The sequence below is a fragment of the Notamacropus eugenii genome, chromosome 5, assembly GCF_028372415.1.
Source record: "Notamacropus eugenii isolate mMacEug1 chromosome 5, mMacEug1.pri_v2, whole genome shotgun sequence".
Taxonomy (NCBI): Eukaryota; Metazoa; Chordata; class Mammalia; order Diprotodontia; family Macropodidae; genus Notamacropus; species Notamacropus eugenii.
Genome location: NC_092876.1, coordinates 9,031,250 through 9,100,842, shown reverse-complemented (window position 1 = coordinate 9,100,842; position 69,593 = coordinate 9,031,250). Strand labels below are relative to the sequence as shown.

The window sequence follows — 69,593 nt, the reverse complement described above, 5'->3', positions numbered from 1 at the left end:
AGGACCCTGAACCCAATATCCTAGGAAATAGTAATGTCCCCGAGACTATCAGTTCTATTTCAACCTGGGCCCCACAGTCATCAGGGAAGGGAGAAATAATTGTGTAGATGGGGTACTCCTCCCTTTTCATTATCAATACTATCTGTTCACCAACTGCTATCTGTGGGTAAATGAGCCCAAGAATCCTTCGAGTAGAAGTACAATCTTACCCCAAACTCTCAATTGCTTTTGGAGAGGACAATTATCAAAAAGAGGATTGACCCAAGCCTGGTTAGAATAATTACTGGTGACACCGCCAGGCTTCCAGTAATCTCTGACTCAATGACACTGAGGACTTTCAGAGCTTATGAACCCTGAAGTTTCCCTGTAAACCTACTTGACCCAACTCAGAAAAAACAGAAGACTGGTTCTGTAGGCCACTGAGTAAACAATAACTCAAAAGTATATGGCAGTCAGTCATTCTGCAAGCATTCCTGAGCACCTATAATGTACCAAGAACTAGCACTGAGGATACAAAAAAAGATAATGTCTCCTCTCAAGAAGGTCACAGTCTAATGGGAGAGATAACATACAAGCAATTATATACAAGCAATTTACACAAACAATAAATTGGCAATAATCAATTAGGGAAGGAGTTAACATTTAGGGGAACTGTGAAAGACTTCTTGAAGAAGTTAGGACTTCAACTGAGGAAGCTGGGAAAGCCAGAAGTCACAGTTGAGCAGGGAGAGAGGGATTGAGGATACCAGTGAAAATACCTGGAATTGGGATCTGGAGTGTATTATGTGAAGAGTAGCAAATACTCCACTTCAGTGGCTCCCTGTGATTTTTAGAATCACATACAAACTCTTTACTTTCAAAGATTTCCCATAGCCTTTTTCCTTTCTCTGTTCTAATTTTCTTGCACATTCTTACAAAACATTTTGCTAAGTAGCTTCATTAAGAGAAGCAGAAAAGAGTGGTGAATTGAGAGTTGACCTGGAGGTAGGAAAAATTTTGTTCACGTTTCATTTTTGACACTTACTGTATGTTGAGCAAGTCATGGAGTTTCTTTGTGTACCAGACAACTGGAAGTTTATAAGTTGTAGGGACAATGTGGATCTACATTAGTAGTGCTTTCCTGGTATTAATTATTAGGCCAAAATCAGCACATACAGCAGATAATTGATCCATACCTTGTGGCATCTCAGCTTCAGATGCTGTATTGAGTACACAATCATCTGCAAACATAAAAATCATTCACCAACACTCCATCCATTTTGGTCCTGACTTGTAGCTTTTTCAAATTGAAGAATTTACCACCAACATGGTAGCTGACCTTGATGCCTTGTTTATCCTCATTGAAAGCATTTGACAACATGGCTGAAAACATCATGCTAAAAAGTATTGGAGAAAGTACACAGCCCTGCTTCACTCCATTGGTGTCTGGGAAGGCAAGAGAGCATTGTCCACTATGCAGAATCTGAGCAAACATGCCGTCACGAAATTGATGTACAATAATGGTAAACTTCCCTGGGCAACCAAATTTTGACATAATTTTCCATAAGATCCCATGACTAACAGTGTCAGATCTACAAACGTTTTGTGTAGACCTATGTTCTGCTCCTGGCATTTCTCCTGGAGTTGTTGCGTGGCAAACACCATATTGGTTGTTCCTCAGCCCTTTCTGAAGCCATGTTGGCTCTCAGGTGGATGACCACCTTCCAGGTGAAGGATCAGCCTATTAAAGAGGACTCTAGAAAGAATCTTGCCAGCAATGACTAAGAAAGAGATGCCACTCCGTGATTGTCATAAGACAGTCTATTCCCTTTAACTTTATAGAGATGGACAATGAAGGCATCTTTGAACTCCTGGGGAATAATCTCCTCTTGTCATATAAGCTAGAAAATTTCAGTCAGCTTTTGTGTGAGCAATGGTCCCCCTACCTTGTAAATCTCAGCTGGAATAGAATCAGCACCAGGTGCTTTGCCACATGAAAGGAGCCTAATGGCCCTCAAAACCTCTTCTTCAGTTGGAAGTTCATGTAAGGAGCGATTGACTTCAACCTGAGATAAACTGATAATGGCCTCAACATTGATTGATGATGGTCTGTTGAGAACACCATGGAAGTGTTCAGCCCGTCTCTCTAGGATCATGTCCTTATCATTAATCAATGTGGCTCCATCAGCACTGAGTACTTGTGATGCACCATACATTTTTGGTCCATAAATAGCTTTCAGGGAATCATTTTGGATTGTTAGTATCAGCATAAAACTGAATTTCATTTGCCTTCTTATTCAGCCAGGAATCCTGCATCTCTCTGAGCTTTAATTGTATTTTACTTTTGTTAGAATTAAATTCTGCTCTCTTAGAGATGGATGAACTATCCTGCTGGTAAATCTTGTGGAATTCTCATTTTTCATTTAGCAGTTTCCTGAATTTCTCCATCATTTTCATCAAACCAGTCTTGGTGTTTCAGAGTGCTCTGACCAAAATGAACAAATGCAGCGCTGTACACCAAATCCCTGAAAACTGTCCAATCCTTTTCTACTCCACGGTTTTGAACTGTGTGTTGGCTCAACTTTACTTCCAATTTAACAACAAACTGTTCACGCTCAGAGAAGAGCTCTAATTTGTTGACATTAATTCTTTTGGTAGCCATTTTTTCTTGGGGGTGGCCCTTTTGATGAATGTGAATATTTAGCTTGGAAAGGATAAGTCTATGATCAGTCCAGCCTTCTCCAGCACACATTTCCTTCATCACTCTCACATCTTGTCTGCCTCTTCTCTTTTCAATCACACAGTTTATTAGATGTCAGTGTTTGCTGTGAGAGTGCATCCATGAAGTTTTATTGCATTTTGGTAAACATAAAACAGGGTTGATGATGAGAAGGTCATGTGATGCACAAGTCTTCAATAAATGACCATTACTGTTGCTGTTTCCAACTCCATTCCTCCCTAGGACTCCCTGCCAAGTCTGGTAATCTGAGCCTACTCTAGCATTCAAATCATCCAGAATTATAAGCTTGTCCTCTTTTGGTACATTGGTGATAAGCATCTCTGAGTCTTTATAAAATTTTTCTTTGACCTCATTAGGATTTGTCATGGTGGAAGCATAGTCACTGATGGTGGTAGCATGACATTTTCCTACAAGTGGCAGTCGCATTGTCACGAGTCTGTCATTCACTCCTTTTGGCAGGCACACCAGCTTGTTGACTAGATTAATTTTGATTGCAAAACCTACACCAGCTTTATGGTGCTCTCCTTCATTGTGACCATTTCAGAAAAATGTGTGTCCAGCTCCAACTTCAGTAAGTTGGCCTTTATTTTCCAGTCTTGTTTCACTCAGGGCTGCTATTTGGATGCAAAACCTGTTGAGTTCTCTTGCAACAAGAGCAGTTCATCTTTTTGGTCTACTGAATTTTGTGTTGTCTATAAGCATGCACACATTCCATGTACCAATGGTGAGTGGAATCATCTTTGCAGATATTTTTGTGCATTTTTGGTGTTCATACCACAGAGTGGGATTCCCTGCCTGCCACAGTAATAAGGCCAGGGTTGAGTAAGCAGACAATTTTTAGGGCACTTTTTCTAACCCCATTCCTCACACCAAGAGGTGAGCAGTGCAATCAGTAAGGCTGTTCAGACTCCCAGGGGGTGCTGGATCCCACTGCTGCTTTCAGTGAGAAGAGACCCTACGGTCTGTGCCACCTGTGTGCAGGGTTGTGACTATAGCTCCCAGTGTATTCTCACCTGCTGCTTCATCACTTGCTTGTCGCCACAGGGCTTGGAGGTATAACAGTAAAATAGTATGGGTGATATCTTTTGATTTGTGCATAAATTGGATCGGATCAATCACCACCACACCATCTGTATGTAGAACCATTGGTTACAACAAATGGAGAAGTTTGGAATGCTGTGAATAAGTTCACTTACCTTGGTAGTGTACTTTCCAGGGATATACACATTGACAACAAGTTTGAAGTATGCATTGCCAGAGCTAGCTCAGTGTTTGGGAGGCTCTGAAGAAAAGCTTGGGAGAGAAGAGGTATTAGACTAACTACCAAACTGGAAGTCTACCCAGCTGTTATGCCTGACCTCATTGTTGTATGCCTGTGAAACATGAACAGTCTAACAGTGCTATGCCAGGAAACTGAATGCTTTCATTTGGACTGTCTTCTGAAGATCACCTGGCAGGATAAGGTACCAAACACTGAGGTTCTTGCCTAAATTAAACTGCCAAACATTCAGACTATACTTCAGAGAGCACAACTCTGATGTGCTGACCACGTTGTTCGAATGCAAAATGTACGCTTGCCAAAAAGACTATTTTATGGAAAACTTGGGTGGGACGTAAGAAGAAGAGATACAAGGACACTCTCAAGGTCTGTCTCAAGAACTTTGAGTTTGACTGTGCAACAGGGGAGACACTGGTACAGGACCGCTGAGCATGGCATGCCCACATCAGAAAGGGTGCTGTGCTTTATGAGCAAAGCAGAATTGAGGCAGCACAAAGGAAACATAACATGTACAGATTTGGAATATCCATCCCAAATGTTCACACGCACCATCTGTCCCCGATCTGTGGAAGAGTATTCCGAATTTGTATGGATTTGATCAGCCACAGTCAAATACACTGAAACTTGAGTTTATCATGGTGATGTCATTTTAGTCCTCTTTGAGAACAAAGGACAAAAACCAACCAACCAAAATTAGTAGTGGGAAGTTCCTCACTGGATAACTCGTTACATCAGTGAAATCACAGGTTCAGACAAAGAAATTAATCTGCCATTTCTCTTACCCCAATGTTGAACCAATTTAAAGTCTGGGCATCTGTCTGCCACAGCTCATATTTCCCAGAGATGAAACAGATGGAGGTAAGAAAGTTGGTGTCATATAAAGGAGTCCTTAAACTGAGGTCCATTCAGTTTTTTTTAATTGATGCCTGTATTTCAATGCAATTGATTTCCCCTGTGACTCTTTGTATTTCATTTAAAGCATTTAAAAATTCTTTTGAGCAGGGAATCATAATCTTCATGATATTGTTAAAGCAGTCCAAGACACACAAAGGGTTAAAAACCCTGTTACAGAATGTCAGATATTAGACCATGGAGTTTTGTTGGGATTGGAAGCTCAATTCCGTGTGGACAGTCTCGGGCGGGTAAAGGTGGGAGCTTCTAAATCTTAGAGCTCTCAAGAGACCCTCCCAGGAAACGACAGGGAATCGAGGTGAACCGAGCTATCTCGAGTAATTCCGCCTCTTCCCGTGAGAAACGTGATGGGGGAGAGATCTCCCCGCCCTCGAGATTGTCCCAGATCTGGGCACACCTAGTTACCTAACAGCACGGTATTCAGATGCAAAACTATGTGGCTGAAGGTTAAGTAGGATTGAGGAAGCCTGAAAGCTCTCTTAGCACGTGAGGAGCCAAGAGGACAGTAGGCTCCGCTTTCTTCTTTCCTCTCTCCCCTCCCCCTCTCTCCCCGCTTGTACTTCTACTTCCAATCCCTTAAGATCTTAGCCTCCTTAGGAAATCTCCCCCTCTTCCTCCTAAGGAAGACCCCCTGCACTTTTAACCGAGACCCTGAAATAAAGCTCAACCCTTGTTCGACTCTGGAACGTCCTTTCTCTCATATGAGCATCCGGTTTTGGCCACCCGAAGACCTCGGAGGTGAGGTAAGAAGACTCGGGTAGCCCACACAGGCCTCTAGGCCTGGCAGAGTTTGTATTCCTCGGCAGTTTTATCTTCTTTTTAAAAGAGGGGCAAGGTATAATAAATATTCATATTAGACAGATTAGTTTGATTGACTTACTTTGTAGTTGTAAAAATGTTGGCTCAAGAAGGCAATGAAGGGAATGAGATAAGAGGCTATTATTCTATTTCAGGCTAAAAGGAAAGTAGTACCGTCATTTGTACTGTCACTCTTATATGCCACTGATGTTATAGAAGTAGAAGAGCCTGAATTTGAATTTGATAGATGAATCTTTATGAGGAGGGTGAAGTAGAAGATAGAATCAAAACACAGATGATTTCAACCATGGTAATTGATAAATGGTCGTGCTCCTAACCAAAAAAAAGGAGGAGGGATTTAAGAAGAGGGAGAATTTTGTAATGAAGAATATGAGATCAATTTTGGGTATGTTGAGTGTGAAGTTTTCTCTAGGAACTAATATGCAAATAGTCTTTTCAAAGGATTAAAAATTCTGACAAGAAGGTTGGTAGAGGGGTCTGAAGTGAACATTTGAATTCAGGAGTGATCCGAAGAGGAGTGATCACTGAAACCATTTGATGTGGATATAACCATTAAAGTATAGAGTGTAAAGAAATGATAAGAATAAATGATAAGAGTAGCACCTTGGGAAACTTTTATTCATAAGAAAGTGGGGGGAAGATTAGTTACAATGGATAAAATAAATTAGACAATTAGGAGAACCATGAGAGAGCAGTTTCACTTCATATAGGTGGGAAGAGTATATCAAGAATAGTGGTAGTCATTAATAATTTAAATACTACAAAATGGTTAAGGAAGGTGAAAAAATAGAAGTGGTCACCGGATTTAACAATGAGGAATTCTTTGGAGATATCCTTCAAATTAAAAGTTTTAATAAGGTATATTAGGAGTGCATGAGTGATAACAAAATTGAGAATGGGAATCCAGATTGAACTTTTGAACCTAAGGGAAATTTATTGAACAAAAACATGAACTTTTTGGTGTCTTTGTTTGTGACAATGATAATTAGTAGTAACTAATATTTGCAGAGCACCTACTATGTGCCAGGCTGTGCTATTTCATTTGATCCTCAATACAACTGGTAGAATGTGCTATTATTATTCCTATTTTATAGCTGAACAAACTAAGGCAAACAGTGGTCAAGTGATTTTCCCATGGGCACAGAGATAGTAAGTGTCTGATGTTGGTTTTTTGCTCAATTTTTCCGGACTCCAGATTCAGTGATCTTTTCACTGAACCACCTACCTCAGGTTGAAGAGCGAAATAGAGGGGATATCAATTTAGATGACAGAAAGATCATGGAATGGACTTTTTTGAAGTGGTAAATAAATTATCATATTTATAGGAATAGAATCTGGAATTAGTAAAGAGAGATTAAAAATATGAGATAGCGGGACTGACTAATGAAATAAGGTCTCAGTGGAGACAAGAGTAAATGTGACTTAGGGGATGAGTGGTTGAAACATGCAAAGAGTAAGTCAACCTCATTATCTTAAATAAGAGAGAAAGAGAAGTTAACGAATGCAGTAAAAGGTCTTTAAGTACATTTTACATATGATCATATTAGCATCAAGGGCAGGATTCAAACACAGATTGCCTAACTCCAAACCTAATGTTCTTTCCACCATACCAAATTGTCTGCTGGACAATCTGGTTTCTCCTAAACTCACCAAGTTCAGTAGTTTTGTCCCAGTAGGAAGCAGTTCCATGTCAAATCAGACTCCAGGTAATGATGCTAAGATATTCTGAAGTTTGTCTCATCAGTCTGCAACACAAATCCTCTCCACTGAGAAAATCAGTTACACTGAGAGTTTTAAGGCTTTTGTTTTTGTTAGGTCTTTTCTGACATGTTCTACACTCTATGATCCATTTGGAGTTTTCTTAGCAAAAGTACTGGGGTAGTTTGCCGTTGCCTTCTCCAGCTTGTTTGACAGATGAGAAACTGAGGTAAACAGGGTTAAGTGACTTGTCCAGAGTCACACAACTAGTAAATATCTAAGGTTATATTTTAACTCATGAAAATGAGTCGTTCTGACTCCAGACCGAGCACTCTATCCACTGCATCACCCAGCTGCCCAGTGTACTATTATAGGATAATAAATTCAAGGGATTTGAATTTCACCCTATATCTCCTGCTCCTGTATCACAATGGGGAAAATCACTTCATCTCTCCTGATCTGAGCTTCTTCATCTGCAGTAATGAGCACTGGTTGACTAGATGAATTCTAGGATTCTTTGCAACAGCAAAGAACCTTGAGATCATAAATTACCAATGCCCTTCAGTAGGAAAACTCATATTTGGGAAATATCTTCTGCTCCTAGCCTCTACCCACTCCACAAAGATATTCCCCCAACAGCTGTAAAGTGGAGAGTTACAGAGGACAACAGGATTAATGATTCCTGCTTGGATGATAGGTAGATGGGCACACTTCTCAAAAACAAGTGTTAGTGATCTTAGAAAGCACCTCATCTGCTTCTATGCCAAGTTTACTTGCTTTCTGCGTGTGTTAAAAAAGTAACTTCATATGGTGAGTCCGTAGACTGGAATTTCCTCTTGTAGAAGACACAGAAGGTGTAGTGCTTTAATTAGCACAAAATGTGTAATGATCGAATCAAGCAGTATTTCAGGCATCAAGATACTCAGTTCAATTCAAGCCAAATCAAGAGTCATTTATGAATTACCTAAACTTCTGTTTTAGGTCATGTATGTGGTATAAATATAATGATGAAGAAGAGATAGTTCTTGCCCTTACAAGTAACTTACTCTTATTTTTTTTTTGTGGGGTGTATTGTGGCAATGACATGTATAGTAATAACTATGATAGAAGGTAGAATGGAATAAATGCAAAGGCAAGTTCCAGAAAGAATTCAAAAAGTAATATGAGAAATTTGAAGAACAAGAGATCATATCCAATTGGTTGGAGAACAGAAAGACTCCTGTTGAAGATAATTTGAAGTGGACCTAAAAAGTTGAATTGAATATAGATTGTAAGTGGCCTTGAATGACAATTAAGGTATGTTCCCTTTAATAAGTAGGCAATGGGGAGTCAAAATGGCATTTACAGTTCTTATGTCATTTATGACTTGTAGAAACTAGCTTTTAATTTTCTTCAACAAAAGACATAGTGATGAAAATTGTTAAGTACAGAGTGACTAGAACTGCACAAGCTTTTCTCCCTTGCTTAGCCAGATCATTTGTTTTACAAAAAAATCTTCTTCACCCCTGGCTCATTTGTGCATAGTTATAGCTTGGCAGACAGCACATGGATTAATGTGTCTGTATGTGATACTTAGTGTGCCTACAGAAAGTGGGTTACCTCTATAATCAGGGACTGGGTTTTTGGAAGAATTGTTCTGAATGTCACCCAAAGTAGGCCTGTGTTGCCCTGACCAAAGTGCCATCAACTATGGAGAAGAAGAAGACATAGACCTGACAGACTGTAGGTTCCATTGGCATTTTGACCTTTTCACCTTTTGTGGACTTCCTGCATCAACATCTACCATCCCTGGTATCAGCTCCTCCACATGCCTGCCTGATGCAATTCCTGATACCCTAACTCAAAGTGACTTCAGGGGCAGAATACACAGACACATAAACAGGTTCTGTGGGCTGGAGAGCAGTCCCTGGGGGCTCCAGACCTCTTCTTTCCCCAGGGTTATTAATGGGAAAAGAGGAGGAGGTGCCCAAACACACTTTTCTATTTTTGTTTTTCCCCTGAACTTAGGGACACAGGTGCAGAGTCCTCAGGCAAAGATGACTTCTAGATTTCCTCAGTGAGAAAGATCTTTGTAGATTGAAGTCTAAGGGGGTGCAGTCCCAGGCATCACCAATAACAACAGCACTCAGAATCACATTTAAGACCTTTAAAAATATCCCTTTGCTCTTCTAAGATTGTCTTTGTCTCTGACATGGACCTGATTTACATTCTTTTGCATTTTCTCAGGTGTCTCAGATATACTAGACACTGAGCACCTGTTCTGGGATTATATCCTATTCTAGGAAGCATTTATCTTGGCATATTTGAGCCTTATCTGTTTCTCAGCTCTTTACTAATTAAGGACTTACAACTGGCTTGTAATTTTCAGGCTTCACTACCATGATACCTTCCTTTTTCACTTTTCTGTTTCTGCTTCTGGTTCTACATCTTCCTCTTTCCGTGTTCAAAACTGAAAATCTTTCCTGCTTCCAACAAACCAGCCATGATGTCTGGAGAGAAGGAGACCTGATTGTCGGGGGATTTTTCCCCTTGTATTCAGTTGAGGTGAACATTTTCACAGGCTTAGAACATCCTCAAAAGGCTTGTAATCATTTTCAGTAAGTGACTATTCATATTTTCTTATTTTAATGGATTGAGTTTTTTTCCTAATGATTCTGAAAAGTGTGGCTTGAACAAATGGTCACCACCATAGTCTGAGAGTACCACACCTTTGTCAATGATTTTCCCTCATTCTATTTTACCTCCTCTCTTAATGTCCTTAAGCATATGAACAAAAGGGAGATAGAGATAGAAAAACACAGAGAGATAATAGAGAGATTTAAGAGATAAGAAAGAGATGCCTTCTAACATATTGAAATGGGTTAATTTGGGTAATTAAGAATAGAGACCACAGGAACAAGGCGAGCATAATGAAGTAATATTTCTCTGCCTGTAAGCAATGTGCCTTCTTTTTTACTTAACTATGTTTGAAGTGAATGTTGTTATCTGCACTAATGTAAAGTTGTATACTTCAGTATGCCACAAATGGAAACAAAAATCTTATCACATGTTCCATGTTTCCTTTTTTAATGGTGGGAGTGTCTAACACAATTAAAAATGTTTCTCAAGCATCCAATCAGTCATCGAGCAGTTATTAAGAATTTTCTCTGTGCCAGGGTCTTTGCCAAGTCCTGGGGGTACACTCACAAAAAAAGGCTGAAAACATGCTCCCTGCTCTTGAGCTCACAGTCTAACAGGAGACAATATACAAACAGCCAAGTACAAACATGATGTGTGTAGTATGAAATGAGAGTAATTTGAGAGGGAAGGCACTGACACTAAGGGAAATGGGAAAATCTCGCAGAAAATCTTTAACTTGAACCATGTCTTTAAGGAGCCCAGGCCTTCCTCCTTCTCTGTCTCACATAAAGAGGTAACCTCTATCCCTGCCAACGTAAATCCCCTTGCATGTACAAGTGATTCCACTTCATCTTGCCTTCTGCAACAGATTTCCCCCTCTACTGTTCCCACTCTGTCACTGATATTCAATCTCCCCTGTCTACTGGCTACTTTCCTAATGTCTACACACATGACTATGTCTACCTCATGTCAAAACCCTCCATTGATCCATATATCCCTGTTAGTTATCATCATTTTTGCCTAAGTTCCTTAAGGCTTTCTACAAAAAAAAAGAGGAAAGTTCAAGAAGCATTATTGCTATAGTCTAAGCTGTTGTAGAGAGGGGTAGGTTGGCTCACAGAAAAAATCTCAGTTAAGTAAACTGATAATACGTGATTTCTAAGGATTGCATATAGTATGAAAAGGTAAAATAAAACTGACCTATTCCACCCATTTCCTGACCGTTGCCTAAGGCACTGGATCAGAATAAGTAGATTTATTTGGCTGTGAGGTTGGAAGATTGAGTTTGATTTTCCAAGGAAAATCCTGGAGGAAAGGGATATTACAACCATCGGCAACCTCACTCTATTCTAGTCCCCATTAGAATTCCTGTTTCTTGGTCCCAGAATTAGGATAAAGACAAAATTTAAAATTTAAATTCTTAGATGGTGAGATGGTTAAATGTTTAACCTGTTTTTGTTGTTGTTCATCCTTCATTTTTGAAGAGGACAAATGATATCATGGGATGATATTTTGACCTGTGTGTGAATTGGATTTAAGTGAGACAGAGTTGCTCAAAGTCATCAGCTGCTCATCCATGTTTGGTGACCACCTTCACCCAGCTGCTGCCTATGGCTCCAAGAAGTTTTATCATGTGCAACAGCCACATCCCAGCAAACCATCTGGACAGATGCGTTAAATCAGGTTGAGGGCAACTGACAGGCCTTAAAAAAACTTTTAGTCTAGTTCTGTGCCACAGGTTAAATACACAGAATAAGAAAAGATTTTTTTGAGCCAGAGAAGTTCAGTGATCAATTAAGGCTCCAGAAAAGAGCTCTAGAAAAGAGATAGAAAGACAGAAAAGAAAGAAGAATATAAATGAATAAAAATTTATATTTTATAATTTATAAAAAATGGTAATTTGAGTTTGGGAATACAGAAAGAAATTCTTGTTGATTTTTGTCAGTTCATAAGAAAATAACACATTACATAGGTATTTGGGCTTGACAAATAGTGTGATCATTAAGTAGATTACTGGAATAATTTGTTACGATGATTTTTGAAGTATTCAGGTGTCAATGTTATTTGGAAAAAGTGATCTCTCTCCTTTGAAGGTCCTGTTCCTTTGAAGAGGTGAGGGAGGGCATAGTCAACTGGTGCCGAACATTGCATATAAAACAAGTTTCTTTTTTATACACTATTTAGTTCCCTGAATGTTTTCTTTTTTTCTTATTTTTTCCTTTCTTCTCTGATAATGAATTATTTGTTAAAAGACATGGCTGACTTGGATGAGGGAATAAAAATAATTCGGAGATATAAAGATTTAAATTATCTTTTTTTAAAAAAATTAAATCTTTTTAATAATACCTGTGCATACCAGAAAAGCTTAGGACAGAGTTCACAGTACTCAGACATGAACTGACCAACATCTAATGACTTTGTCTCTGGTAGGGAGAATATTGATAAGAATAAAAACATATTTTGAAAATATTTGCAGGAACTAGGGTTCAGGCAAAACTCAGATATAGTGAAGTAGATATAACTGCTCATTTTACACTAAAACATAAGGCTAATTTAATGATAAATTTACTCACATCAAAACAGGAAAGATACAAGATGCTTCTTTTGCCTCCTTAGTACTATACTAAGATCAAAGCTTTGTATAGGAAGACAGAAATAATAATTCCCATTCTGTTTTTGATGGGAAAATGTTAGGTGTTGCAGTAGGGACTGCATTATTTGTAAATTCGTTGTTTTGTTCTGTCATTTCCGTCATGTCTGACTCATTTTAGTCACATCTGACTCTTTATGACCCCATTTGGGGTTTTCTTGATAAAGATACTGGAGTCGTTTTCTGTTTCCTTTTCCATCCCATTTTACATATGAAGAGGCTGAGGCACACAGAGTTAAAGGACTTGCTGAGGGTCACACAGCTAGTAAATGTCTGAGGCTGGATTTGAACTCAGACCTTCCTGACACCAGGCTTTATCCACTGTGCAACCCTACTGTCCCATTGCTGGAAATAGAAATCCTTTAATGATCCATCCTTTTTTGTTGTTGATTTTTTAAACTCAAATTGTTGTAATTTTCTTTACATTTAAATTTAAAGAGTACTCAAAGAGCTATTTAAAAAAAAACTTGTCCTTTTCTTAGCTGTATTTATTTTTTAGAATTTCCCAATGATGCCATCCATATTGACACAATGGATTGTGGCCTAGCGGATAAAAAGACAAGTGGAATTTATGTGGTTGGCTTCTCTGTCTTGCTTTCAGCTGCAGGTTCCTATTCTGCAGACTTATTTTCTGTCACAAGCTTCTTTCCTTATTTTGTTCAATAGACTTCTTTTCTCTAAAAGGTTTCTAATGCAAGTTTCTTCTGTCCTGTAGATTTCTTTGCCCTTATAAAATTCTCATTGTCTATAGACTTCTTTCTCTTCAATCTTCACACATGGCCCCATTCTTCTTCCTTCCTAAGTAATAGTTTTCTATGGTCTGACAGCTTTTATTTTCTCTGATTCTACTTAATCTGGTGTACAAATATATTTTAACACACTGTCTTGGTATATTGATGTTGTCTCACCATGAATTTCTTAATCTTCAGGGGTTCTTCTTGAATACCAGGCATTGAATCTTTTTGCATAGTACACAGATGGCCCTCCAGAACTCTGAGTTTTTGGAATAGGTCAGTGCTGGTCATCTTGGGTATGGGAATATTATAGTGACTTTTCAGTTTAGTAGATCTGTGCCATATGCCATACAGTTCATCCACCTTGTGAAAGGCACTTAAAATCTATCTAAATAAACATCTAAAATGACCATCAGGAGGAAGTTTTAAATTATTGGTTTGTTTACATGAAGCAGAAAAAAAGTTTCTAAATACCTTGGTAATGTCATGATGCAATCCTTCTACTGGATTGTTGGGGGGTGTAAGCTCAGTTCCATGTGGACAGTCTCGGGCAGGTAAAAGTGAGGACTTCTAAACCTTAGAGTTCTCATGAGGCCCCCCAGGGAACAGCTGGGAATTGAGGTGTGAGATCCGGGCTATCTCGTGCATTTCCGCCTCTTCCCTGTGGGAAACTTGCTAGGGAGAGCATCCCGCCCTCGAGATTAATCCATGGTCTGAGCACACTTATTGTTGTCTAAGGGCTGAGAAGAGGCACGGTATTCAGGTGCAAACTATGTGGCGGGAGAGCTTAATTAGGGTCAGGAAAGCCTGAAGGTGCTCTTAGCGCTGAGGGGCCCTTAGAGGATAGAAGGCCCCTCTCCCCTCTCCCCTCTCCCCTCTCCCACTTCCACTTCCATTCTCTTACTGTAAGATCTTTGCCTCCTTGGGAAGAGGATTCCTCTCTCCTGAGGAAGAATTCCCCCTGCACATGTAACCAAGACCCTGAATAAAGCCTAACCCTTGTTCGACTCTGGAAAGTCTCTTCTCTCATACGTTTATCCGGTTTGGCCAGCCGAAGACCTGCGACAGGTAAGGAAAGACTCGGGTAGCCCTTAGGCCTTTAGGCCTGACACTGGATCCAATGACAGGTTCTCATTTTACCCTTACCGTGTTACATATGCTGAAAAGAAGAAACACTATAAATGAAATTTCATACTGTCGACGTCTTAAACAGCAAGTCTGCTTCCTTGGTCTTTCTATATCTCTCAACTTGATTTTCAACCATCAGAGTGAATTCTAGTGCTTCTTTAGTGACCTCTTCACATGGTCAGTGCAAATAAAGCAGTAGATGTAAGCACAGTGGAGATGGCATAAAATTTTTGCAATATGTTCACCCTATGATGTCAATGGTGTCAAGTCAGGGTGGGGAAAAACATGTGACTTCCATGACACATTTTTCAAAAGTCAGAGTGATGAATTTCTCCATCATGGACATGGGGAATTTCAATATCAGCTTTTTAAGTGTTCCTAGGATTATCACTATCCTGATAATCTGCTAATTCACTGACATAATACAATTACCTGTTGTTTTTATATAATTTGCTAAGAATGAAGTACATGAAAAATCGATGCCTTAAATACAGGAGGCACTGTAACTTCTTTGTCAGATACACCATTTTTAGACTCACATAAAAAGACATATTCAACTCATGTCAGAGAAGGGCAAATAGGAGCCAGGCTCCTATTTGCCTGTTGGCTTCAACAGAAAAATAAAACGACCTCTCCTTTCTTTCAACATGGATGGAAAAAATCATGACCTGCTGCTTTTTTCAATGGGATATTGGTAGAATACAGAGAAAGCATGTGGTGACAGAGCCTGACAAAGAGGACAACTTCTTGAGTGATTCTCAAAGTATAAGGTAGAGGGTCAGGTTGTACAATCTGTTGTTACATGGAGGCTGATTCTATGATCATTCCTTTAGCATGTATTGTTATTTCTCACCTCTCTATCTCTGTTCATTCAATTCCTCATATCTAAAGCAACTTAGCTCCCATTTCTTTATATTGAAATTGTATTCCTTCTAGGTCAAAATAAATGAAAGTATCATTAATTATATGTTTTTTGAAACTCCGTTCAGGAGTGATCTCTCATTCTTCCCTTAACTATTTTTTATTTTTGTCTTATTGATCTGTTATCACATAATTTCATGCACTTTATAGTTTATCTGAATTGCCACATTATAAATTTGAGTTCAAGGATCAACCATAAACAGTGTATGTTGTTATTTTTTTTACTGTAGCAAACACAGAACCTTGAATGTGGTCAGTGCTTTTGTATGATGAATAATTCAGGATAGTAGAGTGCCAGGCCTAGAGGCCTGAGGGCTGCCCGAGTCTTACCTTACCTATCGCAGGTCTTCGGCTGGCCAAACCGGATAAACGTATGAGAGAAGAGACTTTCCAGAGTCGAACGAGGGTTAGGCTTTATTCAGGGTCTTGGTTACATGTGCAGGGGGAACTCTTCCTTAGGAGAGAGGGAAATCTCCCAAGGAGGCAAAGATCTTACAGTAAGAGAATGAAAGCAGAAATGGAAGTGGGGAGAGAGGGGAGAGGGAAGAAAGAAGAGAGGAGAGAAGGAAGAGGGGCCTTCTATCCTCTAAGGGCCCCTCAGCGCTAAGAGCGCCTTCAGGCTTTCCTGACCCTACTTAAGCTCTCCTGCCACATAGTTTGCACCTGAATACCGTGCCTGTTAGATAACAATAGGTGTGCTCAGATCTGGGCCAATCTCGAGGGCGGGGATGCTCTCTCCCAGCACTTTCCTCACGCGAAGAGGCGGAAATGCACGAGATAGCTCGGTCTCACACCTCAATTCCCTGCTGTTCCCTGGGGGGCCTCATGAGAACTCTAAGGTTTAGAAGTCCTCACTTTTACCTGCCCGAGACTGTCCACATGGAACTGAGTTTACACCCCCAACAGTAGAGTACTAGCAATTGTGACAAATTGTTCTTAACCCTGGAATTCATAAAAGGTGAAACATAGTGGGGCAATGAATGTGTAGCGGATATTACCACATATAGACCAAACTGACTGAGCTCTGGCCTCTGGACTTTAACCTTTTAAAATGGCAATTGCAAGGCCTCCATCTAAAACTTATTGCCTTTGGATAATTTTCCCTTGTTTTCTGACATCTTCCCCTTTCTTTCTCCATAGGTGGATGTATAAAAATTACCAGCAGGTCCTAGCCCTACTCTTTGCTGTGGAAGACATCAACCAAGATCTCAACTTACTACCCAATATTACCCTGGGATACCACCTCTATAACACCTACCACAGTGATCAAAGAACCTTGGAGAGCTCCCTGAGATGGTTAACAGGTCAAAATCAGAACATACCTAATTACAGCTGTGGGGGTCAGGATAAATCTGTGACTGTCATTGGAGGAGCAACTTCTGCATTATCTGTCCAGATGGGGTCTCTACTAGAGCTCTACAATTTCCCACAGGTGTGACCTACTGAACCTGACATATCATACATTTATTTTCCTCATTGAAGATCTTCAAGCAGTAATTGAGTGACCACTTGAGAAGCGTAATTATAGTGCAGATTTCCTTTAGCTATAGATTGTACTAGGTGACTTCTGAGATCCCATCCTATTCTACTATCTATTTATTTATCTTTTCGTTCATTCATTCATTCATTCGTTTGTTTTTGCTTTTAAGCAAGTCAAATGTATTTTTTTAAAATATATTATTTATTTTTTAGTTTTCAACATTCACTTTCACAGGATTTTCAGTTCTAAATTTTCCTTCTCCTTTCCCTCCACAAAAAACATGGGATCTGATATAAGACACACATATATCATCATATTAAACGTATTTCCACATTGGTCATGTTGCAAAAGAAGAATTAAAATACAAGGGGAAAACGAGGAGAAAGAAAAAAAAGAAAATAGTATCCTTCAATTTGCATTCAGACTCCATAGTTGTTTTTTTTTTTTCTAGATGTGGATAGCATTTTCCATCATGAGTCTTTTGGAATTATCTTATATCATTGCATTTTTGAGAAGAGCTAAATCTATCAAATTTGGTCACTGTACAACGCTGCTGTTAGTATATACATGCCAATGTAAAAAGAGCTGCTATAAATATTTTTATACATGTGGGTCCTATTCTCATTTTTTTTTTTACCATCTCTCTGGGATACAGAGTTAGCCGTGGTATTGCTGGATCAAAGGGAATGCAAAGTTTTATAGCCTTTAGGGCGTAGTTCCAAATTGCTTTCAGAATAGTTGGATCAATCCACAATGCCACTAACAATGCATTAGTGTTTCAATTTTTCCACATGTTCTCCAAAATGTATCATTTTCATCATGCCAGTTGATCTGACAGATCTGATGTGACACCTCAGAGTTGTTTTAATTTGCCTTTCTCTAATAGCGATTTAGAGCACTTTTATATGACTATAGATAGCTTTAATTTCTTCACCTAAAACCTGCCTGTTCATATCCTTTGACCATTTATCAATAGAAGAATGACTTGTCTTCTTATAAATTTGACTCAGTTCTCTATATATTTTAGAAATGAGCCCTTTATCAGAGACACTGGATATAAAAACTGTTCCTCATCTTTCTGCTCCCTTTCTAATCCTGGGTGCATTGAATTTGTGCAAAATCTTTTTAATTTGATGTAATCAAAATTATCCATTTTGCATCTCATGATGTTCCCTACCTCTTGTTTGGTCATAAATTCTCCCACTCTCCATCGATCTGACTGGAAAACTCTTCCTTGCTCTCCTAATTTGTTTACAATACTACCATTATGTCTAAATTGTGGACCCATTTTTACTTTATTTTGGTACACAGTGTAAGATGTTGGTCTATGCCTAGTTTTTGCCATACAATTTCTCCAGTTTCCTCAGCAGTTTATGCTGAATAATGAATTCTTATCCCAAAAGCTGGAATTCTTGGCCTTATCAAAAAGTAGATTGATATAGTCATTGACTACTGTTTCTTGTGTGCCTAACCTTTTCCAGTGATTCACTACTCTCTTTTTTAGCTAGTACCAAGTAGTTTTGATGATTGCTAGGCCACCTTCACTTGCATTTCTTTTCATTAATTCTGTTGATATGGTGGACCTGTTGTTCCTCCAGATGAATTTTGTTATTTTTTCTAGCTCTCTAAAATACTTTTCAGTAGTTTGATTGGTATGGCACTGAGTAAGTAAATTAATTATCATTTTTATTTTATTATCTTGGCCTACCCATGAGTAGCTGATTTTTTTTCCCATTTAGATCTGACTTTATTTGGGTGAAAAGTGTTTTGTAATTGTGTTCATAAATTTCCTGGATTTGTCTTGATCGGTGGAGTCTCAAATATTTTTTATTGTCTATAATTACTTTAAATAGAATTTCTCTTTCTATATTTTGCAGCTGGAATTTGTTAGTAATATGTCAAAATGTTGATGACTTATACAGGTTTCTTTTATATCTGAAACTTTATTAAAGTTGCTAATGATTTCAAATAGTTTTTGTTGATTCTCTAGGATTTTGTAAGTATACCATTATGCCATCTGCAAACAGTGATAGCTTTGTTTCCTCATTGCCTATGCTAATTTCTTCAATTTCTTTTTCTTTTCTTATTGCTAAAGTTAACATTTCTAGTACAACATTGAATGACAGTGACAATAATGGACATTCTTGTTTCACTCCTGATCTTATTGCAAATGCTTCTAGCTTATCCTCATTACATGTAGTGCCTGCTGATGGTTTTAGATAGATACTACTTATCATTTTCAGGAAAACTCTATTTATTCCTATGTTAACTAGTTTTTTTAGTAGGAATAGGTGTTGTATTTTGTCAAAAGCTTTTTCTCATTCTATTGAAATAATCTTATGGTTTCTGTTAATTTTGTTATTGATATGGTCGATTGTGCTGATACTTTTCCTAATATTGAACCAACCTGGAATTCCTGGCATAAATCTCACCTGGTCATCATGTACTAACCTCAGAAGTTACTGAATATTTTATTTAAAATATTTGCATCTATATTCATTGAGGAAGTTTGTCTATAGTTTTATTTCTTTGTTTTGACTCTTCCCAGTTTAGATATCATCACCATATTTGCATCATAAAAATAATTTTGTAGGACTCCTTCTTTGCCTATTTTCCCAAATAATTTATACAATATAGGAATTACTTTTCTTTAAATGCTGGTAGAATTCACTTGTAAATCTGGCCCCGGAGATTTTTTTTTTCCTTAGGGAGTTGATTGATGGCTTGTTCAATATTTTTTCAGAAATGAGATTATTTAAATATTTTATTTACTCTTTTATTAATCTGAACACTTTATATTTTTCTAAATATTAATCCACTTTACTTAGGTTGTCAGATTTTTTTGGCATACAGTTGGGCAAAATAGCTTCTAATTATTGTTTTAATTTCCTCTTCATTGATGGTGAATTTATCTTTTTCATTTTTGATACTGGTCATTTGTTTTTCTTTTTTCTTTTTACTGAAGTTAACCAAATGTTTCTTTATTTTATTGTGTTTTTCATAAACCAACTCTTCGTTTTATTTATTAGTTCAATAGTTTTCTTAATTTCAATTTTATTAGCCTCTCTTTTGATTTTCAGAATTTCTAATTTTGTATTTAATTGGAAATTTTAAATTTGTTCTTTTTCTAGTTGTTTTAGTTGCATGCCGAATTTATTCATCTCTTCTTTATTTTATTCATGTAAGCTTTTAGATATATACAATTTTCCCTAAAGAATGCTTTGGCAGCATCCCATAAATTTTTGTATACTGTCTCATTATTGTAGTTCTCTTGAATGAAGTTATTGATTGCTTCTCTGATTTGTTGTTTGACCCATTCATTCTTTAGGACTAGATAATTTAGTTTGCAATTAATATTAAATCTTTACACGGTCGTATGTAGCATGTAATTTTTATTACATCATGATCTGAAAAGGATTCATTTAATATTTCTCCACTGGATTCTGAGGCTTTTATGCCCTAGCACATGGTCAACTTTTGTGTAGGGGCCATGTATCACTGAGAAAAAGGTATACTTTTTTATCTCCCCTTTCAATTTTCTCTAGTCATCTACAATATTTAACTTTTCTAAAATTCTATTCACCTCCTTACCTTTTTTCTTGTTTATTTTGTGGTTAGGTTTATCCAGTTCTGAGAGGGGGAAGGTGAGGTATCCCCCTAGTGTAGTTTTGTTGTCTATTTCTTCCTGTAAGTCACTTAACTTCTCTAAAAATTTGTATGCTATACTACTTGGTGTATATATGTTCAGTAATGATATTGCTTCATTGTCTATGGTATCTTTTAGCAGGATGTAGTTCCCTTCCTTATCTCTTTTAATTAGATTTATTTTTGTTTTTGCTTTATCTGAGATCAGGATTGCTACCCTTGCTTTTTTTTTTAACTTCAGCATATGTATAATATATTTTGATCCAAACTTTTACCTTTCTCTGTATGTATTTCTCTGTTTCAAATGTGTTTCTTGTAAACAACATATTGTAGGATTATGATTTTTAACCCATTCCATTATCTGTTTCAATTTTATGGGAATGTTCACCCTATTCGTATTCACAGCTATTATTACTGTGTCTTTCTCTTTACTCTATTCCTCCCCTTCCCCATTTATGCTTTTCTCTCTCCTTTTTCCCTTTCCTTCCTCACTAGTATTTTGCTTCTGACCATTACTTCCTTTAATGTGCCCTCACTTCTCTCATCCCCCTTCCCTTTTCTTTCCCCTCCCACTTCTTCCTTCCCTTTTGCCCTCCCTTCTATCCACCCTCTTCCTTTTCTTTCTGCTTTCTCCTACTTTCTACAGTCTAGATTCCCATACCCAAGAGAGTGTGTATGTCATTCTCTCTTTGAGCAAATCCTCAAATTTCCCTCTCTTATTTCCCTCTACTATAATAGGTCTTTGTGCCTTTTCATGTGATGTAATTTACATTGTTCTGCCACCTCCCTCTTTTCCTCTTTTCCCAGTAAAATCTTTTTTTATCCCTTAATTAATTTTTTTATCATCACATTAAAGTCAACTTACACCAATACCCTCTGTCTATGCATACCCTCTTCTAAATGTTATAAAAAAGATGCATTTCTTTTTTAAAATTTATTTAAGTTTTCAACATTCATTTCCAAAAAATTTTTGGGTTCCAAATTTTCTCCTCATTTCTCCCCTCCCCCCGCCCTAAAACGCTGAGCATTCTAATTACCCTTATCACCAATCTGCTCTCCCTTCTAACATCTCTCCCTTCCCTCATCTTCCCATCTTCCTTTTGCCCTGTAGGACAAGATAAATTTCTATACTCCATTACCTGTATTTCTTATTTCCTAGTTGCAAGAATAATACTCAACAGTTGTTCCTAAAACTCTGAGTTCCAACTTCTCTTCATCCCTCCCTCCCCACCCATTCTCTTTGGGAAGGCAAGCAATTGAATATAGGCCATATCTGTGAACTTTTGAAAATGACTTCCATAATAGCCGTGTTGTGTAAGACTAATTATATTTCCCTCCATCCTGTCCTGCCCTCCATTTATTCAGTTCTGTCTTTTGATCCTATCTCTCCCCAAGAGTGTTGACTTCTAATTGCTCCCTTCTCCCACTGTCCTCCCTTCCATCATCCCCCCCACCCTCCTTATCCCCTTCTCCCTCACTTCCCTGTATTGTAAGATAAATTTTCATGCCAAAATGAGTGTGCATTTTATTCCTTCTTTAGTCGAATGTGATGAGAGTAAGCTTCATGTTTTTTTCTCTCACCTCCCTACTTTGTCCCTCCTCTGAAAAGTCATTTACATGCCTCTTTTATGAGAGATAATTTTCGTCTTTCTATTTCTCCCTTTCTCCTCCCAATATATTTCTCTCTCACTGATTAATTTTATTTTTTTAAGATATAATCCCATCCTATTCTATTCACCCTGTGCTCTCTGTCTGTGTATGTGAGTGTGTGTGTGTGTGTGTGTGTGTGTGTGTGTGTGTGTGTGTAATCCCGCCAACTACCCAGATACTGAAAAAAGTTTTCAAGAGTTACAAATATTGTCTTTCCATATAGGAATGTAAATAGTTCAACTTTAGTAAGTCCCTTATGATTTCTCTTTGCTGTTTATCTTTTCATTCTTCTCTTGATTCTTGTGCTTGAAAGTCAAATTTTCTTTTCAGCTCTGGTCTTTTCATCAAGTATGCTTGAAAGTCCTCTATTTCATTAAAAGACCATTTTTCCCCTGAAATATTGTACTCAGTTTTGCTGGGTAGGTGATTCTTGGTTTTAATCCTAGTTCCTTTGACTTCTGGAATATCCTATTCCACACCCTTTGATCCCTTAATGTAGAAGCTGCTAGATCTTGTGTTATCCTGATTGTATTTCCACAATACTTGAATTGTTTCTTTCTAGCTGCTTGCAATATTTTCTCCTTGACCAGGGAACTCTGGAATTTGGCCACAATGTTCCTAGGAGTTTCTCTTTTTGGATCTCTTTCAGGAGGTGATCACGGGATTCTTTCAATATTTATTTTGCCCCCTGGTTATAGAATATCAAGGCAGTTTTCCTTGATAATTTCATGAAAGATGATGTCTAGGCTCTTTTTTTGATCATGGCTTTCAGATAGTCCCATAATTTTTAAATTGTCTCTCCTGGATCTATTTTCCAGGTCAGTTGTTTTTCCAATGAGATATTTCACATTACCTTCCATTTTTTCATTCGTTTGGTTTTGTTTTGTGATTTCTTGGTTTCTCATAAAGTCATTAGCCTCCATCTGTTCCATTCTAATTTTGAAAGAACTATTTTCTTCAGTGAGCTTTTGAACTTCCTTTTCCATTTGGCTAATTCTGCTTTTGAAAGCATTCTTCTCCTCATTGGCTTTTTGAACCTCTTTTGCCAATTGAGTTAGCCTATTTTTCAAGGTGTTATTTCCTTCAGCATTTTTTTGGGTCTCCTTTAGCAAGGTGTTGATTTGCTTTTCGTGCTTTTATTGAATCTCCCTCATTTCTCTTCCTAGTTTTTCCTCCACCTCTCTTACTTGATTTTCAAAATTCTTTTTGAGCTCTTCCATGGCCTGAGACCACTGAATATTTATTTTGGATGTGTGGGATACAGAAGCCTTGACTTTTATGTCTCTCCCTGGTGGTAAGCATTGTTCTTCCTCATCCGAAAGGATGGGAGAAGATATCTGTTCACCAAGAAAGTAACCTTCTATAGTCTTATTTTTTTTCCCTTTTTTGAGCATTTTTCCAACCAGTTATTTGACTTTTAAGTCCTTTGTCAAGAGTAGGGTATACTCCGGGAATCTGTAAGATCTCTGTTCCTCCAATGTGGCACAATCCAGTGTGTACACTAATCTGGAAGCAGGGAGATTTTTGTGTCCAGAATCTTAGCAGTTACCTCTCCACAGCCACCTGGCCTCCGGTTCCACCAAATCAGTGCTGGGGGCTGATTTTCAGATAAGCTGCATGGGCAGGGCCACCTTTCGTTGTGAGACAAAGACCAGCTCTCTCAGGGCCTTTACAAAGGGCTGAGGTAAGACTCAGCTCCTCAGTGCCCCCAGGGGTTTTATGATCCAACAATGTATGTGGCTGATGTAGGGGCTGCCCTGAGAACTGCTGCCGCCTGCCCATTGTGGCCTCTGTGACCACTGCCTAAGGCCAGAGCTACGGGAAGGCCCTTTTCCCTTCCTGGCCAGCTGAAAAAACCTTGTCACTGACCTTTGGCACCTATGGGTTGAGGGATCTGAGGACCCGCTGTTGCAACTGAAGATTCCACCTCCGAAGTGTCCTCCTCCCAGAATCTTGTCACAATGCGTGGCCAAGGCTGTGCTGGGCTCCACTCTCTGCTCTGCTTCCAGTGCAACTGACATTTCCCGTGGGTCTTTCAGGTCACCCTGGGCTGGAAATCTCCTCCACTCTGTTGTTCTCCACTTCTGAGCTCCAAAATTTGTTGAGAGTCCTTCTCTACAGGTATTTTATGGGCTGTGGGGGGAGACCCTGAGTATGTGTGTCTTTCTACTCTGCCATCTTGGCTCCACCCCTAAAGATACATTTCTTAAGAGTTACAAGTATCATTTTCCCATGTAGGTTTGCCAACAATTTACCCTTATTGAATAAGATGTGGGTTTTGTTTGTTTGTTTGTTTCCTATTTACCTTTGTATCTTCTCTTGAGTGTTATGCTTGATGATTGAATTTTCTGCTGAACTCTGGTCTTTTTACCAGGAAGATTTGGAAATCCCATTTCATCGAATGTATATCTTCTTCCCTGGTTACGTTCAGTTTTGATGGGTCATTGATCCTTGGTTTTAATCCAAGCTACTTTGGCTACATGAGTAATTGTGAGCGATGTTAGGAAGTGTTTTCATCTCTGACTTCCTTGGCAAAGTCATTGTTTAAAACAACATTGCAAAATTATGCAATGAGGCATAAGAGATTCTTCTTTATCCACACCTAGTAAAGAAAAAAATAGAGCAATGTTTCCTTAAAGGGTTCATGTAATTCAGGGGTGGCTTTTCCATTATCAAATAGGGAAGGATTTCAGTAACACAGAATTAGGTTCTCCAAGGAGTCATTTGGACTAAATTGATTAAGGGGGTCTTCAATTAAATTGAGTAAGCATTTTGTTATTTTAAAATTAGTTTTTTTCAAACAGTACCTTTATTTTCAAACAAATGCTTCTGACTTTCTTATTCAGAAAGTCATCCCTTGTAAAAAAAAATGTCAAATTAAGAGAGGAAATCAATTCATCAAAATTAATTAGCACATCTACTGAGTCTAACATCATGGTGATATTCCTCTCCCTTAGTCACCCAACTCTGCAAAGAAGACAGAGGTGAATTCACTTAAGTAGATTGTATGGTGAATAGATTGCTGGACCTAAAATTCAGATCCTGTCTCAGACACTATTTGTGTGAACCTGAGGAAGTCATTTATTCTCTGTCAGCCTGAGTTTCCTCATCTGCAAAACTGGGATAATAATAATACCCACTTACCAAGGTTGTTTTGAAAACCAACTGAGATAATACATGTAAAGTGCTTTGCAAATCTTAAAGTGCTATATACATTGTAGTTATTAGCTATGTATGCAAAACACATTCAAAATAATTACAAAATATTTTGGGAATAGAAGAATAACTAAAAATTGGGACTAGAACAATAGAGACCATATAGAGATGATGGGAGTTGTGTTTCCCTGAATAGAGCCAAAAGGCTCTGGGAATCTAACAGGTAGAGGTGAATAGGGGAACATCTGGACCACGGAAGAAACTTGTGACATTATCCAGGTATGGTGGACACAACGTGAATTATTGACAAGAACCACTATGTCAGTTTGGCTAGAACACAGATGTAGGAGGAGAAATGCAGAGTTAATTTGGAAAGATTAGGAGACAGATTATAAAAGGTGTTAAATCCCTAACATAAGTTTTAATTTCAGCTTAGAACAATATGGAACCAGTGAAACTCCTTGAGTAAGAGAGTAACAGAGTTACATCTGTGCTTTCAGAATAATGATGTCCTTTATGTAGAGGATGGACTAAGTGAGGACAAAGACTGGATGCAGGGAGAACAATTAGGAGTGGGTGCAATATCCTAGCCCCTGTGGGCCAAATAAGACTTCTTTAGAATTAGAAAATGATGTCATATCATTGAAAAGATTAATGAACAGGAAAATAAATATACAAATCACATAGCTAGGTATAATTTCTAGATAGTTCATGTATACAATGTTAGTCACAGTTTGTCAAGAGGTATACATACTTTACACATTATCTCTGTGAATGATTTCATAGAGAAGGTGGATAAGAATCTCATAAAATGTGCACAAATTAAAAGATTGTGATCTTGTCATTGAAGCACATGCATTAAAGAGACCATAGATCCAGCAAAATGCTAAAAAAAATATCTAGGCCTTCTGAAAAGTGGGCACTACTGTTGTCTGTTATAAAGGTCAATTTGTGATTGCTTCTTTGAATTTTAATGTTTTGGTGCTTTTCTATTCTTCATATTGGTCGTCTTCACATTATTTTTATGGTCTTAAATTTTTCTTGATTTATTCATGTGATTTTTTTGCTTTTTGCCTTTTGTAAGTTCATTTATTTGGTCATTCGGTTTTCTTAGAATGGGACATTACTGCTTTATGTCTTTAAATCTATTGTTTACATATTTGAGCACATTTCTCACTATCCTGAATATAGATATCTTTTCTACCTGTATTGCTTCTGATTAAAAATAAGTGGATTCATGTTGGGGAGAGGGGTGGGAAAATATAGAGCTATAATGGAGATTATCGTTTTCTTTACTATTTCTAGTCATTTTTTGTGATATTCATAGGGAAAATAAGAGCAGTTAGACTTCATATAGCTGTTATTATGTGCCAGACACTGTACTAAAAATGCAATACCAATATTACCTTGTTTGGTCCTCATAACAACCTTGGGAAGTAGGTGGTATTTTTATCCACATTTTACAGATAAGGAAATTGAGGCAATCGAGATTAAGTGACTTACCCAGGGCCAGACAACTATTTGAATATACATATTCGTGATTTCAGGTCCAACACTATCCCCTGAACCTCGTAGCTGCTTCTATCACCTTTAATTTTTTATATTCATTTATTTTTAGTTTTTAACATCAACTTTTATAACATTTTGAGTTACAAATCCCCCTCTCATTTTCCCCTTCTCCTAGATGACATGTAATCTGATATAGGATATACATGTACAATTGTATTAAACATATTTCCACATTAGTCATGTTGTGAAAGAAGAAACAACAAAAGGGAAAAATCCTGAGAAAGAAGAAAAAACAACAAAAAAGAGAAAATAACATATTTCAATCCGCATTCTGCCTTCATATTTCTTTCTCTGGATGTGAATAGCATTTTCCATCAAGTGTTTTGGAATTATCTCATTGCTAAGAAGAGCTAAGTCTATCAAAGTTGGTCATTGAACAATGTTAGTATTACTGTGTGCAGTGTTCTCCTGGTTCTGCTCACTTCACTCAGTATTAGTTCATCTAAGTCTTTCCAGGTTTTTCTGAAATCTACCTGCTCATTTCTTATGAAACAACAGTACTCCATTACATTCATATACCAGAACTTGTTCACTCCCTTATTTTATTTTATTTTTAAAATATTTTTTCACTCCCTTATTTTAGATCAAGCTCAAACAAGTTTTTGAAATACTTATTTTAAAAAAAAACAATATTGTTCATATTTAATGATTTCTTCATTTAAGGTCTAAAAATTTATAAGCCCATAGCACTTTTCCCAAAAAATGATATTTGGATTTGATGACATATTTTATTGCTAACGAAACAGCTAAAATAAGGTAAACTGAGGCACAAAGTTTTGAGCATGATCATTTTATTTGTGAAGTACAAATCTACAAGTAGAAAGGATTTCAACTTCCTCAGTAAACTAAGACCCCAAGTGAGGGGAGCAATTTGTATATGATTTGTGGAATACATAACAAAGAACAGAACAGGATAAGTGACATCATGGCAAAACCCAAGGCACAGTATGATTGGTCAGAAGTTTGGTAACAATGGGCTAGCAATGACTCTCCTCCTTCTCTGTGACTAAGAATTGTTCATTCTTTAAGTCCACCTGCAAGATGGCACCCCAGACATTTTGGATAGCAACCCAGATATCTTTTACTTCATGGTGTAGAGACATTAGCTCAGACTTCTTTGTGTTCACACACATCCCACAGGGTCAGCTAATTTCTTGAGGTAAACATAGAACAGTGATCAGGGTGAACTGGTTTTCAAAACTTAACCCATCATAGGCTGGGTGAATACTCAACTAATATAAAAAACAAAGACACACAACTTCAGCAATCACAGGGCAAAAGCAAAATTACAGGACAAAATCAATTAACTGTAAATATGATCAATAAGGAAATGATGAAGAATCAATCTAGATCATTTCAATATTCCCATTTGATCAATGACTGATAGGTATGTCTCTAATAGATCACTTATTCATATTTGTCATTGTCATTATTAACAGTATAGATACATCAGTTCTTCTGACATAATTTTAAGACAGGTTTTAACACAGCAACTAATGCAATGTCTAAAAAGAATAACAAGAGTAATTAATCATTCTACATTATTCCCATTTGTGTGTGTGCGTGTTCATCCTTTGTTGTTGAAGAAGAGCATGTCATCAGAGAAATGATGACATGACTTGTACTTGACTTTGTTTTGAGTGAGGAAGGGCTGTGCAGGTCACCAGCCTCACTTCTCCTCCAGAGCCATCTGAATCCAGTGACCAGATATTCCTCAGGATGACTGGAGATGACCCAGGATGAGGCAATTGGGGTTAAGTGACTTGCCCAAGGTCACACAGCTAGTGAGTGTCAAGTGTCTGAGGTGAGATTTGAACTCAGATCCTCCTAAGTCCTGCACTAGTGCTGTATCCACTGCACCACCTAGCTGCCAATCATAACACAAGTCATAGTAGGAATATAAAAAACCATGGACTAATTTTAGATAGGAGACTTACATATCTCTAAGATAACTAAAAATTTAGCAAACAGATGTTTGTGAAGTAAAAAGGCAAACATAATGATGATTAACAATATCAACCAACATCAAATATCCTTATATTCCAGTAATCCATTCCCAGTGTTCATTTAATCAGCACATTTCATCTTGAATCCAAGAAGTCCCCTGCACTTATTTGTCCTCTAGTAACACCTTCTCTTGGACATTCTGGAATAAGTCTCATTCTTAAAGCAGTTCTAAATTTGTCTCCTCTCTGGTAGATTTGTATCTTTGGCTCTGTGACACTTGCAAATTCTTAGATTTTCCTTCCAAAGCCTTTTACAAAACAGATCTCGATATAATTTAGTATATCTTCTTAAATCCATATCTCCAATAATTAGTTTTGGTAGTGAAAACCTCAAACCTCATGGTTCTGATATTATTAACAATAGAGCTATAAGAAGAATATTAAATTAATAACCCATAGTTCACTCAAAACTTCAGAAAATTTTGGTCTTTAAAAAGACCTTGTAGCTTCTATCTTTAGCTAGACCTTTTTCGTGACATAGACATTGTCAATGACACTAAAGGAAGAATCTATTTAAAATCTATGAGTCTCTGACTTCTAAAATGAGTCCTTCCAGTTCCTTCCTTTAGGAGAAGTAGAGACTAATAGATATAATCTTTAAATGACAACATAGGCAACAGCATTCTTTATAAGCAAATGACCTATAGCACATATTAAAGCAAGCACCCCAACATACAGAGTAGGGCGTACTATCACAAGTTTCTAGATCTGCTTTTCTAAAAGGAAAGCAATTTTTGAGGGGTCAACAATCACCTTGATCGAGTACATATTCACTTAGTTAAGGGGAAAATGTCAGCACCTTGAACTTCAGAGAAAATATAGAGAAATAAAGATCAACAGACAAGGCTTCCTACTGTCTCACTATAAGCGATACATACATCACAGATCAACGGACAGATCCAACAGTCTGAGCATTACATACATATTTACCAGAGAGAGAAGTACAAACATGTGGGTTTTCAAAGCCAGGGGGTTCCATAGTGGCTACCAGAGTTTTGTCTGACCAAACAACACTTCCAATGAGTAAGCCCCAAAGTAAAATCTCACCTTGAAGTATTTATACATTTTTTTTTAGATTCAGAGGGCACCACAACCCTTGAGAAGTAGTGAATTAGAAATTAACAAAGGCTGTGGGCCTCCCCTAATCAAGCTTTCCTTAATGGGCAGGCCCATTAATGGGTGGGGAAGACCTTTAACTCTCTGATTAGCACTACACTACACCAATGCATTAGATTTAAAAGGGGCCAATTTCACAAATGTAACAAGTAATTAAATCCAAATAGTGTAAAGAATAGGGCATAACAAATAAGTTGCCTATAGTGAAACATACACTTCAGGACATGGTCTACAAACAGGCATTCATCCCACATTATACCTAGGTAAAATTGCATTTCCCTTTTTGTGACACAAGATATTCTATAAGTTACCCTCCTCCAATGTTAGTGATTGAACTAAAATGCTATTTTAAAAAATGTTTATAATTTAATCATTACCAATTAATAGACATAACTTGGTCTTACAAACTTTTATATCTTTGTTTAATTATTCTTATAACATTCTGAAAAACTTGACATTATGTTATACGTGAATACATAACTTTAAATAGGCAGATGACAAGCTCAAATAGTCAACTACTTAGTTGTTCAGGATACGGTATTGAAATAACAGGACTCATCATAAAATTCATAACTTAACTTACCTTGGTGAGAGAGATTTTCTACAGAAGGAAGAAACAGCAACATAATTATAACAATTAATACTGATCCACCAGACCTAACCCCAAGAGCACAAAATGACTCCACAAATGTAGAACAGTATAAAGCAGTCTTAGTTCTTTTTGATTATGACAGAATCTTCACAATTATCTTATCAGCATCTTTTTTTTCCTTTTTTAATTAGTTAATTTATTTTAGTTTTCAACATTCATTTCCACAAGATTTCGAGTTCTAAATTTTCTCCCCACCCCTCTTCTCCCCCCATCCTGAGATGGCATGCATTCTGATTACCCCTCCCCCAATAGGTCTTCTCCTCTCTCATCCCACCCTCTCCTATGTTCCCCCCTCACTTTCTTATAGGGAGAGATTTCTATACCCCATTGCCTGTATGTCTCATTTCTCAGTTGAATGTGAAAACAATTTTTAACATTTATTTTTAAAACTTTGAGTTCCAACTTCTCTCCCTTATTCCCTGCCCACCCACTCTCATTGAGAAGGCAACTAATTCAATATAGGCTATACATGTGTAGTTACATGAAACACTTCCATAATAGCCATGTTGTGAAAGACTAACTGTATTTCCCTCTCTCTTATCCCCCTCCCCCCATTTATTCTATTCTCTTCTTTGATTCTGTCTTATTTCAAAAGTGTTTGCTTTCAACTACTGCCTCCCTCAATTTGCCTTCCCTTTTATCACCTCCCCCCAACCTCTTCCTTTTGGGTAAGCCACCCAACAGAGTTTATGTTATTTCCTCCTTAAGCCAAATCTGATGAGAGTAAGGTTCACTCATTCCCTCTTACTTCCTCGTCCACTCCATTGTAAAAGCTTTTTCTTGCCTCTTTTATTTCAGACAATTTATCCAATTCTATCTCTCCCTTTCTCCTTTCAATATATTCCTCTCTCACCCCTTAATTTTATTGTTTAGATATCATCCCTTCATTTTTAAGTCTCTCTCCATACACACATACATACATACACATACATATGTGTGTAAACATATATACACATATATGTGTGCATATATACATATATGTGTGCATGAGTGTGCATACACACACACATATATATATATATATATATGTATGTATGTATTCCCTTCAACTACCCTAATATTGAGAGGTCTCATGAGTTATAAATATCGTATATCCATGTAGGAATGTAAACTGTTCAACTTTAATAAGTCCTTTGTGATTTCTGTTTCCTCTTACCTTTCCATGCTTCTCTTGCTTCTTGTATTTGAAAGTCAAATTTTCTAGTCAGTTCTGGTCTTTTCATAAGGAATGCTTAAAAATCCTCTAATCTTAATATTCTTATAGTGGAACAAGCTTAGTAGCACATATGTATTCAGTTTGGGGATATATGTCAACCGAATCAAATCTCAGTTTTATAAATAACTTCAAATTGCAATTTTTACTGCCTCAGATCTTACTAAAATTAATGTTAATGATCTGATTTCCTTGTGTTGACACACATTCCTCACTCAGCTAATTCCTTAAAGCAAAAATAGATCAGTGATTAGCAGAAGAACTGGTTTTCTAAACTTCATCCATTACAGGCCAGCTGAATCCTTAGCTCAGGTCAGAAACAAAAAACTTATGACTTAAGGAATTACAGGGTAAGAGCAGTTGAAGGACAAAATAAATTAACTGTAAATATGATCAATAAGAAAATGATACAGAATCAATCTTGATCATTTCACTAGGATGTCATCAGTACTACTTCCATAGAACTCAAAATGACTCATATTTTTTTTTTATCATTTAGATTACCTATGGCCCATATGATCCCATCCTGAATGACAAGATCCAATTTCCTTCTCTCTATCATATGGCTCCCAGCGACTCCTTTCTACCTATAGGTATTGTCCGGCTGCTACTTCATTTTGACTGGAATTGGGTGGGACTGGTAGCCACAGATGACATGAGAGGAGAAAAATTCCTCTGGGACATTACAGAAAAGATGTTCAGGAGCTATATCTGTGTGGCCTTTATAGAAAAGATCCCTGTCAGTGACACAAGTCAAGATGAATCTCATGTAGCTTTCATGCCCAGAATCCTGGCATCCTCAGCCAAAGTAATCATCATTCATGGGGATGCAGATTCACTCATGATCCTGAGACATTCTCAACCTCTTATTTTATCACCTTTGAAATTGTGGATCATCACATCGGACTTGGATGTTACTCTGAGACCCCATCATTATGATAGTTATGCTTTCCATGGTGCTCTAGTATTTAAACACCAGACTAGTGAAGTTCCTGGTTTTTCTCATTTTCTCAAGGGTGTTAACCCTGTTAAATATCCAGAGGATAATTTTCTGAAGAGCTTTTGGCATTCAGTTTTCAAGTGTGTAGATGAACCTGAAAAACTGGAGGAAGGGGAATGTTCACTAAATGCTTCACTGGAAGATCTACCCCTAGAATATTTTGACATGACCATGTCTAGTTTCAGTTACTCCACCTACAATGCCGTGTATGCCGTGGCATGGGCCCTCCATGAAATGTTCCTGATGAGAATAGAAATGGGATTGGGGACACATGGAGAGAGTTTCATCCCTCAACCATGGCAGGTAGTTTTCTCTTCAGTTGGGTTGATGTCTTTTGTTTTCTCTTTGTTGGGAACAGTCCTTTGCAAACAGTAACTTCCTAACAATGTATGCAACTGGCAACTAACATAATGGATAGAGTGCTGGACCTGGAGTCAAGGAGACCTAAATTCAAATCCAGCCTAAACCATGTCCTAGCTATGTCACCCTGGGAAGTCACTTAACCTCTATTTGCTTCAGTTTCCTCCTCTGTAAAATGGGGATCATAATAGGACCTACCTCTCAGAGTTTTATCTCACTTATCAAGTGAGATAAGAATTGTAAAGCATTTAGCAAACTGCCTGGCATGTAATAAATGCTACATAAATGTTTATTAATTTTATTCTTGAATAATGAACAATTTCAAGGACAAAAATATGTTTCTGCATTTAAGAAGGTTATATTCTACTGAGGGGATACAATATGTAGAAAGATAAGTGAATACAATATATTAGAAGGAGAGGGGATCTGACCCTGTTTTCCAGGGGCTTTTCTGAAGCATGGGGTGGTTCTTACAACTGGAGTCTGCCAGTTCCCCTGGCTATGCTAAGGCACATGGGCACCTTTGTGTTAGCATTTGCCTGCTCCACTATACTGGAGGTCAGTCTTCCACTGATTTGCCGAGGTGGGGCTTGATACTACTTGGCCAGGATACTTGATATCCTGGAGTGCTCTCCCCTTTTACGTAAGTGAAATGGACTTTTCTTGCCAATCTTCCAAGTTTCTAGGGCTAAAAGATTCTTTCATCCTGTATTTTTGATGGTTCTGCTCCCCCAGGATTTGTTTGGGGGCACTGTTTTATGGTTGTGTGGAGGTGAATATGGGAGAGTTATAGTGATTTGATGCTTACTCTGTCTTCTTGGCTCCCTTGAAGGAGCAGGGAATAACATATTCATCTTTCATCTCCACACCTTTTCGTAGACTGTCTTCTATGTTAGAAGTTGTACCTCTCTTATCTCTGCCTCATTGAATGCCCTGCTTCTTTCAAAGCGCAGCTCAGGTGCCATCTCCTAAAAGAAGCCCATCTTCATACTTCATTCTGTCATGTTCTTACCATGGAAATTACTTTGACTCCAGTTTGAATTTAGTTTTTATTGTACATGTTCACTTTTTATTGTACAGCTCACCCCTACCTCATCCCCCCAGAATAGAATGTAAAAGTCTTCAGGGAAGGGATTTTTATTTATATCACTAGTAATAAACATGCAGTAGGTTATTTGTAAACATTTGTTGAATGGATGAAGGGATAATGGAATGCTCTGCAGAAGTAGAATTTGAGGTGAGCTTTCAAGGCAGATAAGTATTCTGACAGGCAGAGGTAAAGAAACAGTTTTGCTGACATGATAATTGACTTGCCATAATGTGGATCTGGGAAATAGAATGTTGAATTCAGAGAAGAGCTGCCCTTCAGTTTGACTGGAATGTAGAGCTTGTGAAGGGATGTGATGTGCAAAAAATGCTTGAAAACTATGTTGAAGTTTTCAAAATATGTTGAGGTTTTCAACACCACACTGAAAAGTTTGCATTTTATCCTTAAAATGAATGAAGAGTCCACTGATGGTTTTGAGATTAGAAGTATAACGATAAGAACTGTGTTTTGAGAGAATCCATTGGATAGATATATGAATGATAGCATGGAGATGAAAGAGATTGGAGGCAGGGAGATCACTTGGCCAAATCAAGTGAAGTCAACAAGCATCTCTTTTTGAAAAAAATTCTTATTTATTTATTTATTTTTAGTTTTCAACGTTCATTTCCACAAGATTTTGAGTTCTAAATTTTCTCCCCCTCTCTCCCCTCCGTCTACCCCAAGACACCATGCATTCTGATTAACCCTTCCGCCAATCTGCCCTCCTTTCTATCACACATCTCCCTTCTCTTATCCCCATCCCCTTCATTTTCTTGGAGGACAAGATAGATTTCTGTACCCCCATTACCTGCATATCTTATTTTCTAGTTGCATCTCAAAACAATTTTTAACGTATGTTTTTAAAATTTTGAGTTCCAACTTTTTACCCTTCCTCTGTCCCCCCCCCCATCCCCACTGAGAAGGCAAGCAATTCGATATATGTCATACACATATAGTTATGCAAAAACTTCCATAAAAGTCATGTTGTGGAAGACTAACTATATTTCCCTCCATCCTATCCTGCCCCTTTATTTATTCTATTCTCTCTTTTGAACCTATCACTTCTCATAAGTATTTATTTCTAATTACCCCCTCCTTCCATTAGCCCTCCCTTCTATCATCCTCCACCCCTGCTTATAGCTTTCTCCCCTACTTTTCTGTAGTGTAAGATGGTTTCATAGCAATTGAGTATACATGCTATTCCCTCCTTAAGTCAAATGTGATGAGATTCAGGTTCACTTTTTCCCTCTCACTTCCCCTCTCTTCCCTTCCATTGAAATAGTTTTTTATTGCTTCTTTTATGTGAGTGATAATTTGCCCCATTCTATTTTTCTCTTTTTCCTCCCAATATATTTCTCTCACTCCTTAATTTTATTTAATTTTATTTTTAGATATCATCCTTTCCTATTCAACTTACCCTGTGCCCTCTGTCTATATGGATATAATCCCTTCAACTACCCTAGTACTGACAAAAGTCTCAAGTGTTACAAATATTATCTTTCCATGTAGGAATATAAACAGTTGAATTTTAGTAAGTCCCTTATAATATATCTTTGATGTTTACCTTTTCATGCTTCTCTTGATTCTTGTGTTTGAAAATCAGATTTTCTATTCAGCTCTGGTCTTTTCGCCAAGAATGCTTGAAAGTCCTCTATTCCATGGAATGATCATTTTTCCCCCTGAAGTTTTATACTCAGTTTTTCTGGGTAGGAGATTCTTGGTTTTAATCCTAGTTCCTTTGACTTCTGGAATATCATATTCCAAACCCTATAAGAATCAGGAGAACATAAAAATAAATAAATTTGAAAAAAATCTGTTAACACCAAGAGGAGGTAATTGGACTCTTCAGCGTCTTCTCTCTATGTTCAACCTTGTGAGAGATGGTGTTGGTGGGCCCTGGGAGGCTAAAAGTGAGTAAAGGAATTCCAGGTACCTCTTTTAAGGGAATAACTACCAGATCACTGGAATAGATGCTGGGGAGGAACCAGAATCCAGATTCCTGGGGCCAAAATTGATGACTGAAGTAGATCTTCTTGTGAAGACTCAGAATCAAGGAAGTAACATACGGGAGTGATGGATTGGTGCTGATGTAGGAGTAACTGTAAAGATCACATGAGGTATGGCTGAATTTAAGACTACCCAGGAAATCCCAGGAGCAAGAACAGAAGCTACAGGTAGTTTCAATTATAGTAAAGTTCCAGAGGCAACAACTTAAGTAGCTATAACAACAGTCCAGATGAGAAGCGATATAGATTGGAGCAAGGGTAGTATCTGTAAGCTGGCAAAAAGGAACAAATTATATATGTGTGTGTGTGTGCATATATATGTATGTGTCTGCATATGCACATATACATACATATGCATGTGTATATACATATACATATGTGTACATGTATGTATATGAAGCTGAGGAAAAAAAGACTTAGTGACTGATTTTATAGATGGAAAAGGAAATGATGACTCAGAAATTATGAACCTTTGTGACAAGCAGAATAATAGTGTCCAAAATAGAAATGAGGAATTTGAAGAAGGGCTGAATTTAGAATGAAAAGAGGATAATTTCTTTTTGGGACAATTTGAGTTTGAGATACTAGGATCCAAAAATAGCAAGTTTACAGCCTGTCATTGCTGATATTTCTTTCAGAATTTTCAGAGTACTTTCTCACCAAGAAGATTCTATTTATTGTTAGTACACCCCTAATAGAGAAAATCAGACATCCACAGATATTTAGTAATGCTGGGATGCTTTCATCATCTAGCATGGTGAGTAGCATACAGTGAGTGTTCAGAAAATATCTTTTGAGGTCAGCTAAATTGATTCATGCACAGGAAAGGTTCATTCAAGCAAACAATGATATGGCACATATGGCACAGTAGTTTGCTCCAGATATTCTTGTGAATTGCTGCAAAGTAAATCTGGAAGAACATCTTTTTGTATATTTCTGAGTGATCCCCACATTCCATAGACAATATCTATGATAACTAAGAACCAAAACTGCCAGGTGGAAATACATATTTGAGATGTAGATATTTCTCCACTTAGAAAATCTGCCATTTCCTCTCAACAGAACGTAATGAGCATCTGCGGAGACCAAGGCATCATAGCTAAGTATGTAATACGAAAATAAAACTAAATGAAGCCTCCCCTACGCTCAAGAAACTCATTTATTTCTTACATGAATTGTGTTTGTTGGATGTACATGAATTAGCCAATGTGCATTTGTGGCCACAATAATAATGTGGACATAAAGGCAAGATAATCCATAGTCTTCTGTTACTGAAGAGGTTGCTGATTTACAAAAATGAGCCTGATACATATGGCCAAAAGGCTTAATAAAGCCTCCTTGTGTATACTCAAATTTAAATAGGATAAACTGAATGCCTACTTTACTCAATGCTAACAAGATGATAACACCTTCAAAACTTTGTGAATCTTTGAATGCTTCTTGGTAGAGGTAGCCTATACAAAAGCAGATTTATAAAAAAATCTACCTTCAAAGAATATCATAAATCCCAGATCATCAGGTTCTGGTAACTTGAAAATAGCCATCATCTAACCAAGCACATTGCACATAGTAGGGGGTTGAGTATATGTGTTGAGTAATGAATATATTAATTAAGTAATGATTTAATTTTCTGCACAACGCTCAGATTTTGCTATTTGGACTCTCAGCTCCATCTTCAGGCAAGAAAGAGTGATTGAGATTTCTCTTCTGATTTAGTTCCACTTTTCTCTGAGGAACCTGCAGTTTAACAACAGTGCTGGAGATAAGGTGGTTTTGAATGAGAACAGAAACAATGAGGCTAAATATGACATACTGAATTATTTAGTTTACTTCAATAAACCTGAAGTTTCGGTGAAAGTTGGGCAGTTTATTCCCAGGACCCTGCTGGATCACGATTTCATCGTATCTAGCAACTCAATCGCATGGAATGATTCACAGGTCAGTCAAATTTGAGTATCAGGTTTTCATTTCCAGTCACATACATTAGTCTTAACAATTTGGGTTCCTCCACAAGGCTCACTAACTAGTGTGAGTTTCCCTTTGGATTTAACTCTTTTCCTTTTACAGCAAAAATGTAGATAAGAAAGAAAAACAGCCAACCATATCGATGTTTCCATCATTTTACATCACTCAAATGCAAAAGTACACAATAAATGCAGTACATACACTCATTTACACACATACACACACACACATATATGTATGTATGTATGTATTTATAAACTGAATTGGTTGAATTCCCAGGTAAGTTGCATGAGATGAGTGTTCCAAAGTGTTCCAAAGAAATTTACTGGACAGTTTTTTCCCCTCACATTATTAAATCTTCTAAAACTTTCTTTCATGTAGATACTGATTAAAAGATTTTTAAATCTCTCGGGTTTTTTCTTCATTCCATTATCCTGAGAATTACTGTTTATATTATATACAGACTCACATCCTTTAATATAGTGAAAGTCACCTTTGAGTCCTTGAAATGCCCGACACCTGCTCTTTCTTTTTCAATCATGGAACTCAGATTCAAAGAATTTAAAAGCTCAAAGACCAAAAAACAAAATGTGGCAACAATCTAAGACTCCAATTTTCCAAACTAATTGATATTTTCTTACCACTTAGTGACCTACGTAGCACTCATTTTCATGAACATGTAGATGAGATATAATTCCTTTAGCTAATCTTCAATGTTTCCTTAGCTCATACCAAATCAACATAATTAACCATCGTATAGCAAGACATCTTTCCCTTTACGCTGGAATGTGATATTCCTCACTCATTTTTTGCACTTTGTTGCTTCTGCTTACTCAGATTCCTCCACAGTCTGTATGTAGTGAGAGCTGTAATTCTGGATTCAGAAAGATTTTCGGGAAGGGGAGCCTAACTGTTGTTTTGACTGCGTCCAATGTGCAGAGGGGGAAATCTCGAACCAGAGAGGTAAGTGTCTATAATAACTCTGCTCTAAACCCTAGAGAAGACCTTCCCAAGGATAGGGGAACAGAAAACACCTTTGCCTAGCATTTAGAGTCACACGGGCACATTCATCTATGAGATGTACTTTTTATATACCAGTGGATAGTGGGGGGGGAAAGTAATGAATGATGGGGTGAAGGTGACCAGAATTGGCATAGTTTGGAAAATACTGAACTATAAACCAATGAAGGACACTTTTCTTACTTTGTGTTTCTCAATATCAAGCAGCAAACATTTACTAATTATCTTGGATTATTGGTGCTGGTCACTTGTGTAATTTTTCTCATAGTAGATGTTGGTCAATAAAGGTGTAATGATAATGTAAATGGGAAGTTCTTTCATACTCATTAATATTCCCATGTCATCTGCCTAGTTCACATAGCAGCCTGAGTCACGTTAGTCTGAGTCAAATGCAGCCTGTGGTGGGAGGATTTTGCTGAATGGGTGGAACAGGAAGGGTAGAACTGGAAGAGGCAGAGCTAGAACAGAGCTGAGAGGAAGTTAGTCTTGAGAGCAGTCAGAGAGATAGAAAGGATGCAGGCTGCTGGCTAGTGTGAAAGACCTTGTTTGTAATTGTTTAGAGAGGGCCTGCTTGTGATTTATTTAAGGGATCTGGTTTGTAGAAAACTCAGCAGGGGAAGGCTTGGGAATGGTGCTGTCCTCTGCCTTGTTATTGTGTAGCTTATTGTTGCTATGATGCAATTGGCTTTCTGGTGTCTAAATAAATGAACTGGCTATACCTTTCATGTGGAGAGGTTTTTTTGTTTTGTTTTGTTTTTTGTGATTTGGAATTGTGCCGTGATATTCAGCAGTAGGTGCTATGAATATCACATTGGCACTACAAAAGGCACCTGGGTTTTGGAGAAGTTTGTAAATAGATCTGAACATGGATATGTAGTAATAAGCACCAGCTGGGTGACAAACATTGCTGGAGATTAGTTTTATGTTTTACATTTTCACTTCTGTGTATGTATTGCTCAGGGGTAGGTATAGGTTTAAAAAAATCTCATAGAATATACGTCAGCAGAATGTTTCAACTGGAGCAAACTCTACAACAGGAAGTGTGAGGTGATTGTTGATCTTTGTGGTCCCAAGCTGGGAGACTGAGTGGAGACAACAGAGTATAGGTAGGGCTATTAAGGATGAAGGACTTTGGTCTAAGGAGTGGTAATCTCCAAAGGTCAAAATGATTTTGGGTGAGAGGTACAGACAAGTAGTATGAGTAGCATGGAATGAAACACTAATTGAAGTGCAAGATATAGGACTAAAGTGGAATGTCGGAGTGTCAGGTTTTTAATGTAGTGGTTGTGTTTGTCCTTTGTTTTTGAAGAAGATTGTGACATCAAGGAAATGATGACATAACTTGCAATTGACTTTGATTTGGGTGAGGGAGGGCTGTGCAAGGTCACCAGCCTCACTCTCTCTTCCTTAGCCAGGGTCTAGTTGCTGGATATTCATCAGGACAACTGTAGATGGCTCAGAATGCAATGGGAGACCTTGGGTCTTTTAGGCTAAGGTCTTTTCAGGTTCTCACTTTGAGTGAGGCCTATTCGGTGGATAGGCCTCTTTAAGAAGTGAGTCAAGGGATGGCCCCTTTAATTAGAAAAAAAAAAAAAAGAAAAGAAAATCAACCTGAGAGGACTAAACCCTCAGGGTTAATGTTCCAAAGAGAAACATTTACATTCTGGGCTAGGACATAAGGCAGGGGGATTTTGAATTGTTTTAATGGAAAGTCAAGACTTTTAAGCTCTTAGACATTTATCCATAAGTAGATTTCACCTAGGGTAGCTAGATGGTGCAGTGAAAGGGAGTGTGAGGCCTGAAATCGGGAAGAATCATTATCCTGAATTCAAATGGGTTCAGACACTTACTAGCTATGTGACCCTGGGCGAGTCACTTAACCCTGTTTGCCTCAATTTCTCATCTGTAAAATGAGCTGGAGAAGGAAATGGCAAACCACTCTACAATGGGATTGCAAAAGAGTTGAAAACAACTGAACAACAAGATTCAACTAGATACTTCCTAAAACTGAACATGTTCTGAAAAGTGCAACACAAAAAGCAAAGCTCACTTCATGAACCAAAACAGATAGACTGGCATGCAGGCATATACATTCTTTTAAGACAATTTACTACAAAAAAAACTGTAATTAAAACTTGAAGGGCCCAAGTGTGATCACAAGGTATCTTTGTTTATGGAGAGGATAGCTTTAGTGCAGTAGGAAAAAAGGAATGAGGACAAGAACAGCATTTTCTGTGCAAATTGAATCTCTCAGAGATTAGTATTTGAATGAGTCTATTTTTTTTATATAGCAACTGAAAGAAGTATGAAATGAATTCTTACAAGGCCCATATTATATTAAAACTTTACAGTAATTTAAATGCCTAACTAATGGGCACAGACTTTACAGAGACCCAGGGAGATAACAATTAATGGTTCAGAAGTAACCATATAGCACACCTGTGGCTGACCCGAGAGTGGCACTCCTGAGGAGAGGTCCTAGAAATCCTATTGTTCGGGGTAACAATGTTAGCAGGAATTGTGTTGTTAGCAATAATTGTGTCAGCAACAGTGGTTAGACAATGAGGAACCCCTCCTGCCCAAGATAAATATGTTTTAACCAATGAATGCATTACCCAGAGAGGATGCTAGTCACTAAATCACAGAAGGGACTTTCCCTAAGTAGACATCTCTGGAATAACAGCAAAGACTGTCCTTCAGGTGAAATTTTGATGGAAAGAGACTTATTATAATATCATTACCATACATTAATGCCCCCCAAGTGTGCTTTTTTTAACATGCATTATGTGTAGCAGCACATACAGTTCTACTTTATCTTTGTCTATGTTTTTGTAACCAAGAGGTTGTTGCTTGAACCAGAATCAGGATATTTAGATCAGACTCAGGATATTTGGTGGTACTTTTTGCTCCATAAAAATCCCTGTTTTTGAATTGCTAGTTTCAAGTTCCTCTAAGGAGCCTAGACTGCTGCTGAGAAGTGTAATTCTTAAATGTCCTTGCTTGGGTTGGAAATGGTCTGAGTCTGGGAATTCTTTTGAGATGATCCAACAACACACACCTTCTTGCTGCACTACCATGTGAAAATATGTGTGTATGTGTATGTGTGTGTCCTTTGTGCCCCAGACATTACCTAGTCTAGTCCTCTGACAAGGTATCACCTCAGTTGATTTAGAATCACTGGTTTGTACTTGAAGACCATGAGTGGTGAGGAACCCACCACCTTCTAGACTAAATGGATTGGTCAGTTATCCTTCGATAAGGAAGCAGTGATCACCTAGGGTCAGCATGGGCCACATTTCTCCTTGAGAGGGCTGCTAGACAACATAGATTCTAGCAAAGTATTTAACAGAGTCTCTCTTCGTTATGGGTGTGTGTCTGTGTGTGTGCCTGTGCATGTAGAGAGATGTGGACTAGATTATTGGCCTCGAAAGTGGAAGTGAGGCTGGAAAGACATGATCCCAAAAGATATGAGATGGGTAGCAACCCACCCTACTTGCTAAGAGTTGGTTGTGATCTTGGTTTCCACAGTAGCACCTACCCTTACTCCCCAACCTCCCTCAACCCTGACCTCAACCCTCCCCTCCTGAGCCTGACCCGTCTCTATGTGATGTCCTTTCTCTACATTCATTCAGCCACCACCCAAGTTAAGACCCTCATCATGTCCTGTCTGGTATTAGTAATAGCATCCTATCCATCCTCCCTATCTTAAGTACTTCCCCACTCCCTATTCTCTGCCTCATTTCTTACATTGCCTTACTCAACAAATGGGCATTGCCTCAGTGAAACTGAGACCTGTTAAAGACCTTAGCTTAAAAAAGACAAAGTTTCCCACTGCATCCAGGGCCATCTCCCATCATTCTTATCTATATCTGACCACTGGACCCAGATGGCTCTGGAGGAGAAAATGAGGTTGATAACTTTGAACAACCCTCCTTCACTTAAATCCAATTAACTTGAATGTCATGGCATCACCTCCATGTTGCCACAGTCCGTTTGGAGAAAGAAGGACAAACAACAAAAACAACAATGGATTATCAAGGGAGAAATCTATAGTATTAGACTATTACACTTTGCTTTAAAAAGTAGTTTCTGAAATACATTAGTCTCTCAAGGCTTGATAAAACAAGAGTTTGCTCTCCAGAAAGATCCAAGGGATTTAAGTGGACCACAAGCTCAATATGAGTCAACAGTGTGATTCGACAGACAAGAAAGCAAATGTTATCTGATTAGGTACTGAGAAGTCTACCCTCCAAGATTAAAGAAATGTTTCTCCCACTTTGCTCTGCTCTGCTCAGACCATTTCTATATGTAAAACACTTGGTCCTTGAATGCCCATAACTAAAACATATGTAACCCTTGATTCAAATGCTTATGTAGCCTAGACATACATTGTTGTCGTAGCTTTAAGATCAAATGAAAAGTTGGAGAATACTATTGTAAGTCATAGTGAAGAAATTGTTTGTTGAGAAACACCTCGTTATATGGAATCAGTGTTTATCTCTGATCCTTGTTGACCTATGAAGAATTGTACTATGTATACCTTTCCCTCAGAAATCAGGGATAAATACACATTAAAAAACTTTCTGTCTCTAAGGGTTTATGAACTAAATTGGGAAGAGAGAGAGACAGAGAGAGAATTAAATGTGTTAGTTTGGAAGCTGAAGAGATATTTCCTGTAATTGTTATAGTAAAGTGAAGTAAGACACAAAGTAGACATATGAAGAGACATTTTCCAAGGAAGATGTTTTTAATTTTACTTTGTTAAGATTACCTAATAGAAATTTCTTTACTTAATATGTTGAGAGGCTTAGAATGAAATAACTAAGTTTTTAAACCGGTGAAGAAGAGTCAACTATTGATATTTTAAGGTGACTTTGGTGGTGACGTTGGTTATAGCAAAGAAGGAAAAAAGGAAGAAGGATAGTTGTAGCCAAAATAATGTTTATGGTATTATGAGTATATGTATCTTTATGCTCATTTTTGCTCTCATTTGTTAAGGAATAATCTATATTGAAAAATATATATGTATATTTCAGTAAGAATAATTACTAAAGGGCAGTTGGTTGTTGTCCTTTGTTCTCAAAGAGGTCTAAAATGATGTCAACATGGTAAAGTGAAGTTTCATTGTGTATGATCATGGCTGATCAGACTGAGCTCGCAATGCTCTACCATAGATTGGCCACAGATAATCTGAATGAATGTTTGGGGTGGTTACTCCAATTCTGTGCATCCTACATTTGCTTTGTGCTGTTTCAATTCTGCTTTGCTCATAGAGCACAGCACCCTTTCTGATGTGAGCACATCATGCTGAGAAGTCCTGTGCTAGTGTCTCCTATGTCACACAATCAAATCCAAAGTTCTTGAGAGAGAGCTTGAGAGAATCCTTGTATCGCTTCTTCTGACCACCATGTGATTGCCTGCATCATGTGAGTTCTCCATAAAACAGTCTTTTTGGCAAGCATACATTTTGCATTGGAATAAAGTGGCCAGTCCATCAGAGTTGCACTCTCTGAAGCATAGTTTGAATGCTTGGCAGTTTAGTTCGAGCAAGGAGCTCTGGTACCTTATCCTACCATATGATCTTCAGAATCTTTCTAAGACAGTTCAAATGGAAGCGATTCAGTTTCTTGGCATGGCATTGGTAGGCTGTCCATATTTCACAGACATACAACAATGAGGTCAGCACAAAGTCTCTGTAGACCTTTGGTTTGATAGTCAATTTAATATCTTTCATCTCCCAAACTTTTCTTCGGAGCCTCTCAAACACTGAACTAGCTGTGGCAAAGCATGTGTCAACCTCATTGTCGATGTGTACATACCAAGGTAAGTGAACTTATCCACATCATTGAAAACTTCTCCATTTGTAACTGATAGTTCCACATATGGATGGTGAGGTGGTAGCAGATAGAGCACCTGTGTTACTTGGTGTTAATTGGGCCAAAACTAGCACAGGCAGCAAAGAATTGATCCATACTTTGTTGTATCTCAACTTGAGAGGCTGCATTGAGTGCACAGTCATCTTAAAACAGAAAAATATTCACCAACACTCCCTCCACTTTGGTATTGGATTGTAGCCCTTTCAAATTGAAGAATTTATCATCAGTAGAGAAGCTGACCTTGATGCCTTGTTCGTTCTCATTGAAAGCATTTGACAACATGACCAAAAACATCATGCTGAAATGCATGGGAGCAAGCACACAGCCCTGTTTCACTCCATTGGTGACTGGGAAGGCACAAGAGAGTTGTCCACTATCCAGAACTCAGGCAAACATGATATCATGAAACTGATATGATATTGATGAACTTCTCTGGGCAACCAAATTTTGACATAATTTGCCATAAGACCTCACCACTAACAGTGTTAAAGGCCTTGGTCAGATCTACAAATGTTGTGTACAGATCTCTCCCGCTCCTGGCATTTCTTCTGGAATTGTCAGGCAGCAAACATCTTCTCAACTGTTCCTTGGACCTTTCTGGAGTCACACTGGCTCTCAGGTAGATGACCATCTTCTAAGTGAAGGATCAGCCTATTAATGAGGACTCTAGCAAGAATCTTGCCAGCAATGACTAAGATAGAGATCCCCTCAGTGATTATCACAGGATAATCTATTCCCTTTACTTTTATAGAAATGCACAATGGAGGAATCCTTGAACTCCTGGAGGATAACCTCCTCTTGTCATATAACCTGGAAAATTTCAGTCAGCTCACCATTATGAGCAATGGTCTTTTAAATCTCAGCTGAAATATAATCAGCACCAGGTGCTTTGCCTCATTAAAGGAGCCTAAAGGCACTTAAGACCTTCAGTTGGAAGTTCAACTAAGGAGAGAGTGACTTCAATCTGAGGTAAACAGTCAATGACCTCAGCATTGACTGATGATGATCTGTTAAGAACACTATGGAAGTGTTCAGCCCATCACTCTAGAATCATGTCTTCATCACTCATCAACGTGGCTCCATCAGCACTGAGTAGTTGTGGTGCACCATAGGATTTTTGTACATAAATAGCTTTCAAAGAATCATAAAAGCTCTTTGGATTGTTACTATCAGCATAAAACTGAATTTGATCTGCCTTCTTACTGAGCCAGGAATCCTGCATCTCTCTAAGCTTTGCTTGTACTTTTACTTTTGATGGAACTAAATACTGCTTTCTTAAAGATGGATGAACTCTCCTGCTGGTAAATTTTGTGGAGTTTTTGGTTTTCATTTAGCAACTTCTGAATTTCCCCATCATTTCCATCAAACCAGTCTTGGTGTTTGCGAATGTTCTGACCCAGATGAGCAAATGCAGTGCTGTATACCAAATATCTGAAAGCTTCCCACTCTTTTTCTGCTCCACTGTTGCCAACTGTGTCTTGGCTCAACTTTCCCTCCAGTTTCGCAAAGAACTGCTCATGCTCAGGGAAGAGCTCTAATTTGTTGACATTAATTATTCTGGTTGTCATTTTGCTTTGAGGGCAGCATTTTTGATGAATGTGAATATTTAACTTGGAAAGGACAAGTCTATGATCAGTCCAGCGCTTTACACCACACATTGCCTTTGTCACTCTCTTATCTAGTCTGTCTCTTCTCTTTACAATCACATGGTCTATTAGATGTCAATGATTGCTGCAAGGGTGCATCCACGAAGTTTTATTGCATTTCGGCAAATGGGAAACATGTTGGTGATGAGAAGGTCATGTGATGCACACGTCTTCAGCAGTAAATTACCATTGCTATTGCTGTTTCTAACTCCATTCCTCCCTAGGACTCCCTGTCATCTGATAGTCTGAGCATACTCTAGCATTAAACTCACCCAGAATTATAAGCTTGTCCTCTTTCACAACATTTATGATAAGGGTCTCTAGGTCTTCATAAAATTTTTCCTTGACCTCGTGAGAGTTTCTCACGGTGGAAGCATGGGCACTGATGATGGTGGCATGACGTTTTCCTGCAAGTGGCAATCACATTGTCATCAGCCTGTCATTCACTTCTTTTGGCAGGCATACCAGCTTGCTGACAAGATTAGTTTTGATTGCAAAGCCTGCACCAGCTTCACGGCACTCCTCTTCACTGTAGCCTCTCCAGAAAAATGTGTATCCAGCTCCAACTTCAGTAAGCTGGCCTTCATTTGACAGCCTTGTTTCACCCAGGGCTGCTACTTAGATGCATCCTTTTGAGTTCTCTTTGAACAAGAGCTCTTCGTGTTTCATGTCTACTGGATTTTGTGTTCTCTATAAGTGTGTGCATGTTCCATGTGCCGATAGTGAATGGAATGATCTTTGCAGGTGTTTTTGTACATTTTATACATTTTTTGTGTGTTTGACCACAGAGTGGGAATCCCTGCCTGCTGTGGTAATCAGGTCAGGTTTCTGTAAGCACGCAGTTTTTAGGACACTTTTTCTAACCCCCTTCTTCACACCAGGAGGTGATCAGTGCGATCCTTTAAAGGCTGCTCAGACGCTCACGGGGCTGTCGAATCTCACTGCTGCTTCCAGTGAGAAACAATCCTATAGCCTGGACCACCTGTGTGGAGGGTTATGACTCCAGTTCCCAGTGTATTCTCACTGCTGCTTCATCACTTGCCTGTCACCACAGGACTTTGAGGTATAATAGTACCATGGTATGGGTGACAGTGAGGTACCAACAGCTACAGTGTCCAGAGTGTGGCCACCAAAAAAAAAAATTGCCCATAGAACTTAACTTTGACCATAGTTGTATTAGCCAACTCTCTGGGAAATCCAACCTGCCAATGTGGGTGTAGATTGAAGGAAAATAAACCAGAGACAGACAGAGAGAGACTGCTACATTATGGGACAACACAGGACATATTTTGGCATTCTTTTCCTGTATTAGCAATTGCTGGTGGTAGTCTTCATCTGGGTTATAAATTCGTAGAAGCCCTAACTTTTGCATAGATTCCTAGAGAAAAATCGTTTCTTTGTGATGTTTTAGATTGTAATTGCCTATCAGTGTTCTGATGAGCTTCCTTTATAACTTATATTAACTCCTTTGCTATAATGTTTTCACTTAAATACATAAGTATTGGGGAGGGAGCCACGATGGCAGAGTAAAAGCAGGGACTTGCTTGAGCTCTTCCTCCAAACCCCTGTGGATACCTGTAAAAATGACTCTAACCAAATTCTAGAGCTCCAGTACTGAAAAAGTAATAGAGTGAGGCAAATCTCCAGCCCAGGACAGCCTGAAAGGTCTACTAGAAGTATCAATAACACAAAGTAGTCTGACATGGGCTGCGCCAGTAGAGAGGGGGCAAGAGAGGGCCTCAGGGGACTAAATTGTTTGCAGCTGTGGCAGTTTCCAGACTTCTCAACAAAAAAATGCCACAGACAGCATAGAAGGTAAGTGGAAAAATTGTTTTGGAACTGAATGGGGGATAAGAGGTGCGGTGCAACTGGGGTCTGACCCCAGAACCAGGGTGGAAGAGGAGGCAGTGCCAGCAGTGGCAACAGCAGCAGCTCCGAGGAGTTCTGGGCCCACAGAACTGTGGAATCGAGTAGCTGATAAATACCCCTAAATCCTGGGACAGTACACCCACACCCACACCCAGCCCCACTGGAAGCACAGTCCTACCTTGACGAAAAGTTAGAAAGTCAAGTATTTGGCTGGGGAAAGGAGCAAATAGAAAAAAAATCGGACGATAGAATCTTATTTTGGTATCAAAGAAGATCAAAACATGCAATCCAAAGAAGACAACAAAGTCAAAGCTCCTACATCAAAAGACTCCAGGAAAAGTATGAATTGGTCACAGGTCATAGATGGGCTTTAAAAAAGATTTTTTGAATCAAATAGGAGAAGTAGAAGAAAAATTTGGAGGAGAAATGAGACTGATGCAAGAAAATCAAGAAAAATGAGTCAACAGTTTGCTACAGGAGACCAAAAAAAAAATACTGAAGAAAATAGCACCTTAAAAAATAAGCTAACCCAAATGGCAAAAGAGGTTCAAAAAGCCAATGAGAAGAAGAATGCTTTCAAAAGCAGAATTGGCCAAATCGAAAAGGAGTTCCAAAAGCTCACTGAAGAAAATAATTCCTTCAAAATTAGAATGGAGCAAATGGAAGCTAATTACCTTATGAGAAATCAAGAAATTATAAATCAGAACCAAAAGAATGAAAGAATAGAAGATAATATGAATTATCTCATTGGAAAAACCACTGACCTGAAAAACAGAACCAGGAGAGATAATTTAAAAATTATTGGACCACCTGATCTCCATGATCAAAAAAAGAACCAAGACATCATCTTTCAAGAAATTATCAAGAAAAACTGCTAATATTTTAGAATCAAAAGGTATAATAGAAATTGAAAGAATCTACCGATTATCTCCTGAAAGAGATCCGAAAAGGAAAACTCCTAAAAATGCTGTAGCCAAATTCCAGAGTTCCCACGTCAAGAAGAAACTATTGCAAGCAGCCCAAAAGAAGCAATTCAATTATTGTGGAAATACAATCAGGATAACACAAGACATAAAAACTTCTACATTAAAACCAAGAATTACCTACCCAGCAAAACTGAGTATAATCCTTCAGGGTAAAAATGAATTTCAATGAAATAGAGGACTTTCAAGCATTCTTGAGTAAAAGACCAGAGCTGAATAGAAAATTTGACTTTCAGGTATAAGAATCAAAAGAAGCAAAGAAAAGTAAACAGAAAAGAGAAATCATATGGATTTCTTAACGTTGAACTTTTTACATTCCTACATGGAAAGATGATATTTGTAACTCATGAGACTTTGGAGGAAATACAGATAGATAGATAGATAGATAGATAGATAGATAGATAGATAGATAGATAGATAGATAGATACACAGATACATAGATAGATACACAGATACATAGATAAATACACAGATACATAGATAGATACATAGATAAATGGCACAAAGTGAGTTGAATATGAAAGTATTATATCCAAAAATAAAATTAAGGGGTGAGAGAGGAATATATTGGGAGGAGGAAGAGAGAGATAGAATGAGGCAAATTATCTCACAAAAAAGAGACAAAAAAAGATTTCACAATGGAGGGGAAGAGGGAGGAAGTGAGAGGGAATGAGTGATCCTCACTCTCATTGCATTTGGCTTAAAGAGGGAATAACATACACACTCAATTGGGTAACTTACCCAACAGTAAAGTAAGGGGGAAGGGGATAAGGGTGGGGAGATGATAGAAGGGAAGGCAAATTGGGGAAGGGTGTAGTCAGAAGCAAACACTTTTAAAAAGGAACAAGGTCATAGTTAAAAATAGAATGAGTCGGGGGTGGGATAGGATGGAGAGAGATATAGTTAGTCTTTTACAACATGATTATTATGGAAGTATTTTGCATAAATACACATATAACCTATGTTGAATTGCTTGCCTTCTCAATGGGGAAGGAAGAAGGAAGAGAATTTGGAACAAAGTTTTAAAAACAAATCTTACAAATTGTTTTTACATGCAACTGAAAAATAAGACATATAGGCAATGAAGTATAGAAATCTATCTTTCTCTACAAGAAAGTAAGGGGAAAAGGGATAAGGAAGGGAGATAAAAGGGAAGGCAGATTGGGGGAGGGGATAATTAGAATACATGCCATATTGAGGTGGGAGCGGGGAGAGATGGGGAAAAATCTGGAACTCAAACTCTTGTGTAAATGAATGTTTAAAACTAAAAATAAATTAATTCAAAAAATAGGTACATAAGTATCAATATCTGTTATTGCATGCATCTTTTACAAGAATACAAATACGAATATTGTATTCTATTCTATTGATAACTAATGATGTAGCTAGAGCCACAAGGAGGACTACAGGTTAAATAACAATAGGAAGCATTTATATAGCATTTTAAAATTTGCAAACATTTTTTTAAACATCTCGTTTTATCCTCATGACAATCCTGAGATGTAGGTACTATTATTCCTATTTTAGATATGATGAAACTGAGATAGTCAGAGGGTGAATAACTTATCCAGAGTCACATCATAGCTAGTAAGTGCCTCAGGCTGTATTTAAACTCATGTCTTTCTGACTCCAGGTCTAGCACTCCATCCACTATGCTATGTATCTTCCTTAAAAGAGTTAAAAGATTGCCACATCATTTAAGAGACAAGGATATTGAAAATATTTTTCAAGATGCTATTGATACATTGGGAAGACGTGAAGTACTCAGAAATTAATTTGAAGAAAATGAAAAAAGTAAAACTTTTTTGTAAGTTTCTTGAGAATGTGGAAACTTTGTCAAAATTCCTGCCAAGGCAAGAGTTTCAGAAGTATTTCAAACCTGATTACCAGGCCTTTCACAGAGAATGAGACAATACTAAATGGGGTTAACCTCTGTTAATCAATGAGGGAGAATCTGAAGACAAATTATTGAGTCTGAACTGGAAAAAAAAGGACCCCAAACTGATAAGACTCCAGATTTCACAAAATGTGGACTTTCACCACAGTGGAACCACATATTTACATCAGGTCTTATCTTAGGAAAGACTTAAGGCAAGTAACTAGCACAGTAAGTAGAGCACTGAGTGGGGTCAGGAAGACCTGAGTTCACATGCAGTCCCAGATATTTACCATCTGTGTGACTCTGGCAAATAACTTAGCCCCTATCAGTCTCAGCTTCTTCAAACTCTAAAATGAGGGCAAAAATAAACCTACCTCCCACAATTATTGTGAGGATCAAATAAAGCAGTATTTGTAAAGTGCTTAGCACAGTACTTGATAAGCAGTAGGTGTTTAATAAATACTCCTTTCCTTACTTTGATCCTCCCTCCCTTCCTTCCTGTGACCCCTGGGAAAGCATCATGAGATATTTGCATAAGAAATAAGGCAGAAGTACAACACTGGAAAGTATCTAAAATAGATAAAAAGAGTGAACTGCTGGAAACTCATTAAGGAAAGTTTTGAAATTATACTCTGAAAGCTGTAAAATTTAAAATCATATGGTGAGGATGTTTGCAGAGGATAGAAAGATAATTGAATGCTGATGAGAAACCATGGCAAGTATATTCATACAGTCTACCATTCAGTGAAAAGGAGAAACTGCTTTCAAACTGGTAATTCTGGTGGAAAGTCAATCAAGACTGACAGGGAAAGGCACAATAAAGCTTGAAGTGACTGGTTCCCTTGTGAGAAAGGCAATTTGACAAGAATGAATATAAGCTGAAAGAAGGTGAGCCCGGGGAGAGATGCTATACATAAAAAGGGATGATGATAATGATGATGATAGTAGCTGACATTTATATGGTACCTAATATATGCCACAAACTCTGCTAAGCATTTTATAAATATTATCTCACTAATTCTTATAACATTCCTGGGAGGCAGATGAAATTTTTATCATCCCAATTTTTAACGCTAACTCTAACCCTAACCTTGATAAATGATAAAAAAAAAAAAAACATGTTAAATTAACTGAACATATGCAGCCATTGGAGAGGAAACTTTCATCACTTACAGATTGGTCCTCTGAGTGAGTTAGAAAGAGAGCAATGTGGTAATTTATGCCCGTTGTTGACCTTCAAAAATCTGTTCAGATGAGAATTAACCTTAAAAAAAAGAACTCTACCACCTGATGAATGTGTTCAATGTACATGGAGTAGGACAAAGGGCAACTGCGAGAATTTGCATGGAGCCAGGATAACAGAAATTCAGGAAGTGGCAGATGCCACAGGGAGCAGGGTCACTTGGGATTGATCAGGCACTAGAAAAGTTGAAAGAGATGTTGTGTTGCTGAGACCAATCTCCATACCACTATAGACCCTGAAGCAATTTTTCCTGTATTTCATTTCACCTTTTGGGTCCCTTCATGGTAGCCTAAAGTCTTTCATTTACAGCATTGGGAAATTCTATTTACCCCTTTTTAATTGTTTCCTTTTGCTCAATAAAAATATTAAAAAACTAGCATTTGTTAGACTGGACATGCTGATTGGAAGGAGGTAGATGAAGAGACACTTGAAATGAAAACGTAGTGATGGAAGAAAGGCACGGAAAAGAGAGGAACTTAGATGTTTGGCTGGAAAAAAAATTTATCACTTGCCAGGGACTTTGAGCTAAAATAAAATAGGAAAAAAGTGCATATCATTCAATATACTCTCCCAGGACATGTAAGATATTGTACACTGAGAAAACCATTCAGTCACTGAATCACAGTCAGGGAAGGGAAGGGGAAATAGAAATGGTTGAACAACCCTGCTCACCACCCTACCCTACCACTGCTACAGGCAATATTTACTTCAGTTTTGGACAATGAATTTAGTTAGTCAGTCAACAAACATTCATTAGTCATGTGCTGTATGCCAGGGACTGTGCTATTTATTATGCTGATGTAAATTCATATATGCCAGATGAGGTCAAACATTGTCAAGTCTTAAGTAATGTATGAAAACGGGGGGAAATAATGCGAAATGTGCTCATCCAGTAATTGTATCTGGACTATCAGCTGAAATTCTTGAAAATGGAGTACTGGTTTTATTGTGAAATAATCATAAAGCCTAATTATGGCTACTGAAATCAGTGATTTGGTCGATCTCATCAGAGAGACTGTTGTGACACTACAGAATATAAGATATGATTTTATTTCCGTGGTAATCTTTAATTATTTGCAACTTCATTTATGCTGCACTATATTGAAATAATGGAAAGAGTCATAGTAAACTAGTCTTTTTTTCTATACCAATATGATCACTGTGAGAATACACTAAAGAGTTCTTTTCAATCTGGAAATGTGCATTCTGAGAGAAAATGTGTTCTAAGTCTACCCAATTGTGATAATACTGGGCAATGGAAAAAAAAAGTGGGTTTCTGTTTTGTTTTGTTTTTATGTTGCACACTGGCAGCACTAAATCTCAGTATTACAGAAAGGGTTTTTTGTGCCTTGAAAAAACCAGTGGGATTGATTTCAAATGATATTATTTACTGCTATGAAACTGGAAGGATATTAGTCATAAAACACTGAGACATTGTTTGTTCCTTGCAGATATGGACTACTGCATGAAATGCCCAGAAAAACAATATCCAAATAAAGAGAGAAATCATTGCATCCCAAAGACTGTGACTTTCCTCACTTCTAAAGAGCCCTTGGGGTTGACTTTGACTTGTATAGCTCTTTCCTTTTCTTTTCTCACAATTCTGATTCTTGTGATATTTGTGAAATCTAGAGATACTTCAATAGTCAAAGCCAATAACAGGACTCTCAGTTACACACTGCTTGTATCCCTTACCTTGTGTTTCCTCTGCTCCATGCTCTTCATTGGCCAGCCAACATCAGCAACCTGCCTCCTGCAACAAACTGTATTTGGAATTGTGTTCACTGTGGCCCTTTCTTCTATTTTGGCCAAAACCATCCTTGTGGTTCTGGCCTTTAAAGCCACAAAACCAGGAAGCAAGATGAAAAGGTGGGTGCAACCTAGGGTTTCTCATTTGGTTGTTTTCATCTGCTCTATGATTCAATTTACTCTCTGTGGCATCTGGATAGGAACCTCTCCACCTTTCCCAGGACTAGACAGACACTCTGAACCTGGACATATGATCATTGTGTGTGAGATGGGCTCTGTCATCACCTTCTATAGTGTCCTGGGCTACATGGGTTTCCTAGCAGTGGTGAGTTTTACAGTGGCTTTTCTGGCCAGGAATCTCCCTGACACGTTCAATGAAACCAAGTTGATCACATTCAGCATGCTGATCTTCTGCAGTGTGTGGATGTCTTTCATTCCTGCCTATCAGAATCCCAAAAGAAAGGCTATGGTGACTGTAGAGATCTTCTGTATTTTGGAGTCCAGTGCTGGGTTATTAGGTTGCATCTTTCTTCCCAAGTGTTATGTGATCCTTCTGAGACCAGAGATGAATACCTTGGGATATTTAAAACAGAAAGCAGATTTAACTAGAAGGAGTCAGTTTTAAACTTTGGCTGTTACATCCATCTGATAAAATAAATTGATCCCTGAAAAAATAATTCAGTCTTATAAATCTATAATTAGTGATAGCTGAATCTTTATTAGGTTCTCCACTAAACATGTCATTCTTTCCATATTATGGTTGTCCTGAGAGAAATGGTTATTAATAACCACTGATTTAAGAACATTCAGATTTTCCCCTTTTTCTTTTATCTTCATTTCAAGGCCTCAGTCTCTGAAGGTTGAACTAAGCTAGTTGGGCAGCTATTTTTTCTACTCAAGTTGGGGTGGGGATAAATTCTTTGAATAGATTGTTCAAGGCTGGGGCCAACAGAAGTAAATGGCATAATACAACTTCAGGTCCATTGTAATATTCATTCTCTCATTAATTGTTAGCCAATCAGAGTTGATTGCCACTCTTGAAAAATCCTCTTTCAAAAAGGTGCTTGCTTGGCTAACATGACAAAATGGTAAAATGATAAATGCTGGAGAAGAAGTGGAAAAATTTGAACAGAATTGCAGTGTTGATGGAGTGGTGGACTTAGCCAACCACTCTGGAGAGGAATTTGGAGTTATCACGAAAGGTTATAAAACTGTCCCTACCCTTTGATCCATCAATACCATTGCTAGGTTTATGTCACAGAGAGACCATAAAAATGGGAATAGGACCCATGTGTACAAAAATATTTGTAGCATCTCTTTTTGTGGTAGCAAGGAATTGGAAATTGAGGGAATGTCCATCAATTGGGGAATGGCTGAACAAGTTGTGAGATATGAATGTAATGGAATACTACCGTGCTATAAGAAATGATGAGCAAGTGGACTTCAGAAAAACGTGGAAAAACTTACATGAACTGACGCTGAGTGAAATGAGCAGAATCAGGAGAACATTTTACACGGTAACCACAATATTGTGTAATGGCTGACTTTGCAAGGATCTAAAACAATTCCAAAAGACTCATGATGGAAAATGCTATCTACATCCAGGGAAAGAACTTCGTTGTCTGAATGTAGATGGAAGCATACTATTTGCTCTCCTTTTCTTTTGTTGTCTTGTTTCTTCTTTCTCATGGTTATTCCCATTATTTATAATTCTTCTTTACATCATGACAAATGTAAAATATGTTTAATATGAATGTGTAAATAGAGCCTATATCAGATTACGTGTGATCTTGCGGAAGGGTAGTAAATTTGAAACTCAAAATCTTATGGAAGTGAATGTTGAAAACTAAAAATAAGTAATTTTTCTTTTAAAAAAGGGCACATTCACCTGTCTCCCCTTGACCTCTCGTCTTCCACCATGTACCAATGATGGTCTACCTTCAAACAAGTTCACTAGTGGGGTAGACCCAAACTATGATGTACATCTCGGCTGGAAAAAGGCCCTGGAGAGCACATGGAGACAAGTTGCACCCCTGAGTCCCTGGGACTTAATTGGAATAAAAAGTTAAATTTTTAAAAATTTAAAGGGCATATAAACCATGAGCCTTTTGATGCCATTACCCTTGGTCTAAGAGATGGAGGGTCAAATGCCTATCCTTCTATTGAAATGCTGGTATTCTGAACAAAATGATTAAATTATCCAGAAGTCATGTCTCTTAAAACTTTTTAAATATCATAGTTATCAATGAACACCAATCCTTTGCCTTTAAGGTAAGGGGAGAAAATTCCAGTTATTTCCAATGCTTGACAACCATGATTCCTCATCTTTTAATACCTGATCCCTTATTGCCATTCTCCTCTACCCAACCAAGGTACCTAGGTGGATATAAATATTTGCTTCTTCCTCCTTCCCTCTCTCCCTCCTTTCCCCCCTCCTTCCATGTCTGACTCTAAAACTACCAATCACTATCCTCTCCATAATGCCTATACCACTGGCAACAAACTTGATTTCACCTTGAATTTTTTCCTTTCCCATTACTCCTAATTTCTGCCTCTAATGGAGATCTGGCTACCTTCTGATGAAATGGTCCTCCATGCCTCCCTATTCGGAGATGACTAGACATGCTCTGATTCTTCCCCACTGGTTGAAGTGAGAGCTGAAATACTCCTTACTCGCTATTGCCACATCAAGATTCTCTCTCTACCACCACCACTTCTCCTCTTTTGAGACTCATTCAATCTATGTGTACTACTCAATCAAAAATTTTATTAGCTCTTACCTATTGAGTTTTGGAATACTTCCCTTCTTTCCTCAATGCGTTCAAGGCCTGGATCAAGGTATTTCCTCCTCAACTACTACCATCATATTAAGAATTTCTTCATCTCTAATGATACTCTCTCAAATACCCTAATGACACTTCTCATGACTTACTTCTCTCCCCCACCTCAGTTATACATAAAGATGGTCATACCTTTGTCTTATCATCATGAACATGCACCATTTCACATTTATGAACTTGCAAATTCTCTTATTTAATTGCAAGCTATTTCTGTTTATCTTATTATTTTCTGCCTTTTAACCTCAAACACCATTCATTCACACTGTGACATTTAATCCCTTTCTTCTTTTCTCCCTCTATATTATTTACTTGGTGATCTCCTCAGCTCCCACCTTTCAATGATCATCTCTATATGGATAATTTTTCAGTATACTTATCTAATCCTAAACTCTTTTCTGACCCTTAATAATATTTTCAATAGCTTATTGGACGTCTTAAAAAGGATGCCCCAAATACCTCTTAAAACAAACATGTCCAAAACAGAACTCATGATCATTCCCCTCACACCCTCCCCTCTTCCTAATCTTCCTATTCCTCCTAAGGATAACTAACTTTCTCTCACTCACACAGCTTCCCAACACAGGTGTCATCCTTGATTCTTCAGTCTTGCTCATGATCTCCATATCAAATCTGTTGCAAATACCTGTCAATTTTTACCTTGGCAAAATTTCTCACATATAACCCTCTCTCTCCTCTGACATTGCCATCAACCTGGTTCAGGTCCCCATCACCTCATATCAGGAAAATTGCAATAGCCTACTGCTTGGCCTGCTTTGTGAACAGAGCATGGATATAGCAGGTGCTTGTCTGAGCTCGGAGAACACCTAGTGCTGGTCAAAGCAATGCAATAATCCCAGTTCTGCTATTTTGTTGTGGCTGAGATCGTCTGGAAAATGAACATAAAGCATTGCTGTTATGCCAAGCTCAGGGCACAGCTTGCTTGCTAAGCCTTAGCTTTTGAAAGTAGGATGTCTTGACACTAGATAACTTTATTTGAAATTTTAGATGTCATTGGTATACAATGGCAATGGTGAAAAGATGAATGAATTTGTGTGTAAGGTAATTTGGAAACACATTCAACTGAATTGAATCAATATGATTGGTAATGGATTTTTTTCAAGTTTCAATGAATTGCATTGTTTATGGTATTGTTATGCTTCTAAATTTTCTTATATTATGATATTTGGTAAACAATTTTATCAGCTATGTTGTCAGAAAAGCAACTTCTCTTATAATCTGAATGTTGTTAGAGGAAAAATTGTATGGTTAAAAGAAAGGTTAAAAATTCCAAAAACTGTTATGTTATTTTTTCAGTCCTTTGGACCATGTATTGTAATATTCTGAAATACTATAATTAAGAACTCGTAAACTTTCATGTTTGCCTGTATTTAGGATGAAGTTTCATCTAAAATTCACTTAGAAAAATTGTGAGATTGTTGACTAAATTATTTAGAGTTGTCATAATGTTAAAAACCTGTCAGATATTTTGAAGGGTGTTTTAAAAAAGAAAATTGATAATTGATTAATGTGGGGGAAAGTTACCCCCCAAAAAAAGACCTTTTAAAATCTCTTTTTTAAACTTATAAGGATTTTTGGCGTCATTTGTAGGAAGCCAACTTATGATGCAGAGTGATTTTCACCCCAGGTTACTTGTCTATTACTTGTGGAAGTGTTAGATCGATAGAATGATAGCTATGCAGACACAGATAAATGCAGATATATACACATACACATAAAAAACTGAATCTCCTCCTCATTGCAAACACATTTTTTTTGTTCTTGATTAATTTATTTGTCTTCAACATTTGTTTCCACAAGATTCCCCATATCTCCCCTCTCCCCTCCAAGATGGCATGCATTCTGATTACCCCTTTCCCAAGTCTGCTCTTCCCTCTATCACCACACCCACTCCCATATAGGGCAAGATAGATTCCCATCCCTCATTGCCTGTACATCTTATTTCCCAGTTACATATAAAAACAGTTATTCACATTTGTTTTTAAAACTTTGAGTTTCAAATTCTCTCCCTTCTTCCCTCCCCATGCTCCCTTATTGAGAAGGCAAGCAATTCAATATAGGTTATACATTTGTAATTATGCAAAACACTTCCATAATAGTCATGCAGTGAAAGACTAACTATATCCTTTCATCCTATCACACCCCCCATTTATTCTATTCTCTCCTTTGACCTTGTCCCTTTTCAAAAGTGTTTGCTTCTGACTACCCCCTCCTCCAATCTGGTCTCCCTTCTATCATCCTGCCCTCTTATCTCCTTCCCTCTACTACCTTGCAGGGTAAGATACCCAATTGACTATGTATGTTATTCTCTCCTTAAGTCAAATCTAATGAGAGTAAGGTTCACTTATTCCCTCATCTCCCTCCTCTTCCCCTTCATTGCAAAAGGTTTTCCTTGCCTTTTTTACCTGAGGTAATATACCCCGTTCTATCTCTCCCTTTCCCCTCCCAGTATATGCCTCTCTCACCCTTTAATTTTATTTTTTCAGATATCATCCCTTAATATTCAACTCACCCTGTACCTCCCTCTACACATAAATACATATATGTGTGTGTATATTATATATATATATATGTCTGCATATATGTATGTGTGTGTGTGTATATATATATATATGTACACATACACACACATACACAAACACACATATCCTCCAACTACCTTAATACTGAAAAAGATCTCATGAATCATAAATATCATGTTTCCATGTAGGAATGTACAAAGTTCAATTTTAACAAATCCCATATGATTTCTCTTTCCTGTTTACCTTTTCATGCTTCTCTTGATTCTTGTATTTGAAAGTCAAATTTTCCATTCAACTCTTGTCTTTTGATCAAGAAGCTTGAAAGTCCTCTGCTTTTTTGAAGCTCCACTATTTCCCCTGGAGTGTGATACTCAGTTTTGTTGGGTAGGTGATTCCTGATTATAATCTTAGTTCTTGTGATCTCCAGAATATCATATTCCAAGTCCTTCAGTCCCTTAATATAGAAGCTGCTAGGTCTTGTGCTACCCTGATTGTATTTCCACAGTACTTGAATTGTTTCTTCTGATCTGATTGCAATACTTTCTCCTTAATCTGGGAATCCTGGAATTTGGTTACAATATATCTAGGAGTTTTCCTTTTGGGATCTCTTTCAAGAGAAAATTGTTGAATTCTTTCGATTTCTATTTTCTCCTCTGGTTATAGAATATGATGGCAGTTTTCCTTGATAATTTCTTGAAAAATGATGTCTAGACTCTTTTTTTGGATCATGGCTTTCAGGTAGACCAAAAATTTTTAAATTATCTCTTCTGGATATGTTTTCTAGGTCAGTGGTTTTTCCAGTGAGATATTTCATGTTATTTCTATTTTTGTCATTCTTTTATTTCTATTTTATAATTTCTTGATTTCTCATAAAGTCACTAGATCCCATTTGTTCCACTCTAATTCTGAAGTACTTACTTTCTTCAGTGATCATTTGGAACTCCTTTTCCATTTGGCCAATTCTGCTTATGAAGGCATTCTTATCCTCATTGGCGTTTTGGACTTCGTTTGCCATTTGAGTTGGTCTATTTTTTAAGGTGTTATTTTCTTCAGTATTTTTTAGGTCTCCTTTAGCAAGCTGTTCACTTGTTTTTCGTGATTTTCAATCATTTTAAGAAAAGAATGCTTAACAGAAGATATCTTGTGTAAATATTTACATAAAAGTCTTTCATGCCATTTGTAGAAGGCCTGATAAATTTTTTTTGTTAAGTCAATTTATTGCAATAATTTCATGGATATTGATAATGCTTGTGTCTGGTCCTCCTGTAATTAGTGAGAATTTAATGATTGAAGAAAAATCTTTTTTGGGAACCCAAATGTTCTTTTTGAGTTTCCTTCTTAGGTTTGTAGTGTCCTTGGACCTACCTTAAATGAGTGTTTTAAGAAAACATCAGGTTGAGGGGACCGAGCCAAGATGGCAGAGTAGAAAGACAGACCTGCTCTAGCTTTCCCCTCATAGTACATAAAATACCTGTAAAAATGACTCTAAACAAATTCTAGAGTAGTAGAAGCCACAAAAAGACAGAATGAAAGAGATTTCCAGCTTAAGACAGCCTGGAAGTCCAACAGGAAATATCTATCACACTGGACTAGGAGTAGAACGCAGCCCAGCCTGGACCATGTGGCAAGGACAGGACTGGAGCAGACTTCAGGGTATGGAAACACGGGCAGCAGCCAACCCACAAACGCCAAAGACAGCTTCAAAGGTCAATGAGAAAGCTCTTTCACCTAGGTGAGAGAGGTGTGCAGTATGGCTCCAGTCCCTGTCCCAGGGGAGCAGCAGCCAGAGCGGCAGCAACGTCCCCTTTTGGAGCCCTCAGCCTAAAGACTCTTGGGGAATTGAGCAGCTGATATGGATCTCAGTCCTGAGTGGTAGTCCTGGGATGAGGAGGAGCACTGGCCTGGTGGGACTGGTGGAGGTTCTGGAGAGGGAATCTTACTTGCAGGTCCTGGCCAGAAAAGAGTGCTTCTGGTTGCTCCCAGACCAGAGCACAGGCCAAGAGAGGAGTAAACTCCTCCCCCTTCATTGTGCCACCTTGAAGGAACTGAAAACTTACAGGACTCTAAAGTGTACCCTCCACTTGACAAAGGTCTCAAAAGTCAAGTAACTGTCTGGGAAAATGTCCAAAAAAGGGAAACAGTAAGACTTTGGAAGGTTACTTTCTTGGTGAAAAAGTATTTTCTTCCATCTTTTCAGACAAGGAAGAAAAAAGCATAGTATTAGAGGAAGACATAAAGGTCAAGACTTCTATGTCCAAAACTTCCAAAAAGATATGCAATGGTCTCAGGCCGTGGAAGAGCTCAAAAAGGATTTTGAAAACAACTAAGAATGGTAGAGGAAAAATGGGGAAGAGTAATGAGAGCAATGTAAAAATATCATGAAAAGTGAATCAACAGCTTGCTAAAGGGGACCCAAAAAATGCTGAAGAAAGTAACACCTTTAAAAATAGACTAACCTAAATGGCAAAAGAGGTTCAAAAAGTGAATGAGGAGAGGAATGCTTTAAAAAACAGTATTAGCCAAATGGAAAGGAGGTACAAAAGCTCACTGAAGAAAATAGTTCTTTAAAAATTAGAATGGAACAGATGGAAGATAATGTTTTATGAGAAACCAAGAAATTATAAAACAAAAGCAAAGAAATGAAAAAACAGAAGATAATGTAAAATACCTCATTGGAAAATCAACTGACCTGGAAAATAGATCCAAAAAATATAATTTAAAAATTATTGGTCTACCTGAAAACCATGATCAAAAAAAGAATCTAGACATCATCTTCCAAGAAATTATCAAGGAAAACTGCCCTGATATTCTAGAACCAGAAGGCAAAATAGAAATGGAAAGAATTCACCGCTCATCTCCTGAAAGAGATCCCAAAAGGAAAACTCATAGGAATATTGTAGCCAAATTCCAGAGCTGCCAGGTCAAGGAGAAAATATTACAAGCAGCTAGAAAGAAACAATTCAATTATTGTGGAAATACAATCAGAATAAGAGAGGATTTAGCAATATCTACACTAAGGGACTGCAGGGCTTGTAATATGACATTCCAGAGGTCAAAGGAGATAGAATTAAAACCAGGACTCACCTACCCAGAAAAACTGAGTATAATACTTCAGGGGAAAATTGAATTTCAATGAAATAGAGGACTTCCAAGCATTCTTGTTGAAAAGACCAGAACTGGAATTCCTCTGGCTAGTGAAATCTACACCTTCCCAAAGATGAATATCCCTATGCCCTGGGATAGTCTTGGCTTCCCCAGTCAGAGGAGCTAATCAGGTACCAGAGAAAGAGGCTAAGAGATTCATATTGATTATAAGAAATAGTAGTTTAATCAACTGAATTACATAAAAAGGTGCAGTCCGGAGCTTCTCCACACATATAGATCAGCAATGTATTGATCTCCACTTAGGGATCCCAGGAAAGCCCAGTGATAGATAGAGAAATCAGACAAAGGGAGGAGAGTACATTGATGGATAATTTGTGTTTCTGTTTAGTAATGAGCTCATTTTCAAGGCTGGGTATTAAGCAAAGGTTGACAGGTCAGTACTTGAACAAAAGATTTTACATATATCACAAAGAAATGATGAACTAGTCGATGTTTCCATGTTATAGCTTTCATTGGTCATAGTATCTAAGTTATGACTCAGGGTCTGAATTATGATTTTTAACAAATGACCATATCTGGGCTTCCACATTTCACTGACTTTGGTAAATGGCTATAATTTCTTACAAAGTTTTATGACCTTTTCCTGAATTGGGACCCCACAGGGAGTCAAGGACCCTTTCAAAAGGCACAAACTCATGTGTAGTCACGTTGATTCTGGCTGTTGCCCTAGCTACCTAGACTTCCATGGGATTCACTCCCTTAAAATGAATTCTGTACCTACCCCTATAATCTCAGTTAGTTCCACTTGCAAGCTTGTTAAGGATTATCTCAGAGCCCAAGGAAGCCCCTTTCTATTTGTTTGTCTCTCCAACAGCATGTTTCTTGGTGCCATGACTGCAGTGCATGGACCACAATACTTATGGACTCCAGGGACTTGGGTGACTGAAGATGATTTGACTCCTTCCATCTAGCAATTGGACATTGTCTAGTCCAAAAAACAGAAAATATAACATTCAAGTCCCAGCTGCATTTCCCAGGTAGACTGGAATACTGCTGTCAGATCTGCAGGAATCTGTGTGAACACTTGGTGTAAAGGCTCTCCTAACTGCAAGAAGACAGGAGCCTTCCATTCTCTAGACCCTGGACACATGGTGAGCATTTAGGAGACTTCTGAGATTAATTGCTCAAGTTTAATTGTTTCATAGGAATGAACAGCTGGATCCCTTCAGGAAGTGTCTCAGGAATAAAAGTCATTCTAGGGTGCTCAGGAGATAAGTGGACAGGGTGGAGGGGGTTGAGTGGATGGGTAGAGAGCACTGAGGTGTGGATTTTGGAGAAGGAGTGGAAGGAACAAAAGGATTTTTCTCCTGTGGCACTTCTCCTGAGTAAGTTGGACATGGCAGGAGATCCCTGGGGGAAAGCACATTAAAGGCTAGCTCCAAGCCATTTTGGGTGATTCCTTCTCTGGGCAGAGATTGCAACTGGAATTCTGTTTAACCAGTGAGAAGTCTTTAGGAAGGATATCAAAGGTAAGTTTGCTCCTGGGGTGATGCCTTTTACTTTGACTTCTATGAAAATAGTTTGTTTGAGGGACTATGGAGAGTGAACCTGCTTAGGGGACTTTTGGAGTCAATGGAGTTACCAGGGTAATTCAGTGCTTGGAACATGGTCCTAGGTCCCTGACTACAGTTAAATTCCTTGCCTGCCTAAACTTCAGTTCCATCCTCTGTTAAAATACACATTTTCTACTGCAATATTCTCACACTCTCACAGCAACTTAGCACCAAAGCCTACAGCCTGATGGTTAGTTGGCCAAGACGTGAGCAGAATGATGATGGGAAACCAGGCCCATTCAAGGGGAGCAGTGTCTCTATCTGGATTCCCTGATAATGAGGTGGGGTGTATTCGGGCTAGCTAGAAAGGGTATTCACACTGAATCCATGGGGTACCTCCTGAGCTAGCCTCCATGAAAATTTGTGAAGGATGGGGGAAATGATGGGCTTGTTTGTAGAAAGGTTAGGAGGCAGCAGTTTGGGAGAGAGTGCAGATTAGAGACAGTGGAGATGACAGAAGGCAAAATCTACTGATAAAGAAGGGAAGGGTTGTGATCATGGGCACCTGTAGAGGGCTTTGATTTGGCAAGGAAAATGGTTCCTCTTCATGAGAGAGAGGTGAGGGACGACATCTAATTGAGTTGAGATGAAGAGACAGGCAGAAGCACCTTTCTCCAAGGGTTTCAATGTCAACCAGTTCAGAAGGAGGCAATGGCCTTGATCTTAGGAAAGAGAGAAAGGGTATGCTAAGAAAGGCTGGAGGGGAGGGATGACTTTGAGGAGTCAGATTATGAATCAGAGTTGTGAAAGACTGGTAAATGCTTACAAATTATAGAGCAACTCTCTCTCTGTATATACATACATATATATATATATACACATATATGTGTGTGTGTGCATGTGGGTGTGTGTGTGTATGTATGCATTACTTTTCATCATGATATGTTTCATGTAATTCTGTGCCTAGGTGCCATCATGTCAGTTTCAAGTCATTCAGAGAACAGTGGAAGTAAACTGAATTCATATAAAGAATTCCTTTTGTTACTTTGCCACTCCAGTTTATCCCTGGACAGTTTGAAGACTTTGAAGTTGCTTTCCTGTGGCCTGACCTCCCACCTGCCTATCAGACTGATGGCAGTAAAGACAACAGCAGTGATTGCAGTGATGGTGGCAATTCTGTTGACAGCAAACATGATCACAATGACAATCACAGGCAGGATGATCATGCCTTTATTCCTGCCATATTTCCTTCCCTTCTTCCTTCCTCTAATATTTTCTGCATTCCTTCCTTCTTTGTTTCTTCCTTTTTTTCTTCCTTTCCTTCATAGCTTCCTTAATTCTATCTGCTATGGAGATGTCAGTTGATAACAATCCTGCTCAATTTCACTGTCAAACTGTGGGCAGTAGTAATTTCAGGAAGTAGAGTGCTTGAAAGAAAACCCATCCCTTGGGTGTTAAGTGAGCTTAAAGAAAAACAAGCCTCCACTAAGGGAGAGGGGAAGAAAGTCTATCCACAGTACACTTATACCTTTTATCATTGACACCAGTTGCTGCTTAGTTGTCATTTTCTTTTGTTTTTCTACCTGGACTGTTCCATAAATCACTGATGATACCAACACCTGGAGCAAGCTGGAATAAATGTCATTTGGGGACTGGCTGAACAAGTCCTGCTATGTAACCTATGGAATATTACTGTGATAAGAGAAATGATGAGTTCATTGATTTTTGAAAAACATGGATAAACATTCACAAAATACTGAAGAGCAAAATGAGCAGAACCAAGAGAATGTCATATACTCTATCAGCAATGTTGTTTTAACAGAACCTCTAAAAAACTAACTTCTTTTGTCCTATGGTAAATACCCAATTTTTCTTCAAAGGATATATGAAAGAAGAGGCTATCTGCATCCAGAAAAAGAATTGATACATATGAGTATGTATAGATTGCTTTTATACATAATATACACACATATATGTATACATATATGTATATATGTACATATATATGCATATTTGCCTCAAATGGTAGCCATCTATTGGGTGAAGGGGAGTGAGAGTGCAAAAAATGGAGCAAAGCAATTTACATGGCAACTTTATTGCATATTTAAAAGAAATAGCAAGTGATACATTATAGATTTACAGTTTCATGTGCAACCATTTTTGTAAAAATGTATGCTATGTTATGGAAATGATTATTTGATTCTATGAGCTAAAAATTAAATTAAATTTAAAAATTCCATGGGCACCACTTCTACCTCAGGATACAGATATTGACTTATCTTTTCAGCTTGTCCAGAAAAAAAATCATGTGAAACATTGTCCATTGCTCTATAAATATCTTTGTAAACTATTTCTAATGTGGCCCTTTCATCTCACAGTGCAAGGATCCTCTCAGAACAGGATATGAAATCACCAGTGGAGTTTGTTCTTAGGGAACGCATTGAGGCTCAAGGAGTAAATGGCAATGAACATCCAGGAAAGGAAGTGATGATCACAATCATCCTGTAGAATATGGCCAAGAGTCAGTCAAGCTTATTGGCTATTGCTCCAGTTTTCCTCTGATATTGAATGAAAGCAGACCTTTTTATTCTCTTTCATCATTCAGAGAGCACCACTCCTTCATTCTGAAATTCTTCTCCTTGGGAAAAATATTTCTTTTGTTTTGACATAAACTTCTTTCATAAATCAGTTTTTTCCCTCTACAGAGTAAGTTTCATAATGGGTGATGTCACCAACACATTACTGGAGCAGAGAAGAAAGTAACTGTCAGATCTCTTGATGGAGGAAAAGTTCATACCAGGCAAAAGATAAAGAGTTTTCCAGGAGGTAAAACATATAAATATGATTACATAAAATGCAAAACGTTTTTCAGCAAACAAAACCAATGCAGTTACAATTAGAAAAAAAAAACAAGAAAATATAGAGAAACTTGACATTAATATTCTCTTTTAAAGATCTCCTTTTTAGTTACCTAAAGAAGTGATTCAATTTTGTAAGGAACAAAGAGCCATTATCTAACTAAAAAAAGTTCAGATAATGTGAAAAGGCCATTTTCAGGCAAGAGAATCAAGGCTATCAACAGTCATATGGAAAAATGTTCTCAATCACCAAGTAGAAAAAAATGCCAGTTGAAAACAGCACTGAGGTACTACCCTGAACCCATCAAAAACAGAAGAGGCCTTAAAAGGGAAATGATAAGTGTTGGAGGGCTTTGGGGAAAGCAGGCTCTCTTAGTACACTGTTGGTGGAGTTTTGAACTAATCAAACCTTTCTGGAAAGCAATTAGAAACTATGCCCTCAATGTTGTTAAACTGCATACTCTTTGGCCCAACAAAGTCAACTGTCAGTAAATCATGTAACACAATGAATTTATACACAATCATTCAAATATGTTAGGAAAGTTTTGGCATAAAAGGGATTTTTAAAAATCTACCAAATATTCTTTCTTTTTAAATTTTAAAAGTCTTTTTTTAAAAAATATGTTAATTTATTTTGTTTTGAGCATTCACTTTTTAATTTTGGTTTCCAACTCTTTGCCCATCTTTCCCCTCCCTCACCCAAACATGGTGTGCATTCTGATTACCCTCTCTCCCAATATGCCCTACCTTCTATCATCTTCTGTTCTTATCCCTTGCTCCCCCTGTTTTCTTGTAGGGTAAGATAGATTTTCATACCCACTTGCGTGTATATTTTATTCCCCCCTTAAATTGAATCTGATGACAGTAAGGCTCACTCATTTCCTCTCAACTCTGCCCTTTCCCCCTCTATTGTAAAAGCTTTTATTTGCCCTTTTTATGTGAGGTATTTTACCCCATTCTACCTCTCCCTTTCTCCTTCTCTCAGTACATGGCCCTCTCATCCCTTAATTTTATTTTTAGATATTTTTAGATAATATTCAACTCACCCTGTGCCCCCGCCTCTGTCTCTCTCTCTGTCTGTCTCTCTCTCCATTTCTCTCTCTCTCTCTAGACACATACATGCATACAGCTGTATGTATGTGTGTGTGCATGTATATATATGTGTGTGTATGTATATATATATATATATATATACATATATTTGCATGTGCATATGTATCTATGTCTGTGAGTCTTTGTGTGTTCCCTCGAACTACTCTAATACTGAGAAAGGTCTCATGTGTTACAAATGTCATCTTTTCATGTTGGAATGTAAACAGTTTAACTTTAATAAATCTCTTATGATTTCTCTTTCCTGTTTACCTTTTCATGATTCTCTTGATTCTTGTATCTGAAAGTCAAATTTGCTATTCAGCTCTGGTCTTTTCAACAAGAATGTTTGGCAGTCCTCTATTTCATCGAATAGGCATTTTTCCCCCTGAAGTATTATACTCAGTTTTATTGGGTAGGTGATTCTTCATTTTAATCCTAGCTTCTTTGACTTTTGGAATATCATGTTTCAAGACCTCTGATCCCTTAACGTAGAAACTACTAGATCTTGTTTTATCCAGCTTTTGTTTCCACAATACTTTGTTTTCTTCTGGCTGCTTGCAATATTTTCTTCTTGACCTAAGAACTCTGAAATTTGGCTACAATATCCCCAGGAGTTTTCTTTTGGGGATCTCTTTCAGGAGGTGATCAGAGGATTCTTTCAATTTCTATTTTCCCCTCTGGTTCTATAATAATAGGGAAGTTTTCCCTGATAATTTATTGAAAGATGATATCTAGGCTTTGACATATAAGGAGATCTTTTAATCATTTAATGCTGCCATTACATGAAAGTTGTTTATCATATTCTCCTAATCACAATGAGTGGATTTACTTTCCTTTAAAGCAGGCATGGGCAAAGGGCACCCTTTGCCCCCAAACCTCAGATTGTGAAGATCTTGGAATAAAGTTGCATTTTAAATCCCAACAAATGTCTATTTCTTTCAAATGTTTTGAAGGT

General features: G+C 37.9%; 1 protein-coding gene across 1 annotated transcript; it reads left to right on the top strand.

Annotated features, from left to right (window-relative positions):
- The first annotated feature begins 9,067 nt into the window (after positions 1-9,067).
- Positions 9,068-55,275, top strand: LOC140507322 (vomeronasal type-2 receptor 26-like). Its single transcript, XM_072615437.1, is given in 8 exon segments — positions 9,068-9,149; positions 9,796-10,024; positions 16,620-16,911; positions 32,466-33,269; positions 38,136-38,357; positions 39,222-39,276; positions 39,279-39,347; positions 54,353-55,275. Coding segments are annotated over 8 exon segments (2,676 nt in total).
- The last annotated feature ends 14,318 nt before the right edge of the window (positions 55,276-69,593 follow it).